Source organism: Globicephala melas, chromosome 1 (genome assembly GCF_963455315.2).
Source record: "Globicephala melas chromosome 1, mGloMel1.2, whole genome shotgun sequence".
NCBI classification, from domain to species: domain Eukaryota; kingdom Metazoa; phylum Chordata; class Mammalia; order Artiodactyla; family Delphinidae; genus Globicephala; species Globicephala melas.
Window position 1 is genome coordinate 9542516 of NC_083314.1, and position 72089 is coordinate 9614604.

At 35.9% G+C, this 72089-nt stretch overlaps 1 protein-coding gene and 1 pseudogene across 1 annotated transcript; both read right to left on the minus strand.

Annotated features, from left to right (window-relative positions):
- Positions 1-5640: 5640 nt before the first annotated feature.
- On the minus strand, positions 5641-32889 carry RGS18 (regulator of G protein signaling 18). Its single transcript, XM_030884136.3, has 5 exons — positions 32565-32889; positions 31972-32073; positions 30888-30949; positions 9004-9170; positions 5641-7033 (listed from the first exon to the last, which is right to left on the minus strand). The coding sequence occupies exons 1-5, from the start codon at positions 32681-32683 to the stop codon at positions 6776-6778; spliced, it is 708 nt and encodes a 235-aa protein (XP_030739996.1). The 5' UTR covers positions 32684-32889; the 3' UTR covers positions 5641-6775.
- Positions 32890-46719: 13830 nt separating this feature from the next.
- LOC115867718 (BCL2/adenovirus E1B 19 kDa protein-interacting protein 3 pseudogene) lies at positions 46720-48363 on the minus strand (annotated as a pseudogene).
- Between the last annotated feature and the right edge of the window lie 23726 nt (positions 48364-72089).

Below are 72089 nucleotides of genomic sequence, written 5' to 3' on the forward strand. Positions count from 1 at the left end.
AGTTCTGATTAAGGTTTAATCTCCAGTAAAACAAACAAGATGACTTTTTGACAGTTTGTGTTTTATCAGAAGAGAATCCTGATACTTAGGAGGCATTAAGGAATTATTATTGATGAGATGAATAAATAAACAATAGTGGTTGATATCTGAGTCATTTTTCACTCAAATTCTTTATTATTGCTCTAAATTATTCTAGAGATGACTTCATTATTCTGACTTTTAAAATGTGAAAGGTTGATGGAACATGATCTCTAAATCTCCTTTCAGCACTAGTGTTCAGTGATGAACTAAAATTTAAGAAATTTGCTGTCTAAAGCAGGTTCCCAGTAATGAACTGGATTCCCCTTTTCAGAACAATGTCATGCTTTGAATAGAAAATTTCAAATCTTGCTAATTTTTTCTTATTCAAGAGAATCCCACAGTGTTGTACTTGTAATAAAATACTGTCTTTTAGGAGCCATTATTACATTCATCGTGTCTTTGTCTTAAGGCAGGTTAAATGATATCTTTTCTTTTTTTAGGCAGATACTCACAGTTGCTGGAATAAACAATCAGTATTTGCAATATTCAGGGATTAAAAATTCTTCTTTTCACACACTTTTTTAAAGCCCTCAAATTACTATTTTATTGATTTTTCTCTAATACTTTTAATTTGATGTTTATAACCTTAATTTTTTAATCAAAATCCTTTGCGAAGTGTAAATATTGTCATACTATATTACCCCAAACATTTGCCTAAGAACTTTCTTCAGTGAGGGAAAAATAGTGAAATTGAGTGACAGAGAAAATACACTTAACCCAGTAGACTGAAGAATAATTATAATTATTATTTATCTTTTAAAATATCTTTAAAAATTTATCTTTTAAAAATCAAACTATGTGTGTATATATCTATATATCTATACACATATCTATCTATATATTTATCTATCTATATCACCCTGAAATCTTATTTTACAAATTCTTGGCAAAATAGCCACCCAGAGGAAAAAAACAAAGAAAAAACAGAATAGAAGAAAATATACCTGAAATTGGCTAGCAAAAATAAATCAATGGATCAAGTTGCAAAGTTACTGTTTCCTTCATGATCCTATGATTTTTTAGAGAATGTGTATATTACATTTCATAATAGATATGCTTATGAATAATATAGATAAATAAAATTTTATGGATTGAACCATGATTTTTCAATGAATTTACTTCATAGTTTGAGGTATCATATATCTGGTTTTGGGGTGATATTCATTTTTCTGTGTCTTTTAACACTCTGCTTTTCAGTTTTCTACCAAAAATTTACTTCCAAAGACTCTATGTGAAATAATTTTCTGTGAATAATGCCTAAATACATTTCTGGGAGCTCCTACTTAAAGGGAGCCTGTAATGAATCACATTATGATGTGAATAATGCCCATTTATCTATTCTATGAGATCAGTTCAGGTTTCCAGAGATTGGCATTTTAAAGTAAAGTAAAGCATTTTAAAGTATTTCATTGGAAAGAGCAATTCAGTACATAACCTTATACCATAAAATATACTCAGACATATTGTGAAGACACAAAGGTATAACTCTGGTATTTTACTACATCATTGTGAAACTGTCTTGCCATTTTTTAGAGATAGGTGAAGCAAGATATATGTGAATGTTTTGCATGTTATATTGAAATGACTGATTTATGTGCTTGCCTACATGGGAACACCATGGGGTGTAATATCTTCAGTGATAAACTTTATACTGTGTTATTCATCTTTGCCTTCCTACCATACAGTTCAGTGACTTGAACCGAGGTGAAGCTGTAGCAAATGTTTATTGAACCGCAGCGGCTCTGTATGATTAAATAAGGATAAATTAGGCATGAGGTATTCCAAACTATGGGTTATTAAATACATGTATCACTGGTATCATTAATACAGATATGCCCTCATTCGAGTTCATGTTTAAATATTCCATTTTCTCTGCGGGTCACAATAGTTTAATGTTCAGAAAATAATTTGGAGATTTCACATACTGATGGCAATCTTTTCAAATGTTTTTACTCAGTTCTTTGCTCTAGTAAATAGAGTCTACTACGCACAATTTTGATATTTTTAGTAGCTCCAGATTTAACAGTTTTAATCATCATCTTTCCCACAATTATTACTTATTTCCTCCCAGTAGGTAAAGATATCAGAGATGAGACTGTAAACAGACTATCTAAAGATAATGCTGTTGTTTTTATGAAATCTATGATAAAGAATTTCCCTTGGTTATTAATTCTAAAAGTTGCATTTCTACTATAGAAAACTTAATTAGAAGGCTAAGTTCCACATAAATGTGATTTTCTGTAGAATGATTATATTCTTTAAAATCACAGTTAATACTGTCTTTTAATTTTTTTTTTTTTTTTTTTTGTTTTTGTGGTACGCGGGCCTCTCACTGTTGTGGCCTCTCCCGTTGCGGAGCACAGGCTCCGGACGCGCAGGCTCAGCGGCCATGGCTCACGGGCCCAGCTGCTCCACGGCATGTGGGATCTTCCCGGACCGGGGCACGAACCCGTGTCCCCTGCATTGGCAGGCGGACTCTCAACCACTGCGCTACCAGGGAAGCCCTGTCTTTTAATTTTATTAAATGCAATATTTTACCACTTCTGCTGTTAATTTCTCTCTACTGTTTCTCAAGTGATACTACTTTTTTAAACGTAGCTTACAGTTATGTGGGTTTTCTTTTTTCTTTAACCATTTGAAGGACCTTTTTTTACTCTTTGGAGGCCCTTTCTACAATTTGTTGACTTATAAGGCAAAAACAATGAAATGAAGTTAACAACAAAAAAACCTTAAATATAATGTGTTTATATATGTGTGTATGCTTTTGGTTAGTTTTGCCTTCGTTTTATAAGATAAGCAAAGTTTGTGCAAGTTAGTGGGTCTACTGTTTTTCTCTTAAATGAAATTAGCTACTCAACTCCTAACTTCAAAAGATAAATGATACCTGCATCATCAGTCACAGATGGATTTGCGATTTGGGATAAATTTGAAGGATTGTCTTGTTTAAGTGTGGCTTTCAGCTGCATATTGTAGCATGCAAAATTTATCAGAGAACATCCAGGAAGAAAATTTCTTTCTCCCTGCCTTTCACTCCTGTTTGATTCATATTTGAATGTCCAACAGCTAACAGTACCAATCCAATACACAGTGTTCAATAAATATTTGTTCATTCAACCAACATGTTACAGAAAATGGATTTGGATGTGTTATCTTACCTTTTATTTTCATTGTTGAAAATACTTTAGGTGATGTAGATGAACACATTTGTCAAATTATCAAGGGTTTTCAGTTTTGTTTTCATTTTAAGACAGATGATAATTAAAGAGCGAGACAGTCAAATATAAGGCCAGTTAATATGACACAGTGAAAGTAAATTTAATGTGTTTAAATTTAGTTAATGCTATATAGTTAAGTCTGTGAGCATTTCAGCGTTTGTGTATCTTCAATATTCTTTGTCCCCTTTTTTTCTCTTAAAGAAGGACTACACTGCACATAACCAAAAAGTTAAGCTTTTTCAGCTTTGTCTTTAAAAAAAATTTAAGCTTTTAATGTTCCAGTATTTTTCATTTAGCTAAAAGTCATTATTTACTTTTGTTTGCAGTGCAAAATTATGAAAGATTTTATGAGAGCAATAGCTGCCTGCATATGTTATTCTGGAAATCTCATTTTTCTCAAAGAATATTTGTTTGATTTGTAACCTAGACATTACTAGAAATTTTATATTATAATTAAAATATGGTACTTAAGGGACTTCCCTGGTGGTGCAGTGGTTAAGAATCTGCCTGCCAATGCAGGGGACACGGGTTCAAGCCCTAGTCCAGGAAGATCCCACATGCCGTGGAGCAACTAAGCCCGTTTGCCACAACTACTGAGCCTGCGCTCTAGAGCCTGCGAGCCACAATTACTGAGCCCATGTGCCACAACTACTGAAGCCCACGCGCCTAGAGCCCGTGCTCCGCAGCAAGAGAAGCCACCTCAATGAGAAGGCCGCACGCCACAATGAAGAGTAGCCCCCGCTTGCCGTAATTAGAGAAAGCCCACGTGCAGCAACAAAGACCCAACGCAGCCAAAAATAACTTTATAACAACACCAAAAAAAAAATCAGAAAAGTATTTTAAAAATAAATAAATAAAATGTGGTACTTAAATACAGGGAATACTTTTCATAATCCTGTCCATGCACTAAAGTAAATTAATCTATACTTGGCACTTCACAAATATTTTAAAATTTAATCGTCTTAAGAACACTGTAAATGTTTTATTCCAATATTACAAATGAAAAAGTGAAGTTCAGAATATTTAAGTAGCTTTCCCAACATATTGCTTTTGATAAGTGGCAGAGCCAGGATTTAAATAAACATATGCCACATTGGAAAGCCTTTGCCTTTTGCTGAAATATGTACTACTTTCCTCATAGGGCCTCCTGTTGCTTCCATTTAATTCCAAGGTCATTTATTGAGCTTCTGTTATGTACAAAATATGACAGTCTGGGTATTGACTTTTGTCTGTGGGCTTTATGACACCTCAGATGATTTAATTCAACCCAAGTCTCTCTTTAAAGACATTCTGTATTTATACACGTGACTGGTCAAAAAAATGTAAGCTATATTTCCTGTGATTTTTTTTTTCCTTTCATGTACTTCTAATTTTTTTTTATAGAATTGCTCCCTATTCTTAGACCAATATCCCATATTAACGTTTAGTCTGAAAATTTCCTTCATTAACCATAATTATTTGCCTCTTTTTCTTGTTTGGGCATCAACCAAGAGGTGCTTTGGAGAATATCAGGTCAATAAATCAATAGAATCCATAAATGTGAGGGCCATAAAGAAAATTAGAAATTAGAAATCATGAGTCCTCATCTTGAAAAGAATGTGTGGAGGAAGGATGCTTAGAAATTAAATGAATTTCTGAGAATCGGGCATCTGATAAGGAGCCCAGACGTTAAGACTCTCAGGCTTTCATTGTATATTTCTACAATTCCTTCAGCCAGCGTTCAGTACTGTCTGCCCATTTTTACTTGACTTCTTTCACTTCTACAATTGTTTATTTTGTTTTCTGTATTTGACTACTTATCCCCCCTACAGACACAGACTCCTTGAAGTCAAGGTTTAACTTCATCAAGAAGTCCTGTTATGTTTTTGAAGGGTCTCATGGAATATTTCATAATTTAAACAAGATATTGGGTGCTTCTAAAGAGTATTAACAAGCGAAAAAGCTATATACTAGCTTTCTGCGGTCCTAGAAAAATGCTGTTAAAATCAGTCCATGATTTTTTTCTGATGAGATCAGACAGCTTGTATAAAGTCTTAACTCTGTGTATAAAGCTATCAAACTCTTTGAAAAGAGACTACCACAAAAAAAGAAAATACAAATCAGCCAAAGAAAAAAGAAAAATAATTTTCTTAGTTGATCTTTGAAATGCATAATGCCTTGTTTTCATTTTCACAACAGTATTGGGAGTTGATTTAGCATTAAGATCAGTGACAAAATAACTCGATTAATACTTTCTACTCCAATATCATTCTAAAATAAGAAAATATGTCTGTCTCATTTGATGACAGGAAGGATAATCAATAATCGGTGAGAGCATTTAGTGGTCAGATAAACATTAACTGTATGAATGAAGAAATTAAAAATGTTTATTACTATAGGTGATCTACAGTTTTATACTTTACAGTTCAACTAAAATAACATTTGCCAAAGCCAAACGTATGACATTTTAAATACAGACATTTACATATAATGCAACACACATCTAAAAGTAAATATTTCCCTATAGTTAGAGACATACATACTTATTAGCATCATCATATTTGAATAATATAGTATTAAATGATTCAGTGAGATTTGGAATAAGAACATGATCCATGGAGGAACACTATCTGAATATGAGCCAGTGTGGCATGTGCCTGAGTTTCCAGGGCCTTGGATTCCTTGCCTCTTTACTTCCTCTCATTCCAAAAATAAAGGTTCATGACTCTGGGGATAAACCTCCTCTGGTCATCATTCAGATGACTGACTGCCCACTCTTTTAGCGGAAAGTTTTTCTCACAGATGAGAAGATGCTCCACTCAGTCCCAACCTGGAGCTATTGCAGCATCTGGTCATGTTTCTTTGACCACCAGAAGTGGTTCCGTATAACTGAGTACGTCCATGCTCACTTAGGAATGAGCACAAATGTGGATCCCATTCTTGGTTATCAACCTAGGTTCTGTATGACCTGGAAGTTCTGTAGAGATGAATGTGTCCTCCCAAAAGTTCCTGTTGCTGGCTTATAACTAGAAGTGATATATTGCTATTCTTGAGCCAGGGTTCTATACTCTCTATAACTGAACCAGAGAAAAGCTGCATCATTATAGAAAATGTTGTCCAAATACATGGCTATCTGAGCATCATATAGTTTACATCTAGAAAAAAAAGTCCAAACTAGATATTTGGCCAAACTGTTGAAATTTTGCAAAAGTTTAACCTTTACAATCTTATACAACATAATTATTACTTCTTTTCTGCCTTTTAATTAAGCAATAAGTTTTTCTGACTATGAATGAAATGAAGTCAGATGGAAGCTTTTACAGAATATCTTGGCAGATAGAGTATATATTGTCAGAATAAAAATTTTGGTTTGCATTTTTTAAATCATTTCGAATGATGCACTTTATTTTAAAAGACTTACCAATTTGTTAACGTAAACATGCTATATCTTAGAAGCAGATATACAAGCTTGCCAGCAAAATGAGCAAAATTAATTTTCTTTATAACCAAATGGCAACATCTGACTTTACATCCTGGAATTCATTGTAGGTAAATGAACGTGATCGTCTTCTAAGATTTGTTGGTCTCTGAGGTCTTCCTTCTATCAAGTCTAAATAGATGTCAGATTTCAGAAAACGTGTGTAACTGTCTTGCTCCATGAGCTGATACACTCTGCTTTGTGCAGCATCAAAACTGTGGAGGGTGGGTTGGGTGATGCTCCTGGTGATGATTTCTTTGGTGTGAAAATCAAGGTTAACCTGGATAATAAAAACAATAATAAAAGTGTAATTATCGTCAATCTACTTAAGTAAACACCTTTGAGAAACAGAAGTAAAGGACTGACTCCACGTTGGAGGGGGCATACGGCACTTGGATGCTTGGTGCTTTTCCTGTTGTGGGTCCAGGGATCCAGTGATTCACTCTGGGCTGGCATGTTACCTGGCTCTTCTCTCCCTTTGCACCCGGTCCTTATCAGTCTCTGCCAGTGTAGGATCATGGAACAATGTAATGTTAGGTGTCCTAGAGGTCATTAGATTCAACTCATTTTCAAAGTGAAAACTAAACTTTGTAGAAATTCAATTATTTTGAGTGAGGGCAAGCAGTGTGTTTGGGGCATATTTGGGATTTCAATGTGAGGCTTTTGCTATATCCCAGTGCTCTTTTCATTATATTATGATGTTTTCCTACAAGCAAACGTGTGCTGAAAATGCCTATATGCATATATACGTGTGTGTGTGTATATATATAAAGATATAAAATCCTTTAACGCTTTTTATCAAAACATTGATGATATATTCGGCTTTGATGGTGCTCAGTTTTCAGTTTTCACGTAGGTTTCTTTTCCTTCGTGGGTAACACCACATAACCAGCTGCCTTTGTTTACTTGTGTGTAAGGGGAAGACAGGATAATACTTTGAAACACAAAACAGATTGAGACATACTGAAACAAGGAAAATAACTGTCATTTCATGTGCAACAGTATCTACATAAGCAGTGCTACCTCGTGGACAGCAACAATTTATAGTCAAACAGAACTCTTAACAGTGACAGATGATCAGTTCTACACTTCTGTGAAAAGACACTATTTATTGAGCACGTACTAAAAATACAGAAACTGTAATTCATATTCAAGGATAGTGAAGTAATATTTGCTGGTTTAATAGCCATTTTAGCAGTTGTTTCATACAGTTACCTCATACTGAGCTTGCAGTAAAAAAAAAAATCACAATTGTTTTTTCACTTGAACCGTTGCCAAATTAGGTTTTCCTCATCTTTCTATTATGAAATTTTCTTTTAGTCCATCTTAATGTGTAGGGATAATAATTACAGGGCAAATGAAACTTTGTACAGGTAGATGAGCTAACATTAAAATAGTACATAATACAAACTTCTTGATTTCTCTTACCTTCATCACGTACAAAAATCTTTAGTTTCTACAAGCAGTTACTTGTGCTAAGGTGATAAACATGATAAATGAATGAATCTAAATGTTGCAATTAATTGTGTTCACTCTTAGTCTAGAATAAAATACCCTGAGGAGTAACTTCAGTTATACCTTTCCTTCCATAAGCAATATCTTATAATGCATTCTGTTTGTAAATAGAAATCTATATACAGGCAGACCTTGGAGATATTGCGGGTTGCCTTCCAGACCACCTCAGTAAAGGGGATATCGCAATAAAGTGAGTCACACAAATTTTTTGGTTTCCCAGTGCATAAAAATGTTATGTTTACATGATAATCCATTAAGTGTGTGATAGCATTATGACTAAAAAAACAACATACATCCCTTAATTAAAAAATACTTCATTGTGCAAAAAGGCTAACCATCAGCTGAGCCTTCAATGAGTCACAGTAGAAACATCAAAGATCACTGATCACAGATCACCATAGCAAGTATAATAATAATGGAAAAAGTAAGAATTATTGTGAGAACTACCTAAATGTTACATAGAGATATGAAGTGAACCAATGCTGTTGGAAAAATGGCACCGATAGACTTGTTCAAGGCAGGGCTGTCACAAACCTTCAATTTGTAAAAAACAAAATATATGTGAAGTGCAATAAAGTGAAGAGAATAACATGAGGCATGCTTGTAAATAACCACCATTTTTGTTTCAACAAAATTCTGACCTTTCTGTTAGAATGTATGGCAGTACCGATTTGATGAAGACATATTCTCTCAAAAAATTTTCAAACAGATGTAAATTTTTACAATCATCTTTACCTCTTGTGGAGCATCATTCTGTATAAATTTCTCATATATTGCTTTTGCTTTATGAATTATTTGTTGAGGGTCTTTGCTTTTCTTGAAATCTTCACAGGCTATCCAAAATTCAATGTTTTCCTCACTGAATTCAGTTTTAAGAAATCTGGTAAAAGTCTCCAGTCCATCTACCAAGGAAAGAGGTGATATATTTTAACTAAAAAATATTGATACTGAGAATATATGCTACTTGATATTGAAGTACAACTGTGAGTGTTAGCAGAAGAAGCGTCTTCCCTCTAATTCAGGGCAGTAGCACACATCTTGCTCATGAGGAACCATGTTAACAATTAGCTGAAATCTTCACAACTATGAAAGGTAAGTACCATTTCTGTTGAAATGAGGCTGGTAACATACTTAGACCTGAGTAACAGGGACCTTAAATCTGGACCTCACTTTGGGTTTCTCTCAGCTGTGCCTTTCCTTGGGGTGAGTGTCATAGGGTTATTCTACAGAGCCAAAGAGCCATTCCAGCTGGAGATCATCTCTCAACTTCTAGACCATGCTTCTTGGACTCAGGACCCTGAAATTCCCTTTAAAAGGCTTTGTGGGGCTTCCCTGGTGGCACAGTGGTTGAGAATCTGCCTGCTAATGCAGGGGACACGGGTTCGAGCCCTGGTCTGGGAGGATCCCACATACCATGGAGCAACTAGGCCTGTGAACCACAACTACTGAGCCTGCGCGTCTGGAGCCTGTGCTCCGCAACAAGAGAGGCCGCGATAGTGAGAGGCCCGTGCACCCTGCTTGCCACAACTAGAGAAAGCCCTCGCACAGAAACAAAGACCCAACACAGCAAAAATAAATAAATAAATTAATAAACTCCTACCCCCAACATCTTCAAAGAAAAAAAAAAAAAGGCTTTGTGTTTCCAGGATTGGCACAGTCCTCTTCCCCAGATACATCCACCAAAGGCACCTGTCTCAGTGGAATGCACACCCCAAGGCTTGAGTGTGGACAGGACTTGAATTTGCATGCTGGAGTGTCCACCCAAATGTGCAAAGAGGCCTCTCACAGTGTGGAACCAAACCATGGGTGGAAAGTGAAGGGAGGTGGGCTATGCTTATAGGGTAGAACTGGGAAGAGTCTGAGAATTTTATATTCAAACGTAATCTACCGTGTGTCACAATAGAAGGATAAAATGGTTTTTTTTGTTTTGTTTTTTGTGTTTTTTTTTGCGGTATGCGGGCCTCTCACTGTTGTGGCCTCTCCCATTGCGGAGCACAGGCTCCGGACGCGCAGGCTCAGCGGCCATGGCTCACGGGTCCAGCCGCTCCGCAGCATGTGGGATCTTCCCGGACCGGGGCATGAACCCATGTCCCCTGCATCGGCAGGCGGACTCTCAACCACTGCGCCACCAGGGAAGCCCAAAATGTCTATTTTTAACAGTTTATTAGCCTGATCTGTAACTCTTAAGCATTTAGAAATATAGTATGGGGCCTCTATTTTTACTTTTTTCCTGAGGCCCATGAATGTTAGGGGCAGGTATCAAGTCTTATGGAAGACTGCCAGGGTTCAAGTTCTTGTTCAGCTAGTTACTATGTGGTCCTGAGTGAATTACTTTTCCTTTCTGTGTCTCAGTTTCTCAATATTTAAAATTAAGATAATGATAAAACGGACCTGATAGAGCTGTTTAGAGAATTAAATGTGCCAAAATGTGCAGGATGCTTAAAACAGAAACTGGCGTATAGCAAGTACTCTATCTGGGTTTTGATGGGGGGTGTGATGGTTATGATGATGTTGATGATTTTGATGACTATCGTTTTTTTTAGGCTCAGTTAGGTAAAGTTTCATAGCTAAAACTGTGGCAGACTCAGGATTCAACACTAAGACAATCTGACTTTAATACTAGGGTTCTTTCAACTATTTATGATATTCTACTTTTTTGGGCTAATAGGTTTTTGGTTTTTTTTCATTTATTTTTGGTCGTGTCGGGTCTTTGTTGACGCGCTTGGGTTTTCTCTAGTTGCGCGAGCGGGGTCTACTGTTCGTTGCGGTGCGCAGGCTTCTCATTGTGGTGGCTTCTATTGTTGTGCAGCACCGGCTCTAGGCACGCGGGCTTCAGTAGTTGTGGCTCGAGGGCTCTAGAGCGCAGGCTCAGTAGTTGTAGCACATGAGCTTAGTTGCTCCGTGGCATGCGGGATTTTCCCAGACCAGGGCTCGAACCCGTGTCCTCTGCATTGGCAGGCAGCTTCTTAACCACTGTGCCACCAGGGAAGCCCCGGTATTTTTTAAAAAAATTAAACTTCTTTGAGAAAATTATAGATTCACGTGTAGTTGTAGGAAATAACAGAGACAGAGCCCATGTACCCTTTATCCAGTTTCCACCAATATAACATCTTGTAAAACTGTAGTAAAAATATCACAAATAGGATAATGATATTGATATAGTTAAGATACAGAATATTTTCATGATTACAAGGTTATCTCATGTTGCCTTTTTACTGTTATACTTACATTTTTCCCACACCCAACCCCTCCTTAAATGTTAGGAACCAATAGTCTGTTCTCCATTGCTGTAATTTGGTCTACTCAAGAATATGGTATAAGTGGAATCATGTAGTATATATTGTTTGGGGTGGCTTTTTTCATCTACCATGATCCGCTGGAGATTCATCAGTATATCAGTAATTTGTGCCTTTTCATTGCCGTGTTGTATTCCATGGTATGGATTTGTTTAACCATTCCTGTTGAAGGTTTTGGGGAGCAGTTATCAATAAGGATGCTATAAACATTTATGTATAGATTTTGTGTGTGTGTGTGTAGACATAAGTTTTCATTTCTGTGGGATAAGAGAAGTGAAGCTGTTCAGTTATATGGTATTTGAAATAGAGAAGAGAGCATTATAGAAGCATTGAGAAAAGGTAAAAATGTTCCTTCTAGATTTTTCAGATAAATTTTCTCAGGGACTTCCCTGGCAGTCCAGTGGTTAAGACTCTGTGCTCCTAACGTGGGGAGCACATGTTTGACCCCTGGTTGGGGAACTAAGATCTCACATGCTGCACAGCACAGCCAATAAATAAATAAATAAATAAATAAATTTTCTCAGAGAAATTCACATTTGAGTTGGATACAAATGATTTTTAGCAATCTTTCTTTAGATTTGTTCTCTACTCATAGTTATGACCTATTTCTCTTTCTGCTATCACAGGTGAGTTATTACATGAGGAAATTTCATGAGTCCTGTCTAGAGTTCTCACCTAGCAGCATTTGATTAATAATGATCCCCTCCTTTTTGAAATATTCTTCTTCCTGGGATTCTAGGACACCATACCTCCTAATTTATACCATCCGATTACTTTAAGCCTGGCTTAATGTCTTCTGTTCCCTGGTTAAATGTGATGTTCGCTGGGATTCTGTTCTTTACATTCTTCTCCTTTTCTTGCCTCTTCTACCTCCCTTTTCTTCCTCTATCCTCCTGTATCCTCGTCTTCTAACATTTTTCCTGAAACTCCTTTCCCCCTTATTTCCCTCTGTACTTTATGCATACTGCTGGCACCTACAGGCAAAATAAGGCATTACAAACAATCTTGCAAAACAATAAAGTTTCTCTGAGTTAAATTTTGATCTAATTAAAAGATTTTAATCTCATTACAAGAAATCATTAGAAGAAAATTTTTCTCTTCACCTCAGATATTCCTCCAGCTACTGATCTATATCTTTCTCCTTACAAAGTCTTTTGAGTAAGCTTTCTGCAGTTGGTCTCTTAATCCCCTTCACTCATTTACCTCCCCATACACTAAAATGTGGTTTCTACTCAACGCTTGACTTAAATAATTTTTACCAAAATGACTTACTGTAATATTCCATGGAAAAAATTTTTTTCCAATCCATATATTACTTCATCTCTCTATGACAGCAGGCAAAGATGAAATATGTCTGTAATTCTTTTCTATGGCACATACACTCTTGAGTTTCTTCTTATATCTCTGACTACTGCTTTTCTAAATACTCAGTTTATCCTTCTTCCTTCTTCCCTTTAATTCCAGTTCCAGGGCAATTACTTCAACACTTTAACACAATGAATATGCTGATGATTTTCAGAAATGATCTCCGACTCAGATCTCTTTCCTGAGCTCCAAGCTCATATCACCCAACATTTGGTAAACATCTCCACTGAATTTCCCACCAAAATAATCACATCACAGCTGAATTCAATATCTTCACCCAAAAGCTTCCCAGAATGTTTCCCACCCAATGACACCATCCACTCAACAACTTAACCCACAACCCTGGCATCCTTAGGGATCCCCAATTTTCTTCTCAACTCAATCAATAATCAAATCTTCTCAACTTTATCTTCTGTATGTATCATGCATCTGTCTTTTTATTTTTATTCAATCAATCTGGAATTACCCTTATTCAGACCAGGATCATATTTTACATAGATTATTATAAAAACCTTCTAAATGGTGACTCTGACTCCAGGCTTCACTTGCTTCCCTCCCCTGCTAACCGCCCCCCAACACTTTCCAAGTTATTATTCACATTCTAGTCAGTAATATCTTTCTAGAGTACAAACTTAATTATGTTTCTTCACTGTTGAAAATTTTCCAGCAATGCCCTTAATCTCTTTCCACTCTCTTTCTCACACTCTAAGCTCCAAGCACAGTGAAATAACTTAGAGTTTCATTCATGTGCCATGTTCCCACATCTCTTTAGCTTCTATTGGAAAGATTTTCTCTTCCTCCTCCAATTTTATCAATCTAATTTCATCAGGCTAATCTGTATCACCCATTGAAGTTTAAATTAGAGATCACTTTATCTGGAAAGATTTCACTGATCTCTCAAGAATAAGTTGGCTGTCCTTCATATATGACTTCCTACACTGGGTAACATTTAAACTATTGTGCTGCAGTTGCTTCCTTATTTTTGTTTCTCATGCTATATTGTGAGATTCATGAGATGAAGGCCCTTGTCTAATTTGCCACAAAAGTCCCCAGCATGAAGAAATCACTCAATATTTACTTACTGAAAGAAATAAGTAATAATTGAACACATGAGAAAAAGTACAAATTTTCATTAAAAATACAAAAGTTCTAGCAAAAAAATCTTGTTGAGGAGGCAGAGATGAGTCTGGGGATCATGATATGTTTGGGATTTGTGGGTCAGGGTACAGAGGACAAAAGAGAAGAAAGAAACATGCAGAGGGTGCCTGGAAGTCTACATGCAGGTTACCTGTAGATCCTTGGCTGAGGGTCAGGCTGTACACGGGCAGGGCAAACTCTGTGAAGCCCAGAAGAGTATAGCTACAGTGGTGCTGAGAGGTAAATGGAGATCAGGGAGTTTGCATGGGTCTGGGAGACCTTGGATTTCTGGCCCAGCTATAGTGGAGATACCCAAGAAAGGCTATATTTTTGGTATAAATACTACAGGCAAGGTCTTTATCCTCAAACTAAGATAAATTGGAAAGAGATTGGTTTTAAATATCAAACTGATCAGAAAGAATCAAGAGGATCCACCCGTGATTTAACTGACTGCCAGAAAAATAATCTAATGCTGTTTAAAGGAAGACAGCATGATCTAGACTCCTATATCTTCCTCCTTGCACACATACAATAAAAATTTATTAGGCATGCAAGAAATGTCTAATGTGACCCATTATCAATAACAAAAGTGGTCAATAGAAACAGATACCTGAAACACAAGATACCTGAAATGTTGGAAATAGCACAATGTTGAAGAATGAAAAGGTTAAAAAAGACATAAGGAGTGAATAGATGCAAAAACTCAGAAAAGAAATTGAAACTATAGAAAACAATCAAATGGAACTTCTAAAACTAAAATGGAAAATACCTGAAGCAAAAAAAATTCATTGGATCATCATGACAGCAGATTAACAACTGCCTAAGAAAAGATGAGTAGACTGGAAGATGGGAAAATAGAAATTATTTAATTTAGGATAGTAGAGGACTTCCCTGGTGGCACAGTAGTTAGGAATCTGCCTGCCAGTGCAGGGGACATGGGTTTGAGCCCTGGTCTGGGAAGATCCCAAATGCTGCAGAGCAACTAAACCCATGTGCCACAACTACTGAACCTGAGCTCTAGAGCCTACAAGCCACCAATACTGAGCCCACCGTGTGCCACAACTACTGAAGCCCGTGTACCTAGAGCCTATGCTTGGCAACAGGAGAAGCCACCACAATGAGAAGCCCACACACTGCAACAAAGAGTAGCCCTCGCTCACCACAACTAGAGAAATCCTGTGCACAGCAATGAAGACATAACACAGCCAAAAATTTTAAAAAATTTAAAAAAAGATAGCATGAAACGAGGGGGAAAATTTCACAATTATACTTCCAGATTTTAATTCTGTTCACTCATACATTTATAGAACAGATAGACAGAATGTCAATCAGAATATGTAAAACTTGAACATTATCAACTAAATTGACCTAATTGACAATTATATGACATTCTACCAAATACATATTTTCAAGTGCACAAGCAAGATTATCTAAGATGGATCAGATGCTAGGATGTAAAATGAATATAAATAAATGTCAAAAGATTGAAGTCCTACACAGTATGTCCTTTGCCCGTAAGTGTTTTAATCAAAAACCAACTAGTCATTTTCACAGTGTTGATTCTTCCAGTCCAACAACATGGTATATCTCTCCATCTGTTTGTATGATCTTTAATTTCTTTCATCAGTATCTTACAGTTTTCTGCATAGAGGTCTTTTGTCTCCTTAGGTAGGTTTATTCCTAGGTATTTTTTCTTTTTGTTGCAATGGTAAATGGGAGTGTTTCCTTAATTTCTCTTTCAGATTTTTCGTCATTAGTGTATAAGAATGCAAGAGATTTCTGTGCATTAATTTTGTATCCTGCTACTTTACCAAATTCATTGATTAATTCTACTAATTTTCTGGTAGTGTCTTTAGGATTCTCTGTGTACAGTATCATGTCATCTGCAAACAGGGACAGCTTTACATCTTCTTTTACAATTTGGATTCCTTTTATTTCTTTTTCTTCTCTGATTGCTGTGGCTAAAACTTCCAAAACTATGTTGAATAAGAGTGGTGAGAGTGGGCAACCTTGTCTTGTTCCTGATCTTAGAGGAAGTGGTTTCAGTTTTTCACCACTGAGAACGATGTTGGCTGTGGGTTTGTCATATATAGCCTTTATTATGTTGAGGTAAATTCCCTCTATGCCTATTTTCTGGAGGGTTTTTATCATAAATTGGTGTTGAATTTTGTCAAAAGCTTTCTCTGCATCTATTGAGCTGATCATATGGTTTTTATCCTTCAATTCGTTAATATGGTGCATCACACTGATTGATTTGCATATATTGAAGAATCCTTGCATTCCTGGTATAAACCCCACTTGATCATGGTATATGATCCTTTTAATGTGCTGTTGGATTCTGTTTGCTAGTATTTTGTTGAGGATTTTTACATCTGTGTCCATCGGTGATATTGGCCTGTAGTTTTCTTTCTTTGTGACATATATGTCTGGTTTTGGTATCAAGGTGATGGTGGCCTCATAGAATGATTTTGGGAGTGTTCCTCCCTCTGCTATATTTTGGAAGAGTTTGAGAAGGATAGGTGTTAGCTCTTCTCTAAGTGTTTGATACAATTTGTCTGTGAAGCCATCTGGTCCTGGGCTTTTGTTTGTTGGAAGATTTTTAATCACAGTCTCAGTTTCAGTGTTTGTGATTGGCCAGTTTATATTTTCTATTTCTTCCTGGTTACTCTTGGAAGGTTGTGCTTTTCTAAGAATTTGTCCATGTTTTCCAGGTTGTCCATTTTATTATCATATAGTTGCTTGTAGTAATCTCTCATGATCCTTTGTATTTCTGCAGTGTCAGTTGTTACTTCTCCTTTTTCATTTCCAATTCTATTGATTTGAGTCTTCTCCATTTTTTTCTTGATGAGTCTGGCTAATGGATTATCAATTTTGTTTATCTTCTCAAAGAACAAGCTTTTAGTTTTATTGATCTTTGCTATTGTTTCCTTTATTTCTTTTTCATGTATTTCTGTCTGATCTTTATGATTTCTTTCCTTCTGCTAACATTGGGGTTTTTTGTTCTTCTTTCTCTAATTGCTTTAGGTGTAAGGTTAGATTGGTTATTTGAGATGTTTCTTGTTTCTTGAGGCAGGATTGTATTGCTATAAAATTCCCTCTTAGAACTGCTTTTGCTGCATCCCACAGGTTTTGGGTCATTGTGTTTTCATTGTCATTTGTTTCTAGGTATTTTTTGATTTCCTCTTTGATTTCTTTAGTGATCTCTTGGTTATTAAGTAGTGTATTGTTTAGCCTCCATGTATTTGTATTTTTTACAGATTTTTTCCTGTAATTTATATCTAGTCTCATAGCATTGTGGTCAGAAAAGATACTTGATATGATTTCATTTTTTAAAAATTTACCAAGGCTTCATTTGTGCCCCAAGATATGAACTATACTACCCAAAGCAATCTACAGATTCAATGCAATCCCTATCAAACTACCAATGGCATTTTTCACAGAACTAGAACAAAAAATTGCACAGTTTGTATGGAAACACAAAAGACCCTGAATAACCAAAGTAATCTTGAGAAAGAAAAATGGAGCTGGAGAAATCAGGCTCCCGGACTTCAGACAATACTACAAAGCTACAGTCATCAAGACAGAATGGTACTGGCACAAAAATAGAAATATAGATCAGTGTAACAGGATAGAAAGCCCAGAGAAAAACCCATGCACATATGGTCACCTTATCTTTGATAAAGGAGGCAAGAGTATACAATGGAGAAAAGACAGCCTCTTCAATAAGTGGTGCTGGGAAAACTGGACACCTACACGTAAAAGAATGAAATTAGAACACTTCCTAACACCATACACAAAAATAAACTCAAAATGGATTAAAGACCTAAATGTAAGGTCAGACACTATAAAATTCTTAGTGGAAAACATAGGCAGAACACTCTGTGACATAAATCACAGCAAGATCCTTTTTGCCCAATGGAAATAAAAACAAAAATAAACAAATGGGACCTAATGAAACTTAAAAGCTTTTCACAGCAAAGGAAGCCATAAACAAGATGAAAAGACAACCCTCAGAATGGGAGAAAATATTCACAAATGAAGCAACTGACAAAGGATTAATCTCCAAAATATACAAGCAGCTAATGCAGCTGAATATCAAAAAAACAAACAACCCAATCCAATAATGGACAGAAGACCTAAATAGACATTTCTCCAAAGAAGATATACAGGTAGCTAACAAACACATGGAAGAATGCTCAACATCACTAATCATTAGAGTAATGCAAATCAAAACTACAATGAGGTATCACCTCAAACCAGTCAGAATGGCCATCATCAAAAAATCTAGAAACAATAAATGCTGGAGAGGGTGTGGAGAAAAGGGAACCCTCTTTCATTGTTGGTGGGAATGTAAATTGATACAGCCACTATGGAGAACAGTATGGAGGTTCCTTACAAAACTAAAAATAGAGCTAACATATGACCCAGCAATCCTACTACTGGGGATATACCCTGAGAAAAACATAATTCAAAAAGAGACATGTACCAGAATGTTCATTGTAGCTCTGTTTACAAGAGCCAGGATATGGAAGTAACCTGAGTCCCTTGACAGATGAATGGATAAAGAAGATGTGGCACATATATACAATGGAATATTACTCAGCCATATAAGGAAACGAAATGGAGTTATTTGTAGTGAGGTGGATGGACATAGAGTCTGCCTTACAGAGTGAAGTAAGTCAGAAAAACAAATACCGTATGCTAACACATATATATGGAATCTAAAAAAAAAAAAAGGTTCTGAAGAACCTAGGGGAAGGACATGAATAAAGATAGAGGCGTAGAGAATGGACTTGAGGACACGGGGAGGGGGAAGGGTAAGCTGGGACAAAGTGAGAGAATGGCATGGACTTATATATACTACCAAATGTAAAATAGCTAGTCGGAAGCAGCCGCATAGCACAGGGAGATCAGTTCCATGCTTTGTGACCATCTAGAGTGGTGGGATAGGGTGGGTGGGAGGGAGATGCAAGAGGGAGGAGATATGGGGATATATGTATATGCATAGCTGATTCACTTTGTTATAAAGCAGAAACTAACACACCATTGTAAAGCAATTATACTCCAATAAAGGTGTTAAAAAAAATCAACTAGTAACATAGCTTTAAAAGCCCCCAAATATTTGGAAATAAAACAACACATATAAATAATTTATTGATCAAAGAAGGAATCAAAAGAGAAATTAGAAAGTATTTACAATTGAATTATAATAAAAATACAGCGCATCAAATTTTGTAGGATGCAGTTTAAACCGCATTTAGAGGGAAATTTACCACATGAAATGCTATACTAGTAAAAAATAAAATCTGAGTTTGTACTTTAAGAAGCTTTAAAAACAAGAGAAAATTAAAGCCACAGTAAGTTGAAGGAAAAAAAAATTATAAAAGAAGTCTATGTAAAAGAAAACAAACCATAGAGAAAATTTACAAAGCCAAAAGTTGGTTCTTCAAAAACATTAATAAAGTAGAACTCCCAGTGAGGCTGTTTCATAGTAGTAGGAAGCAAATCAGTGATATTTCCACAGATCTTAGGCATATTACAAAGATAGTAAATATTATGAATGATTTTATGCCAATAAATATAATTTAAATAAAATGGGAAAATTGTGTAAAGAAAGCCTACCCAAACTGACACTGAAGTGAAAAATCTGAAACTATTAAATTAATAGATTTTTATAATAAAAAATACCACCCCCCCAAAATAAAATCTTGGGCCCAGATTTAGTGAATTTCATCAAACATTTAAGAAAAAAGTATTCTAATGTTATACAACTTACAGAAAACAGTGGAGGGATGAATAATTTCCTTCTCATTTTAAGGGGCTAGGATAACTCTAACACCAAAACCTGACAAATGTAACACCAACAGCACCCCCAGAAATAACGATTAAGAAAGGAAAAGAAAATTATAGACCAATGATCACAGATGTAAAGATTCTGAACAAAATATTAGAGACTTAAATTCAGGAATTTAAAGAGGGAGAAGCATACATTCTAGCATTAAGGCAAAAAAATTGTGAAGTAAATGATAGCTTTCTTTGTCTACTCAACTTATTTTCACTTATATTCATTTCTTCTATTCACTGTTCTCTAGAACTATTCCTCATGGTCCATGATTATTTGTGATATAATAAGTTCCATATAGAATGAAGCAAGAAGAATGAATAGGGTAGAACTATGGTGATAACTAAGAGGGTTTGCATTTTTAACATGTTTAAAGGTTTTGAGGGCTAAGTGCTGTTCATACACATTACTACATTTAATACTACAACATATGTCTGGAATATGTCCTATATTAATTTTCGTAGCTGAGAAAACTGAGATTCATATAAATTCAATTGTCTCAGATCTCAGTTTTCAAACAAACAAGTTGTAGAAGTATATCTTTCTCAAGAAGGCAGCACTTTCTGTCATAGGTAGAGTAACAGTCCTTCAAAGATGTCCATGTCCTAACCCTCAGAACCTGTGACTACATTACCTGACATGGAGCAAAAGCTTTGCTGATGTGATTAAGGTTAAGAACCTTGAGAGGGGCAAATTATCCTGGATTATCCAGGTGGACCCAATCTCATCACATGAGTGCTTAAAAGTGAAGGAGGAAAGCAGAGAAGTGGGTCGGGGGAATGCGCTGTGAGAAGCACTCTTGCTGCCCTTCAAGATGGCAGAAGATGGTCAAGAGCCAGAGTGTGGTGGCTTCCAGAGGGTGAGAGTGGCCTTAGTTTAGAGCCAGCAAGAGAATGGAGACCTTGGTCCAAAAGTGCAAAGAGCTGACTTCTGCCAAGAACCCAAATGGATAGGAAAGGGATTCTCCCCAAGACCTTCCACAGAGGACAACAGCCGGCTGACACCTTGATTTTTTTTCCAGTGAGATCCGTGCTACACCTCTGACCTACAGAACTGTAAGATAATATATTTGTGTTGTAAGTCCCTAAAGTTATCATAGCTTGTTACACAGCCACAGGAAACTACTGTAGTCCTCAAATCATGTGTTACATGTCACCATTTACTTCTCCTATATCTAGAACTTGTCCTGTTTGTCGTGAAGCATTGTGTTTTCATTTTTGTTTTTAATGCTGAAAGCAACTGTTTGATTATATTAGAGATCCAGGAACTTAATGTAAGAGAACAACAGCCAGAAATGGCATAACCTACAGACATTCCCTAAGTGGTAGGTATGGGATCTCTCCAAACACTACCATGATAGAGGAGCCCTGTGGGCGTCTTCTACTCCACTGCTCCTTCCATTGGTGTTTTCATTGGGGTGAGGGGAGAGTCTGCCATTTCTTTTCCTTGGTAAATTGATCCTGAGCACCAGATGTTAGTGGTTAAACCTTAGTGAAGAAACTAGGAAGATAAGCAAAGGTCAGTCTCAACAAGAATTTGAGAAGGCATCATAGGACTGACATGCCACCCAGAAATTGTCCACAGTGATTAGATGCTGGTAAGATAATTCCTAGTCAAACACAGCTGTCTTAAGGAGGCCTTAGTTCTAAGCGCTTCCTGCTTAAGTCAACAAATTCTAGTCTCTGAGGAGAAGGAAGAATGATCAATGTGAGTGATATTGAACCACTCTTGTTCTTATTTCTCTAGCACAGTTAGTGTTTGATTTTCAAGATTTATTTCTCATGCTGTGTAGTGTGCTTTGCTCAGAATGTAGCAGAAAAATATAAATGGATAATGATTCCTTGAAGCTTTTTGATAGAAGATTTTCCCCAAATACCTACAAATATATATATTCTCAGAGTAAAGTTAGTGATCTATCTCTGTTTTTATTATTTTTAAGCCAAAATAGCTATGAAAGTGAAAAACAGGGAGTCAGACAAGTGGGTTTTACCCTGACTTGTTAACCCACCAGCACTCTTAGGGATTACTGTTCCTCAGTGCGGTCTGTTTGACTTTCCTTTCCACAAGTCTTTTACCCTCTGTAGCTCAGTACCTGAACTTGTAAAAAAGCAGTCTGAGTCATTACTATTGTCGAAGGTTACATTCCTCTAATTTTGGAAAACTACATCACAGCAGCAACCTTTCAGACTTCAGGTAAAGCTGGAGCCCCAGGCTGATGACTTTAGAAAATAGGCTGAATAAGCATCATTTGACTATTGATTGGCAACAGCTTGAAAACTTCTTCCTTTTCCATTTATGCGACTAGAAAGATCATTTTGTTGCCTAATCTCTGCTTTTACTTTTTGTCTTTTTTTTTTCCTTCTTCTTCTTGTGTAATGATCCCAGAAGGAAACAAGGAGCCTAAGGCAACACATGCCTTTCAACCCCTCAATCAAAATTGAAGTAGAATTTGAAATGTGGGCAACGTTTAGGTGTGTGAAAGAAAAGCCACAACAAAAACAACCATCTGTAGACCAATTGGCTTAAACCAAACTTTAGGTAGTTACATAGTCATGCCCCAGCCTCTGGCCAGAACTTTAAAAAAAATATATTGAGAATTCCCCCTTGATGAATTTTTAGTGTAATCAAAAACCGCTGCTTAGCACCCATACTTCCTTCCTCTTCAAAATTTCTAAAATGTTTGCCCTTTTTTCCTCCAATTAACATCCACTTTTTGCTGGATTGAATCCTAACTATATGTATAGTCTCTTAATTTATCTCTCATAATTATCTTCACAACTGATAGATTCTTTGTATTTTTTAATAGAATTCTGAAATTTCTTATTTGCTTGGTAGCTGCTATAAAGTAGTCTGAGGAGGATTCCTTGACTAGATATTAGGAAACAATTGGAAGCAAGACAGCAAAATGATGGTGAGAACATCTTCAGGTAATCCTAATTAAGAAAAGCAAAAGTGGTCGTATGGAAATGTGCACTTTGATATTGAAAAGCCTGTCATTGGGTGGTATTGCCCTGTGTGTTCATGATGTGGGTCCTGCCTCTTCCTCTCCCACAGTGAGAGACATCTGTCTTGTTCTAACTTGCTCCTCTGTTACTATTTAAATGGAAATTAAAGCAAAGTTAGCAAATAAAATGCCTGCTATCTTACAACAGAATGGTCTGTTCCAGGTCAGACCTAGACGGGAAAGAGGAAATTAAGAATATGCTTTAGTGGGCTTATGAATAAAGTTACTTTGACCCCAGTGAAGGGAAATGCTTTTTGGATTTCATTTTATTCTATCTATATGTCATATATAAGCGTGATTGATCAGTTTTTAAATACCAGATTGTTCCTAAAGCAAGTTGATAAATTGCTGTGACAATTTTAGGAGGATATGGTCATCACTTTTCCTATTAATAAATCTCAATTATAAGAAACTTTTTGTATTGACACCTAGAAGGGATCATCCATATGCCAGACAACTGAAATTGTTACTTATTAAAAATAACTTCCTTTGTCTATCTTTTAATTATTTGTGAAACACTTAGTATGAACCTGAGGACTGTATTATAAACTGAAAATGCAATGATATTAATTACAATAGTTGAAGTTTTGAGTCTTTGCTAAGGCCTTGGCACACTGCTATATGCCTTTTATTGGGGCAGTTCCATTTAATTTTCACACCAGCCCTAAGGAGTTAAGTCCTGTTCTACCCATTTATACAGATGAAGAAGCTGAGGTTCAGAGAGTTGAGTTGCCCTGAATCTTACAGCTGGGAAAAGACAGCACAGGGGTTTGAATCCAGGTTTATTTTGTTTATAATTATAGAACGTTTGTCTTTCAACTGCCATGAAACAACAAAGTCTTTACTGTTCAGGAATATGGAGATTAATAGGCAAGACAGGCATGTATAGACCAAGGACTAAGAAATGAGAATTGCAGGGGTGACTAATTCTGTTTGGAGCAGCAGAGAAAAATCAGCTTACTTAAGATGACTATAGAAGCCTTCCAGAAAATAACATGAATGCTACTTAAATAGTCCTTCACTAATTCACAAAGCATGAGTGAGTGTCAGCTCTGTACCAGCCGTTGGGCTTTGGAGTACCACCGTGCTTAGTCTTGAGTTTGATACAGACATTCAAAATGAAGTCACAGCATTAACGTAAGGAAAAGCGCTGTGTGTTAAAAGTGCTCATGGTGAGTTAAAGTGAATGAATCTTGTTGCCATAATATGAATATAATAGGGGAGAATAAATACTGATTCAAGAAACAAATTAATGATGAATGAGAAGGTAGTTCATCTATTTAAAAGTTTAAGTAAATGACTTTTAAAACAAATAATACGTAATATCGTGCAGGATTATCCCAGCACACTAGTTACTTCCTGTTTCTCTTACTCACTTGGGGCAGCTGCATGAAGTCAGGTCACAATGGAACCGTTTCTCACACAGAGGCAGTAACTTACTAAACAGTCCTTTAGAAGAAAGCAGTGGTGAAGACATCTGCCAAAAGCGCTTGATAGAACCCGGGATTAGAATTCACACTGGAAGAATCTGGCTCAATGTGTCATACAAATATGAAATGCTTGTAATTGCATGTTTCTAAATTGAAACTCTGACATCTGTTGGAGTATTTTTCTGATGCCAAGAAACCAAATGAAACAAAAAGTCAAGGAACTCAGAAGTTGGAAACCCAAATACAGTGTGGTATCTTAAGTACTAGGTTGCCTTGCTTCTCCTTTGATATTTGACTTTGGACCTGCCACAGAATGTGGTGGTTACTTGTGCAATAATGATTTGTTTGTGTGGCCCATTTATAATCTAGACTGGATTTTACTTACTTTTATTTTTTAGATAGATAAAGTAATTGCGTGTTTGTTACGGGTCAGCTTGATTCAGAAAGTTAAATTTGCAGAACCTGGAATCCCTTATCTTGCAGAAAACTGGTAACTGAAAATTGGAAAGGGCAACTTAAAAAGCCACAAGGTGAAAAGTGTAAGGAGAAGTGCTAATTTCCTTCCCCAAAAGAGAAGTATGCACTTCCTTGCAGCCTTTCCTCAAAGTCAGTAATATGTACTTCCCACAGTATCATCAGTTCATGTTTTTAAATCAAGGGGGTGAAATGACTCACATATTCCTTTTATCCTACCTTATCATGAATTAATCTCAAAATTAAGCTTAGTATATATAATCACAATTTAAAGTGCAAAAAGTCCAAGCAAATAGCTGTTAATAAAAAGACTAAAAATACTGGAATTATTTGCAGTGACTGGAAAAAAGGATGTACAGGAAAATAAACAGGTAGTAGTTGGAAGTTTTTTTTTTATTGACAGACTCCCTTCATAGGAAATAACCTTCTCTTTCAAATCTTTACTTATCAAGTATGTGAGATGGTTAGAAAATGTTTCTATAATCAATCATGCTTCTATATTCTAAGCGTGTGCCTATAAAACCCTTCAAAACTGCTGATAAAGTTTACCAGCAACTAAAAAAGTTCAAAGTCTCACCTGTTATCTTCTCCAAATCTATTTTTTCCACCTCTATTTCTGAGCTATAAAAGGCACTCTTACCTTCCTATTAATATGGAACAAAATCTAGAGATCTTTGGCTCCTTTTTCTTCATCTCCTATTTCTTCACCACCTCACTTTACAACATAAGTACACATTCATTCAGTCACCAAGTTCTTCCATTTTCTTTCCAAAATAGCCCTTACGTTGAGGTTAACTTTGATATTTGTAACAACCTTGTAGGCAGTCCTATTATATGCATAGAATTCTACCTTTCTATCCATCAGAGTTAGCTTTCTAACAAACAAACTCTTCTTGAGTTTGTCCCCAACTTGATATTCCAATGTGATTTTTCACTACTCTTTACCTCAGTGAATGCGACCTGCTTGCTTTCCTAGGTTATAAGCCCAGTAAGCGCAAATCGCTTATTTCTCTAGCCCTTTTCCTGCCTTTTTCTCTACTCAGGAATAACCTTTTCCTCTGCCTGTTGAAATCTTGCACGCATCGACATAATTTCATGTAATGATTTTCTAAAGCCTACATGAAACATTGCAAGTTCTACAGGCATATTTTAAACTATTTATCCAATTGTTTTCAAAATTATGTATTATCAGCAGCATTGTTTTACTTTCAAAGCTGTCTTACACAGAACCATATAAATATATGCATACAAACACGAATATGTGAGTGTAATATACATATATATGTAATTTTATTGGAATTAATTGATTTGCTAAGTTCATATTGGTAACATTTATTTTCATAAAGTCAATTGGTAAGAAGACTGATAACTAAATTTGAAATTGATGATTATGAATGACAGTCTGATACTGGTTTTTGGTTTATTCCTTTTGTTTTTCTTAAACAACATTTAGAAATTATTGTTATATAGGGTTTTAAATCATAGATTTTTATGATTCATTTTTCAGTTTCAGGCAAATTTGTCAATAAACAGGGAAGGCAGGAAAAAAATTACCTTAATATCTGCAGAGAAACAAATGAGGAATGGAGGTTAAATTATTGATGGACTGCAGTGTATTAAATTTACTGTATAACATATTTGAGTTCATTTTTTAAAATAACATTTACTTTTAGAATAGATTAGATTTACAGAAGAGTTATGAAGATAGGACAGAGCTTCCACACACCCCACACCTCCAGATCCCTGCTATTATTAACATCTTACATTGGTAAGGTACATATGTTATAATTTTTTTTATATATAAATTTATTTATTTATTTGTTTTTGGCTGCATTGAGTCTTCGTTTCTTCACACGGGCTTTCTTGCAGCGAGCGGGGGCTACTCTTCGTTGTGGTGCGTGGGCTTCTCATTGCAGTGGCTTCTCTTGTTGCGGAGCACAGGCTCTAGGAGTGTGGGCTTCAGTAGTTGTGGCATGTGGGCTCAGTATTTGTGGCTCGCGGACTCTAGAGCGCAGGCTCGGTAGCTGTGGCGCACGGGCTTAGTTGCTCCGCGGCATGTGGGATCTTTCCGGGCCAGGGCTCAAACCCGTGTCCCCTGCATTGGTAGGCAGATTCTTAACCACTGCGCCACCAGGGAAGCCTCTACGTATGTTATAATTAATAAACAAATACTAATACATTATTATTAACTAAAGTCCCTACTTTGGTTATATTTCCTTGGATTTTACCTTCTGTGCTTTTTTTAATTTTAAAAGAGTTAAGCTACATTTTAGGAACGAAATTTGAATACAATAGTGGAATTATCAAAACACTCCATGGATTCCTTGGTTTCTGTGGAACACAGCAAAAACACTGTTCTTTCTGCTTGAGTTTCATCTATTACCTGTTACCCTAAGCCACGCTTTTTCAAATTATGTTTCTCAATAAAGAATTACTTTCTCTCTAGTTCGCTAAATAAATTGCACTGTTTAATGCCCCATGCCTATGTTGGCTTTCTGCTTGGATGATCTCTTTCTCTTTGTCCAGCTAGTGAATTTTTTATTAATCCCCTAAAATCTAGCATAAGAACCATCTACTCTGCTCCTTTCCTAAAGATGCTAATAATTATTCTGCAGTGGTTTTAGTATCAGGAATTTTTTTGTCAAATAAATACTCAAATTTTCTGATGTATTTTGTTTGACTTATCACTTCACTTCCCATTTGAATAAATTTAATACATTTTCCATTTCCTTTATATAGATATGGCATACAGAATTTGAGAAACTTACACATTTAACGAAACGGAAATTCTATAAAATCTGATAGAGCAAGGTCTTGAAGTGTGTGTGTGTTTGTGTGTGCATGAGTATAAAACTTTCCTTTTTTTTTTCTTTTTGGCCTACAGTCAAGTCAATAGAAATGAGCTGAATTTGACCATTGCAACCATGTGACTTTCTTAGGTGATTATTTTAAGCTTTATAATTTAATAGTACAATAAGATTTGCAATTTAGAATAACTGAATTTTTGGGATTGATTAAAAGAATACCATTAACATAATTTTTTGTGAATCCAGTATAATTTAATTAGCACTTTGATCATGAGCAATGATAATAATGTCTAAGTGGGTCAGTGCTGATTTTTGTTATTCATGCTACCCCCTCTAGGTTCCAACTGCTGCTGTTTTACAGAACTTTAATATTTCCACCAGTAGAGAACAGAGAGGAGCAGATTTTTTTCCATTTGGTTTTGACTACTTGTAAAGCAACATGATTAGAGAATGCCAGGGGAGGATTTTCTGTAGGACTAATTGCCTAGAGAGAACCTTTATTCTCTCTAATGGGTCGTGAGAGTATGATGAAATTATTATATACCAATGTATTAAGTTAAAGAAAAGTCCAGCTTATATATTTCTTTCCATTGAAATTTAACCCTGTAAGTGATGTTTATACAGCTGGGAGCAGGTTGCAAAACAGAAAAAGATTATTAAATTTATTGTTGATAATTATTTTTCATGATAGCAGAAGCCATTTACATTTGTGTAGTGTCAAACAGTTATTGGCTTGTTGCAACCTAAGTGTCCATCGACAGATGAATGGATAAAGAAGATGTGGCACATATATACAATGGGATATTACTCAGCCATAAAAGGAAACGAAATTGAGTTATTTGTAGTGAGGTGGATGGACCTAGAGACTGCCATACAGAGTGAAGTAAGTCAGGAAGAGAAAAATAAGTACCGTATGCTAACACATATGTATGGAATCTAAAAATAATAATAATAATGGTTCTAAAGAACCTAGGGGCAGGACAGGAATAAAGACTCAGATGTAGAGCATGAACTTGAGGACATGGGGAGGGGGAAGGGTAAGCTGAGATGAAATGAGAGAGTGGCATGGACATATATACACTACCAAACGTAAAATAGATAGCTAGTGGGAAGCAGCCACATAGCACAAGGAGATCAGCTCGGTGCTTTGTGAACACCTAGAGGGGTGGGATAGGGAGGGTGGGAGGGAGATGCAAGAGGAAGGGGATATGAGGATATATGTATATGTATAGCTGATTCACTTTGTTACAGAGCAGAAACTAACACACCATTGTAAAGCAATTACACTCCAGTAAAGATGTTAAAAAAAAAAAAAAGAAACAGAAAACAGTTATTGGCTTCTTACTCATCTCATGTAATCCTGACAGAAATTTATTTCTATTGGAGCTAAAGACATTGTGATCTCCATTTACAGTTGAGGAAGCTGAATATGAAAGTGATTAGGAAAGTGATTGTGAGGCAGAAGAGAACCAGAGCTCAAATCTCAAAAGGGACCCAGGACTAAGTTTTTCCTAGCAACAAATTTGGTTATATTATTCGAACACTTAATATTTACCAGGTGCTGGGTTTGGAGATCCACAGATGAAAAGACATGTTTCCTTATAATAAACATTCAAACTGGAAAAAAAAATGAATTCCACTTCTTTTTTCCTTGCTCTGACTAGTGAAGAGGCTCAAGGGCTGAGTTGTGCCCAAATGGTGGAAATAATAGGAGATTAAAAGAAGAAATAAGTTTGGGGGGCATGAATTAGGGAGGAAAGTTTTACACAGGTTGTAATTAGATAAATACCTGAACCAAGAGAGTGACAGAGGAGATAATGAGAATGGGAGATAGGTTTTACATATATTTGGCAAGAATTTTAACAAAAGTCAGGAAATGGGTGGATACTGGGAATGAAGAAAAGTTGAAGAAAGCTGTTCACATTATTTTTCTCCAAAATAGGGAGTTATAGAGCATTAAGGTGAAATGAGGATGGAGTAACCCATTAAACTTTTTTCAGCATGAACTTCCTTTCTTACCACTACCCTCCATTTTCACTACATCCTTGCCTAAATTTAAGCCTTGATTTCTCTACCTATACTTTTCTTTCTCTGAGTCAATATTACAATTCAGAGGCAGAATCTGTTTTCATTGGAAGAGGGAAGGTCTTCAGGGAGAGTCTGCAGAAATAGGATTCTCTGTCAGTAAATCTAGGGGAACATGAACTGGTCACCAAAACCTTATAGATGGATGGACAATTAGGAGAAAATTAAAGGACATGAAGACAGATTAGAAAAGTTGGTTTCATCAAAGAGTGCATAGTACTTGAGGCTGAATTGCAAGTACTGCACTCCCAGCAACAGGAGCTCCTGCTTCCAGTAGACACCTTAGGATGAGAAAACCACTGGCAATGCTGTAAACAGTAGTTAGCCTCAGGCTAACCCAAAGAAATGTGGTAAGGAATAGAAGAACTTGGAGATACAAATAAAAGCTGTGGGCTAGAGGAAGTGTGTGGCTATTTGGTAGTGATAAAGTGTTGCTTCTTAAGCAGACTCTGCCTGGTTTAACGTGGAAAGCAATGAACCCTGTGGTTGCTTAGCCTCATCGCCTACTCGGTTCAGTCTGTCAGTTTTACTCCCTGAAAGAAACTGTGGATTGAATAAAGGCCAGGAAAAAATGCTTACTCAGCTGTTTCCTTATGCAGCTGACTCTAAGGATTAGCAATCCAGGCAGCCTGTCCTCTGACCTGTGCTTGGACAAACTCAGTATTTGTCCTCACTTTCCATCTCATCTACAAAGCTCCACCTTAAATGCCCACCTGATTCTCAGTTACTCTGCAAAATTCTGATGACTGATGCAAAGAGTGAAGCATTTATAAAATTAAAACAATATATATTTTCACGAAGGTTTCCTAAATATCCATGAACAGAGCTACTTTAGATTTTTGATCACTTAACAGTAAAAATAACACAGATAATCTGGGATTTAATAAAACCAAGGATCTCATTCACAAACTAAAAACACTGAAAATATGGAACTATTCATCTAGCACCAAGAAATATTTCATCCACCATAAGTAATTCTTAATAAAATAAGAGTATTTTTAAAATACTCTTATTAGTTGACTGTTCTATTATTTAGTTATTTCTGTGGATCAAAAACTCATATTGCTGTAAATTATCAATCAGACTAAATTTTTATGACAGCCTGCTTTGTATAGTTACATACATATTTTGTATACTTTTCCATTAAAGAATAAAGTATTTGGGAAAAGTAGCACTAACCTTTATGGGAAAGCAGTTTGTCAAATGATTCACCCCATATCACTGCTTCTTCAGGAGAGATTCTGTTCAAGAAACAAGGTTTTATAATGGAGTATGCAGAAACTCTACTTATGAATCTGCTCTAACATGTGCTATCATACTGCTCTTTTCAGTCATATTTCACAGGATTTCTCCTTTGATTATTATACAATGGAAATTGTATTTATATTGGAAAGTTCAAATACATTGGGTTTTGCCTATAAAACAATGTGTTAAAATAACATTATTTTCTCATGAATTATTTTATTTTCTAGGGAAAAATAATCATGTGTTAGGTTAAAAACAAAGAAATCAGGTCAATTATCTTTCTTAATTTGGCAAATAGGAGAACCTAATCTAACAGTGTCTTTCAGTCAAACTTTTTTAAAACTGCAATTTCCTTGAAACTCTTACCAAAATATGCAACAATTTTTTTTAACAGATACAGGAAGTTTGACTAATGAAGTTTTAAAAGGGTAAGAAATAGGAAACATTCTTAATACAACAAATATTTTAGAAATGTTGAGAATTGAATATATTTGTCTTGGATCTTTTATTGGTCATATTTCATATTTGGAAAAATTTATATTATCCTAGTGTATAAGGTTATTCCATTTTCTGTTTGAACTAAAGAAATGGCTAAAAGTTACAAAACATCCCTTTTTGTGCTTTACTTGATACTGTACCTAGGGCATTTTTTCCAAACTACTGAAGAAAGAGATGAATAGCACTTCTCAATGACATTGTGCAAACTCTTAAATTAATGAGTATTTCATCAGTTTAAAATACAAAGTGATGAAGGAGTAAAATATATCATTTAAAATTGGCAGGCATATAATTTTAAAAGAGCATCTTTAAATTTTTATGAGATTACTTAATTCAAGCTATTAAAATGGTTTAATTTTATGGAATAGATCTAGTTTTTTTGAAATGAGATCGCTAACCCTTCCTTATATTACTGTGTAATATTCAATAAAATGGTAATCCCTAATTTCCTCTTTCTTAAATCTTTAATGATAGAATCAGCAAAATGTTCCCCCCCCCCAGATAATTACAAGTTATTCACCTTGTTTCTTTGGCCAATTGCCCAGATCTGCTGGAAAGAGTATCTTCGTGAAACTCAGGTTTCTGCACAAGAAGACTTAGCCTATTTCTTTTTTCCTTAGCTCTGTAATGAAAAGGCATTAGCTTCAGGACAACTTGGATGACAATTGAAATCTCTCCTTCTGACTGACAAACAGATTTGGGATTGGTAATCACCTGGACACCCCTTCTCACCCACCTCCCTCACTCTGGACACGCTCAGTGGTTTTCTTAAGAATTTCATTTAAATACTGTTTATGGAGGAATTAGGATAGCATATGTGAAATATACTTGTTTTTTTTCCCCTCAGTGACTTTAAAGTATTTGAGATTATATTTCAATAAATATTATTACAAGTTCTCCTGTGTGGTTAAAATTGTTGCACTTTAAAAAATAAAATAAAAATACTTTTAGATTTAACAGTTATTTACTCCTAATAAATAGATTTTTTTTCAGTTGTAATATTAAAATCAATATATTTTCAACCAGATATTTTAAAAACAAGTGCTAACAAATATTCAATGTTGATCATGTTTTTAAAAGTATAAGGCTAACTTAAAAAATTATGATTTTTACCTGATTTTGGCTTCTTTGCTTGTTTCTTCTTTTCCTGAACCATATATTAACTTGAAAAAAGTTTTTTCTTTTGGTTCACACATATTTAATTGAGAAAAGAAAAACAATGATGTTTCCATCTTCTCTGTCTAAAATGTAGAGATGTCTAATTTATTACATCTTTCACTTGTTAATGCTATTCCATGGTTATACATAATGGAGTAAAAAGTTATCTCAACCCGTCAGCAACACTTTAAAAAAAAAATCAAGAGCTTGGGTTTCTGCCTCTGCAAAAATATAGAACTGAGGAACTAAAGTACAATTCAGTCTGGAGTTGTTTAGGGAAATGAGACTACAATTTTGCAAAATGACTCTTGGTCTCTGAGATAAAGACTAGTATTACCACAGCACAACTTCTCTTTCTAGTTTGTGCAACCAGAATGATGCTAGACCCAAATGACACTGTCATTTCCCACAGGAACTTTTTAAAAAGGTCTTTAACGTGTGTAGTACACGTTAAAATGTGTGTGGCAAAGTGCTACACCAATCATATTTTCCCTTGTTCTTAAAATTAAGTATTTTTACTTATTTAAATACATTGAATTAGGTAAATTACATTTAACTGACATAATGCTATGTAATGTTAATCACATTTGCTTTACATATTGTATCAAAATAAGAAGATAGATCATAGAGTTTCACAGTTGAAGGGGATAGTAAGAAGCATTTAATTCAATGATTTTTAAGCACAGGTCCATGGAATGACTTCAGACATTTGTAAAATTTTTACCGGTCCAAGATGAAAATGGGAATAAAAGATCATATGTAATTTTTTCCTTAAACTATTTTTAATAGTATCTATTTTTAATATGAAGCACTTATTCTGAATTTGTCCTTTTGCCTTTTTTAATGTTAAAATGTTTTTAATGAAATATTGTAACTAGAGCCGGCAGTTTGTAGGATTGTTTATTTTATGTTCTTATTAAAAAAGAAACGGCAACTCAAAGTTGGTTCAGCTTCCACCTTCTTTTTTTTCATGAAACCCAAATATCTAAGAAATGCTGATCTAGACCATAACTCACATTAAAAAAAAAAAAAAAAGGCAGGGATGATAGATATTAAGTGATTTATTCTTACAAATTCCCAGAGGTCAGTAGAAAAGAAGATCCGGAATTATCAGAGCCTTTGATCACCAGTAGCATGTGCTTTAGTCTTTCCAAGTCTTTGATCTCCAGTAGTTAATGCTTTAATTCCTCTAAAATTGTATATATTAAAAAAAAAAAAGTTAACAAATCTAAAAGAAAATTTATTTTCAATCTTTCTGAATTATTGATTTTAAGAAAATAGTTATTCTTAAAGATTCACAGGGATCCCTTTTAGGGATACCAGCTAGGAGCTCAAAACATTTGCAGAAATGAAATTAAAGAATATTTAGTATATATTTATACTATATGCCCCTGATTCTATAAGTTTTACTTTGAACATATTTTTAAGTTCACCTTGGCTGAAAATTGACTGTTAAAAATATTGTACAGGAGGGCACTTTATGGCAAGTCTAGCTGGAAACAGATGTTGATAATGCAGATTACACTTCCACCACAAACTCCTTTAGTCTCTAGTATTTATTAGCACTCTCTCTCTCTCTCTCTCTCTATATATATATATATGAGGTTTAGTTTTGTAAAGGTGAATGAGGGCAAGGGCTGGTGAGCAAGGACATATTCTAGTCCCTAAGACTATATTTGAATTACTATATTCAGAGGAGTATGAGACAGGAATTTACTATTTTTCATAAGATTTGCTGAAATTGCATGTAAGATGTGCTCTTCACAGGCTGATAGAACTGTGGAGAGAGAGACTGTGAAAACATGGACACAAGTAAATTACATTAAAGACCTGTCCAGAGGTCTGAAAGAGAATTGGAAGATGTGTGGGCTAACTCTGTGTGTGTGTGCAGACAGGTGGAAGTAGGAGAAGAAAAACAGGGTGGATGCTACATGATGGCTTGAGCTGATAATCATTCTTTGGGGGCACAATTATCCTTTAGCTTGAAGAGTATTCTCATAGGATAGAATTCTAGGTTTACAGTCACCTTTTTTTTGTTCTTTTTTTCCAATGCTTTTAAGATGTTGCATTTTTGTCTTCTGGCCTCCATTATTCCTGATGAGAACGTCAGTAATAATTTGTATCATAGTTCTTATGCTCTAATGTGTCTTTTTTTCTGTCGCTACTTTTCAGATTTTTTTTTGTCTCTGATTTTTTAAAATTTGATTATGATATGAAAGATATTCATTCTACTTGGGATTTGTTTAGTTTCTTGGATGTGTGGTTTTATAGTTTTCATCAAATTGGAAACTTTTAGGCGTTGATTCTCCTATTTGTTTTTCTCTTTTTTCCATTTTCAGAAAACTCCAATTACAGGTATGTTTGACCCCTTGACATTGTCCCCCTGGTCACTTAGGAACTATCCAGTTTTTTCAGCCTCTTTTCTCTCTGTTCCTCAGATATTTTTCATTGCTATGTCTTGATAGAAATTTTCACTGATCTTTTCTTCCTCAGTGCCTAATCTGTTTTAGGTTTATTCTGTAATTTTTTAAATTTCAGTTCCAGAAATTCCATTTTTTTATAGTTTGCATTTTTCTTTATTATGTTCTTTTTCTTTGAAGTACTTGAACATACTTAAAATACCTGTATTGAAGTCCTTTTTTGAAAATTCCTCACTGTGGTTCTGGGTCTGCTTTTATACCAATTTTTCTCCGGCTAATAGCACGTTTTCCTACTCTTTCAGATGTCTAATAATTATATATTGATGCTAAACATTTTGAATTTTGTGATGTTAAATATCAGGACTTTATTAGTCTTCATTTAATGATGATAGAGTTGGTCTTGGTCAGGCAGTTATCTGAGTATCAGGTTTGTCCATAAAGACTTTTATTTGAACTTTGTTATGGTGAGCCTAGAATAGCCTTAATTACTAAGAGAGAAAGATTCTTAAATTTCTAATGAATTCTCAGAGTGTTTATTAAAGCTTTGCTATTCTGGATGTTAAGTACTTGAATGTCCCTTAGCCCTGTGTAAGCTCTGAAGGTTAACGTATATCTCACAGTAGGTGTCCTCTGTCAATGCTCGTGGAGTTTTATCCTGCGTGAGAGCTGCTTGGTGTTCAGCCAGACTCCAAGGTACCCTCGTACAAACTTCTTGAGCTCTTTCTAGTACTTGGTCTTGCAAATTTCAGCCCTCTTGCTCTCCCTGAATGCAGATCACTATTTCCTCATCTTAAAATAGTACTTTTTGCTCTATTTAAGGAGTACCCCTGTAAACTTCTCAGTCTCTAAATGAGCCTTACATTTCTTCCCTGCACTGAAGTCTTCAAAGAAGGCAGTTGAAGTTGTATGGCTCACTTCATCTGTCTCTCTTCTGTTAAGTATCGCATGTCTATGTTGCCTGTTTTCAGTGTCTGAAAACAGTTGTGTTATATATTTGTTATATGTGTTATATCGGTCATGGTCATGGTCATGGCCGTCTTTTACCACACACACACGCACACACACAAACACACACATATCCTGTTACCTTAATGAATTCCATTACTGCTGTTATTGCTCATGGAATTACTCATAGCTTTTCAATTAGTTTTCTTAAGTTTCTCAAGAAACAGATACTTTATAAATATTATTAGTTTCAACAACCCATTTCCAACCATTACACTCTCATTTATATTCTAACCTAATATTATTGTTTTATAACTTCAGTACAGAAAGTTGATAGTTGGAATCGTTGTTGTCTTTGCCTTGGCATTAGGAGAAATTAAGACCTACTAAAATGAGGCTCAGTTTCATACTTACCTTTTGTGAATGTGTGCATTTATATGATTATGTTCCTTGTTCTTTTCTTTTCTTATGATAACTTTGCATGGAATTTGAATTTGATACATTTCTGTTGTTTATTTTCACATGAAATTAGTTTTCTTATACTTTTAGAATGAGCCAGGATTCAAGAAAACTTTCCTAGCTTTAATTTCAATAATTACATTGGTGGTAGTATTAGTATTCTGAGAATAATTTTCAAAATGAATAATTAGTGGATATTCTTATTTATCATCTCCTGTGTCCTTGAGAAGCAGAATTTTTAGGGTGGAATAAGGGACATATAGATGCAATAAGGAAGCATTTAATTTAAATCTCCTTAGTCTTGAAGTTTGACTGTATCAGGATAAATTTGGGAAGTTGTTACTGGGTTGGTTATTGTTTCCAGTCTTTTATGTTGGATGGAGCTAGGCTGTATATTTTTCCTACTTATAAATATTCCCTTCCTCTTTTCACTATTAAGACCTAGATACAATGACTAATGCTTTCGTGATGAGACTCATATTGTGGCCTTGAACTGTCACTTCTCACTAAAAGCGACCTAGGTTTAGTGGAGACATTGCTGAGGTCTGAGACAGGAAATGCACGAGCTGAGCCTGGCAAATCTTGCCATATCGGTTAGAAGGGAAGCTATCAAAGACTAATGGAGTCAATTCAAATTATTCAAGGGCCAACTTACTAGTCTTCCACTAACCACAAAGGGACGATCAGACTTTCAGTACTTTTAATAACGAGAGTGGATTGAATACATCAAACTTATTTTCATCTGTGGGTGCATAGCAATATTTAAAAAGAATTGCCTACCTGCAGAGGATTATAGAAATTAACATATTAAAATGAAAACTGGTTAATAAAGGGAACAATTAAGCAGTTATCCTATATTTCTTATTAACTCTACCATGGGAAACCAAAGAGTGACTGAGAGAAAGTATTGCTTTAGTAAGATATATTCTGACAAACAAATAAAAGTGAAATAATATTAAAATCTCAGCTTTTTAAACCAACAAATGTTTAGATACAGGTGTTAAACTTCAACGGTGGCTAAGATCACAAAAAGAGACAAGCAGACATTATGTGCTTCCTATAGCCATACTACATTCTACTTACAGTTTTCCAAAGAGATCAAATCTGATATCCAGTCTCTGGACCCAGCTGCCAATCTGCAGAAATGACAGAGGACAGAGGAACATGTTTAACTGCACCATGAAGGTGCAAGCAGTGAGATCCCGGCTGTGGGGGGAACTACAGCCCAGTTCTGCAGCTGCTAAATTGTAGGGGAACAAAGGAGATTGAAGTAAGGGGGGATAGAACTGTCTCTTTCATTCAGATGTGCATTGAATGAAAAATATAACTCTATAACGCCAAATAAGTCTTTTCAAATAAAGGGCTAATTGCCTAATTAGTTCTACCTGAAAGTCTGAGCGTTTGATGTTATCTAAGAAATACCCATGTTCTATGACCAATCAAGTAGTCAAAATCAGTACTATTTTACCAGCCATTTGGAGAGTAAACTGTATAACCAGCATGAGGTAAGGGAACTCTTAAAGAACTTACATTCCAGAAAACTCATCAAGTCTCCCTTTCCATAATTCTTCCCAATCTGCTTTCAATCAATTTGGTTATTTTTCTTTTTTTTTTTCATCTTTATTGGCGTATAATTGCTTTACAATGGTGTGTTAGTTTCTAATTTGGTTATTTTTCAACACAGCAACACAGTGTGAATACTGGCTCACACTAGTTCTTCCAAAATTCTGATTATGTTAATTTGAAAATCAAAATATTACTACTGCTACTTGTAACAGTAAAACAAAATTAAACGGAAAACAGATTCATTGACTACCTCTAATGCAAAAGGAGGAAAAGATACTAACATTCCTAAAAAATATTACATTTGGTTCATTGAGGAAACTGACAGGCAGAGAAGCAAAAGCACACAAAATCTTCCACACTTGCCTTATTCCGCGTAAAAGCATGCCTGCCATGGGCATAGCTGCACTGGACATTTCACAGAAGGGTGCCAAGAGTAAAGCTTCCCCTCAGTCACTCAAAATACAAGGAAAGGAGGACAGATAGCATCTGTGTATCAACGGGAGAGTCTTAGTTAAGGAAATGCCAGAGTTTACTACTTTTCCACTGATCTAACTCACAACTCCTATACTAAATTATTCCTAAGCTACAGAAGAAGAAGAGAAAACGACCCCCAGGGCCACTCAGAATTGTCTCTGCTTATTCCCTAGTGCCATACAAAATAAAAGGCTTCACTCAGCTTCATGATATGGCCCCTGTCCACCTTTTCAGCCTCTTTTCTCACCCCATCCCTTCTGTCTAGTTCACCCTTTGGAGTTATCTTCCCTTCTCATTGTCTTTGAGGTATTTGACAGTTCTATAAATTGTTGAACACTGATAGTAATGCCCATGCTTCTGGTTCATATAAACACAGATTAGCCCAGTGGAGATGCATTTGATTACTGCCCTATGGATATTGATGAATTTTGTACCTATTTGTAAAGTCATTTTAGCATTCCTGTTGACCAATACGTGTGTGCGTCTTGAATTCTTCTGTGAACCACCTATAACATCTTACTAATTCCTTCATTAACTAGTGAGTTAAATAAAATCTTAGATACATATTTATTTTACATTTGTATGAGTCATGATTTTACCTGTTAAAAAATATGTTTTGGTAAAATAATCATCCCCTTCTTTCTGGATGGCTCCATCCTCTTGTCCATTTGAAAACAGTGATTAACCTTTAAATATTAAGCTTAAGCGTTGCATTATGTCTCCTTCAAAAACACTTATAACGTAACTAGGCAAAACTACACCCCATCCACTGGACTTCACTCTATCTAATTTCATAATAAGAATTGCAAGCTTCTGTTGCTCATTTTGTCACCTTTTTTTTTTCTACTTGATTCTAGCCTTTGATTATAGGAAAAGTTTCTTATTCATTTTTGTAAATGGAGTACACAGCATTCTGCCAGCAACACATGAAGATTTTATTACATATTATAATAAAATAAAGGGTGAAAACTACACAAAACAAATGTATACTGTAAAGAATTATTAAAATGCTAACACCCTTGGAACTACTACTCAGGTCAAAAAATAGTACTTTGCCTGTCACCTAGAAGCCCCATCCATGTGTCCCACCACAATTACAAATTCTCTGTCTCCCCATGAGTAACTGTTATCCTGGAGTTCATAATGATCACTTCATTTTTAGTTTTATAACCCAGATATGCATGCTTTTATATTTATCCGTTCCCTTTTTAAACTTAATATGACTTTTAAGTCTCTTTTAATAAGTCCCTAATCAGTCCTCTTCTTTCCTTACAATTAGTCTACTGAAAAACTGGGCTGTAGTTTTTCTCATCATCTGGACCTTGCTGACTGCACATTCATGGTGCAGTCCAACAGGTTCCTGTGCTTCTGAATGATACTTGCAGGTAATATTATAGCAAGTATGATGAATACTTCAGGAATTAAAGGCATGACTCTCTATGGTCAAACCTACATACATTGTAATTGTATGCTAAATTACCTCCTGCCATAACCAAGGACTTGTCAGAATGAGAATTTAGAGCTTTATATGCTGACCAAAACTATTTTTATATCCCTCTCATATTGCAATATATTTAAATTTTTATGTCATTGTCAAATATAAAGCTTTATTCAAATATCCAAAGGGATTAAAAAACTTGCCTTTATAAATTCATAGACTCAAAGGTGTGGATGAATTTCAACCCATAGTTGAGAGAATCAAGAATGAGAAAAATCACATGACTTGTTCACTGTCAGCATATTACTGGCAGAGCTGAAACTGGAATCTGGTTTTTATAATTCCCAGGCCTTCCCCAAGCTCATCTGTGAGTGGCTAAAAGCTTTGAGCTGGGAAAATGCTCTGCTTATGTTCTATGTATAGCACCCCTCTCTTTAGTTATGACTTGACTCCTACAAGGTTCCTTTTCCTCTCCCACAGAGGCTTTAATCTGCAAGTGGATAAAAGCTCCCATTAGCCTGCCTCTCTTCCAGGCTTTAGTCCCAGGACAATTCACCCACTTTCTCTAGTATTATGCAGTTCAATGGTGTCCTTCCCCGCCTGCAGTCCTGTAAAGGCCTCTTTTCTAATGCCTAATTGCTATTTTTGCTAGGACTCAAATAATACATTGTTAAGTTTTTAAATTTGATCAGAAATTTATTTTTAATAAGTTTTAATTTTGGAAGGTTTATAGATTTATAGAAATGTTACAAAGATAATACAGGAGTTGTCACATAGTCTTTCCCTAGCTGTTGCCATTGCTAACATCTTACATAATCCTGGTGCATTTGTCAAAACTAAGAAATCAGCATTAGTCCATTACTATGAACTAAACTAGACTTTATTTGGATTTCTGTTCTTTCTACTAATGCCATTTTTCTGTCCCAGGACCCAGTTGTGAATTCTATATGGCATTTCCTAATCGTATCTCATTTGTTGCCTCTGTCCATGACAGTGTCTCGGTCTTTCCCTGTTTTTCATGACCTTGGCAGTTTTGAGGAGAACTGATCAGGTATTTTGTAAAATATCTCTCAGTTTGGGTTTGTCTGATGTTTTTATCATGACTTGACTGAGGTTATGGATTTGGGAGAAGGTACCAAAGAAGTGAATCACATCACATCAGTGGGAACACACTATCAACATGACTTACCATTGGTGGTGCTGACCTGATCTCCTGGCTAAGGTAGAGTTTGCCAGCTTTCTCCACTGAAAAGTTCTTTTTCTAACCTTTTCGTGTGCTATTCTTGGGAAGCAACTCACTAAGTTCAGCCCACAATTAAGGAGGAGGAGGAAGTATCTATATAAATTATTTTTAATTCTTTTGTAAGGAAGATTTATCTCTTTCCTTCTATTTATCCAGTAATTTATCAGTATGGACTTGGGTATATTTATATTTTGAGTTACAGTCTAGTACCATAGTATTTATTTTGCTGTTCAGTTGTTCCTTCTTTTGTCATTCAAATTAGTTCCTCATTGCAGGCTTTTTAAGAGATAAAATGCACTTAATTTCTCAAATATCACTATGAGAAGCAAAAAAATTGTTAGGTATCAACAAAAAGAAATTTTTGAATTACTGTGATGGATTTTGTCCCTCCCCAAAAAAATTTTTTAAAAACTTTGGAAAATATCATACAATTTTCACTGTAGTTTGAAAGTAGATAGAATATCATAAGTCCCCATACCTGTAACACTCATTTTTAAAATTAACACTGTTTTGCCACACTTTCTTTATCCTTTTTGTCCTTATTTTTGAAATTTGATTAAACATTTTAAATCAAATCCCAGACATTAATATTTCCCTTTTAAATATTTCAGCATGTCTTTATAAAGAATAGTTTCTAGATAACCACAATGCCATTATCATACCTAAAAAATACCTTGATATCTTTACTAAACCCAGTCCATATTCAAATTTCTTTTGTTGTTCAAAAATGTCTTTGTATAGTTTGTTCTAATCAGCATCCAAAAATATGTCCACACGTTGCAATTGTTAGTTATGCCTCTTAAACCACTTACAGTATAAAACAGTATTATGTTCTGATGCCCCCAATTTTTCATGTTATTTACTAGTTGAAATAAATGGGTCACATATGGATTTGTGTCTACTGGCTGTATCCTAAGATAGTTCAGTGGGTTCAGGTGGTAACAAAATGACTCCTGCATTGTGTCATTGTGCTTTTTCCCCAGTGATGAGCTTGGGATACATTGATACCATGTAAATATTCAGTTCTTTATCCATTATTCACCAAATGTCTGTAGTATATATTCATTATCATTGCCCAAACCTGTCATTTAAGCAGCAGTACAAAATGATGTTTTCTAATTCTATAATTCCTTCCACTCAATTTCCATGGAATTTTTCTGTAAAGAATAACATTTCCTTATTGATCAGGACTTTTTGGTTATTCCAAAATACAAGTCATTTGAAGTCACCTGACCAATACTTAATTTTTCCTCTATTATTACTCTAAGTTGTTTTATAGTAATGAGTTGTTCCCCTAGCACCTATGATATTTTGTGTATACTTATTTGTTCTCTCTTTTTTTGTTTTGTTTTGTTTGTTTGCTTTTTTGGCGGTACGCGGGCCTCTCACTGTTGTGGCCTCTCCCGTTGCGGAGCACAGGCTCCGGACGCGCAGGCTCAGCGGCCATGGCTTACAGGCCCAGCCGCTCCGCGGCATGTGGGATCTTCCCGGACCGGGGCACGAACCTGTGTCCCCTGCATCGGCAGGTGGACTCTCAACCACTGCACCACCAGGGAAGCCCCAAAGACACCTTTATATCTCTCCTCAGTTAGGAAATTCCAAGGGTTTGGGGAGCTGTGAGTCTGGAACCCTGGACAAAGACCCACTAATATATGAGAAATGGTCATTGGGATAACCAAATACATATTTCTTATAAATCACTATACTGCACATGGCTTTGCTGAATTTAATGGTAAACACTGTGTTGAAAGTGTCCCTCTCTTAAGGCTATACTATTTTGTATTCTCACCAAGAAGGAAGGTGAGTGCCTGTTACCTCACAACCTTACCAACAAGTTGCATTTTCAAGCTTTTGGATTTTTACTGAGAGATAAATATAAAGTGGTCATTCATTATTTTTAAAAATATTTTGTTTTGTTTTCGTGTGTGTAGCTTAATTTTTTAATTAACTCTTTATTTTGAAATAATTATAGACACACAGAAAAGTTGCAACATAAATATATACCCTTCACCTTGCTATACCTAAGGTTAATATCATACGTAACACATAACGATGGTAAAATTACCAATACAAGGAAATTAACATTGGTATAGTATTATATTTTAAAAAACTTCACTGAGATATCTTTTTTTTTTTTTGCGGTATGCGGGCCTCTCACTGTTGTGGCCTCTCCCGCTGCAGAGCACAGGCTCCGGCCGCGCAGGCTCAGCGGCCGTGGCTCACGGGCCTAGCCGCTCCGTGGCATGTGGGATCTTCCTGGACCGGGGCACGAACCTGTGTCCCCTGCATCAGCAGGCGGACTCTCAACCACTGCGCCACCAGGGAAGCCCCTCTCTGAGATATCTTTGACATACAAAAAAGTGTATATATTTAAGGGGTACAATTTGATGTTTTGATATATGTATACGTTGTGAGATAATAATAATCATCACCACAATCATAAAAGACTTATCCACCCCTCTACATAGTTACTGTGGTGTGTGTGTGTGTGTGTGTGTGTGTGTAAAAGATTTTAGATCTATCTTCTTAGCAAATTTAAAGTGGATAATATAGTATTGTTAACTGTGGTCACCATGCTGTACATTAGGTCTCCAGAACTCATTCATTTTGCATAACTGAAACTTTGTATCCTTTGGAGGTACAATATAATTAACTAAATTATAGACTTAATTCAAATTTTATCATTATTTCCATAAATGCCCCTAAATGCTTGTTTAATTTTCCCTTGTCTTATGTCTGAATCTGAACATAGTTTTGTATATTTAAATCCTAATTGCATTTGTTTCTCTTTTTCATAACTTCTTCTCATTTTCACTTCGGGTTTGGTCTTTCTATTTTGATTTTTAGGAGCTCTTTAAATGTTAAGGATGTTAGCTCTTTCTATATGTTCTGTATTTTATTTTTACCACAGTTTGTCTTCTGCCTATTGTTTTCTAGGTTATGTTTTAATGAAATTGTTTTATTTTAATATAGTCAAATTATCAAATGTTTTAGTTTTCACTTTTAGTTTTTGAGTTATATTTAGGAAGAATTCTATCCTCTCTCAGTTTGTTTGTTTGTTTGTTTTTTTCTGTATGCGGGCCTCTCACTGTTGTGGCCTCTCCCGTTGCGGAGCACAGGCTCCGGACGTGCAGGCTCAGCGGCCATGGCTCATGGGTCTAGCCGCTCTGCGGCATGTGGGATCTTCCCGGACCGGGGCATGAACCCGTGTCCCCTGCATTGGCAGGCGGACTCTCAACCACTGCGCCACCACGGAAGCCCCTCTCTCAGGTTTTAATGAAATTTACTCATGGTTCCTGTTAACACTGGCATAGTTTCATTTTTAATATTTAAATCTTTGGGGCATTTGGAATTTATCATCTTGTAAGTAGCAAGGTGAGAATGTACATTTATCTTTTTTTGTAATGGTTATACATCTGTCCCAACATAACTGCTTTAAAAATGCCATCTTTTCCCCACTGATTTGAGATGCTAATTTTCTAGTATATTAAATTTCTCTAAGATTTAAGTCTATTTCTAAACTTTGGATTTTGTCCTAGTTGGCCTATCGAAAAGTGCAGCAATCATATTTTTTTAAACTGTGCATTTTATTATATTTTTACAGTATGTTAAATATTTTATAGACTTAGTCTTCTTCCCTTTTATACATGGTTTTCTTGGTTCCTCTTGTTTATTCTTTTTTTCTATGTTATTGTTTAAATTAATTTGTCTGGTACTGTGTTGGGGGGCATGGGGCATTGTATATTTAGGGGATTTTATTAATATTGTGTCTCATTTTTAAATTAAAAGTTAAAGTCTCTCTATATATTTAAGTTTTGCCCTAGATGTGTTTTACATATTTTTGTCACTTTATGTTACATTTTCAAAGGGTGGAAATAAGGATCTAGGATATTTTTCTTGCAGATCATCCCTAAATAGGAATGTTAGAAATTGTATCACAGTGGTAATTCATGTATTCAATATTATACATCAAAAATGAATTGTGGCTTCTAGTTTCAGACCAAACATGTAAAGAGCTTGGAAGTCAGAACTCCCATATTTACGATAAGAAAAAACTGGACAATGATATCTTGAATGCATCAGAGAACTAGGTTACAGGGTAAACCAGCAACCCAACACCTAGAGAGATAAGTGCACCCAGAGAGATACAGCAATAGAAGCTGTTGGAACCATAAACTGGTAGTAACACTTAAGTGGTAATTTTGGTGAATTCTGGGAGGTTGAGTGGAGACTAGTGTGAGGGTGAAAAACTGCTGGGAACCACAACCTTAGAGAGAACCCACATTTTTATGGGCTTTCCTTCCAGGAACCCCATCACGTGTCTATGGTGAAAGTCCAAGAAAGATACCCTCTTGGCTCTGGGAGGGGGAAGGGAAGAGTAACCATTTAGAAACATGTTCAGAGCCTTCTCCATATCAGAGGTCTACTTTCCAGTAGAAAGGACTTCGCCCAATTCTTAAACTTTATCCAGATGAAGGAAGAGAACTCACTTCAGCCTTCCTGTCTTACTTAAGGGGTGGAAAAACAGGCATCTAGAATCAGGGCTTCAAATAAATCGATTTGGGAATGTTGCAGCCAGAGAAAGGCATAGGAGGCTGAAGGTAAAAAGGCTGGATTAACACTTGTGAAGGTCATACCTCCGAGACACAGACACATCAAATGATTGAGATTTAATCAGAAGATCATAGAATGTTCTTCTTCCCCCCCACCTTACCACCACATCGACAGAGCTCAGGTATAATAAAAGTGGATTATAGCTGAAAGAACTAAAATACAGACTCTATGAGCAAGGATACTTAGTGAAGCCCAAAGCCAAGTGAGGACATCAAAACAAGGACACTGGAAAAATTTCAATTAGAATATCCCATTGTCCCCTTGTGTGAGAAGTTGCATGTGCTTTTCTCCTCTAAAGAATAAAAGCTCTTGGTGGGTAGAAACCACATTGTATCATCTTGGCATGGTCTGCTTTGGTAATGAACAGGTTGTCAGCAAGGTTTTTCAAGTGAAGACATGGGTAAACAAGCATGTTTTCATATTATGAGAATTTATAAGGGAATGACAAGAAATCCAGAGGCTTAAAATCTTTATTTTAATATATTTATTATTTCATTGAAAATACCCACTTACAAAAGTTGATATTTCTCCCACTTCACATTGTTTCCATTTACTAAACATGAGTGGCTAAATCGGGGAGGCCAGTAATGATTAAATATATATTATAGTTGTAGGCACCTCTGTTGGAAATTTCCACATAATTTTGTTTTTAATTTCATGAACATTTCACCCAGAGTCCTGGAGTGTTTTAGTGTTTTTATAATGAAATTCCCTCTCAACTCCACATGCTCCATATTCACTCACACCACTCTTTTTTTTTAAGTGTCTTATTTTTATTTTACTGAATTCGGAATGTGGCATTTACCTAAGAAATGACACAAGTGGTGCAGCCACCCAAGGACCAAGATGATAGTAAGCTGCGTTGCAAACCCCAATGTAAATTCCCACTAAATGAAAAAGCTGGATTCCAATTCTTCATTAAAAGGTTATGGTGGATATTTTCAGTAACCTTCAGATATAGATACCCAACCCCATGGCTAGCAGATGAGAGAGAAGAGACGGAAGAAAAACTTTAGAAACTCTGCAGAGAAGATGCCCCCTTTCTCCCTAACACTCGTGTTCCTCAAGCTGAGCGCGATCGTGCGCTGCGGGGGTTTGAAGAGGAACTGGGGGTGGGGGTGAGAAGTGATGTTTTCTGGCCGACTTGACCAGTCCCGTAACCAGTCTGAATGTTTCTTCAAGAGGCTTTCTCCGTCTTTCTTTGTCTCCATGTAATCTTCCTCCGACTGAGAGCTGTTTTTCTCATCAATATTAGTGTGTCTGCTTTGGAAGCTCCATTGGTATCTTGCGAGGTCTGTGAGCAAGGTGGGCGGTCACAGAGAAGTCTTGGGGCTACTCCGTCCAGACTCATGCTGCACACCCAGCAGTATTTCTTCCACGTCGCCATTATAAACAGAAACAGAGTCTGAACAACGCTGGCGTTCCCATTATTGCCAAAGTGTAATTCCACCCAAGAGCCATGCAACCACTCCTCCTGCAGTGCAGGTGGCTTACTCTGACACGGCACCTGGGCGAGGGTGCTGCGGGAGGCGAGACGGCCTCGGGGTCGACGTGGGGTCAACGTTGGCGGCGGCGGCGGCGGGGTTGACGTGGGGTCAGCAGGCGCTCTGAGGCGGGAGTGCGAGCGGCGGTGGCTTCAGCGGCGGGCCAAGGAGCTGGAGGCCAGGCTCACCACACACACCGTTCTCTTTTGAAAGGTAATGGCAGCCACTATTTAGGTAATGTGTTTACATTTCTTTTGTGGTCTTGACTGACCAAGCTGACGTTTAGCAGTGATTACCTCTGACCCGCGTTTACTTCTGCGATGAGGATCTCTTCATTGCTCGCAACTGTGTAAAAGAAATGACCTCTGAGAAACAGACTCTGTGAAAACCTTCTTTGGTCATAGTTGTCCTCTGCTCTTTGAATCTAGCAGCATTCATACCCATATTCCCTGAGCATCGGTCAGAAAAGGTGGTTGGTTTGGTTTATTTTGTTAAATACTGGAACACAGATGCTAAAATGAGGTATGTCTAGGATCTAGTGTTGATGGAAAAATTGGGAAGGAAACTAATAATAAACAAAATACCTCTGTATCTAGGGGGCGACAGAGAAAGTGAGAGAGACTGTCTTCAGAAATCCAACTTAAGATACTGCTTATTGGATTCCTAATGAAGGAATTAAATTCTAGGTGACCAGGTTTTAACCTTAGGATAGAACTAAAACTAGAAATAACACGTATAATACATAAATTATGTATCTTGTATTTTCAGTCACTTTTTCATAACGTGTTTAAATATGGTTCACGTGAAGTTCATAAACATGATTTAAATACCAGCATTTGACATTTTTCCTCCAGCTTTGTCCAAGTCCAAGAAACTGAGAGAAATAGTATTTCAAGTGACGTTAGTGTTCAGCTCACTGGAAAGTTAGGTTTTTGAACAAGGATGGTTCATCAGGCTTTTTCATTGACCGGATAAAATATTCTTTCAGGCCTTCTAAAGCCTTCGCTCTTTTTCTTTGCCCATCTCGCAAACTCGGGCTGTTAAGCACCTCGGTTGCCTTGACACTGACAATGAGGTGCTCTTGACGGCAGACACAGGGAGGAAGTGCCATGGTTTTGAGCACAAAAGCTATATTCCTGTTTTATTATCAGTCTCTTTTAAGTTTGATTGTAGAAGTCCATCCTCTAGGGTCCAACCTACTGGGACTGTACTGTCAGACTTGGGCTTCTGGCAAAATGGGTATCAGACCTGAGACTAAAGTTTCCCTGTCACCTTGAGAGGCTCTCTTTCAGAGTGACCAGCTGACCTCCCTCTGAGCTGGCTCTTTATTTCACAACAGGGGTTTCTTTTGTGTTTTTGTCCTCCTTGATTAATCCATTAAGAGAGACAAATTCAAATGTGGATGAAATGACTAGCCCTTGAGTGTGTGTATTCTTTTTTCTAACCTTGAGTGTGTGGATTTTTTTAAAAATTATTTTTAAAACTTTTATTGTAGTATAGTAGATGTACAATGTTGTGTTACTTTCTGGTGTACAGCAAAGTGAATCAGTTATACATATACATATATCCACTCTTTTTTTATATTCTTTTCCCATATAGGCCATTACAGAGTATTGAATAGAGTTCCCTGTGCTATACAACAGGTTCTTATAAGTTAACTATTTTATATATAGTAGTGTGTACATGTCAATCCCAATCTCCCAAGTTATCCCTCCTCCCCTTATCCCCCGGTAACCATAAGTTTGTTTTCTGTATCTGTGACTGGGTCTTTTTAATAGCAAAATTATATTTGCTTAGAGCTTCTACTGCCTTTCCCAGAATAAATTCTTCATTTCCTTTCTAACGTTACACCATCCCCCAGGGATTTCTTCTCCCACAGAGCCCCAAAATCTCCTATGGGTTACTCACACTTGCTCATGAGTCATATGGTCTCATTAGTTGCTCTGCCCACCTCTGCAGAATCAGCGCTGCGATGAGCAAGTCAGAGACCAGGTGGTCCTGAAATGGCCTGGACTGAACCCTCTTGGCCCAGTGCTTTACTCACCACCATCGGTCTGATGCACCTGTCCAGATTTCTGCCTCATTCCTACTGGTGCAAATGTTCTCTCCTGAGGAAAAGCAGGAATCTCTTCCCATTATATCATGTTTAGCTCCACAGCAAAAGTCCTTTTACTTCAGCAGTTATGTTGGGAAAGGGCTAACCTAATTCATCATTACTTCACTTGAATTCTTTCGGTATTCATGAAAATATACATAGTCATCAAGTGCATACACCTTAGCAAACTGTTTCCTATTGCTGCTGTACCAAATTACCACAGACTTAGTGGCTTAAATCAACACAAATTTATTCTCTTACAGTTCTGGAGGTCAGAAGTCCAGGATGTGTCTCACTGGTTAAAATTAGTGTCAACAGCTTCCCTTCTGGAAGCTCTAGGGATAAATACATTTTCTTGCTTTTTTCAGCTTCTAGAAGCTGCTCATGGTCCCCCTCCAAAGCCTGCAATGTCTGGTTGAGTTTTTCTCCCATGGTATCACTTTAACACTGACTTTTCTGCCTCCCTCTTTCATGTTTAAGGACCCTTGTGATTACATTGGTCCCACCTGAATAATCCATATTACTCTCCCTATTTTGAGGTCAGTTGCCTAGTAATTTTAATTCCTTCCGTTATCTTAATTCCTCTTTGCTATGTGACATAGTATACCCACAAGTTCTGGAGAACAGGGCCTGGATCTTTGAAAGGCCATTCTTCTGTCTACCACATATACATTCATAATAACTAAAGTCCAGAAAACAGGATGAGGGGAAAATTAAATCACCCTGATAGTTGAGAGTTTGGTTTAATGACAATACGTAATTTTGAAGGTAAATGTGATTTGAGTTCACATATATTTATTGTTCAAATAGTTTTCCTCTAGATCTCTCTGATGCCTAAATTTTAGAGTTCAGATCTTTAATAAAAATGTAAATGTGGAAAGAAGCAGATTTTTTGGCCTCTACAATCCATTCATGTCCTTTACCTCCTCACTTCTGGTAAAAAAAAAAAAAAAAGTGGTTCTTTCAATATAATGACATATTATTTTCTAAGTCACAGTTAAAATGAATGGTAAATACTCTGAAATTGAAAATATAAATAATTTTCCCTTTAGTAGCAAGCCTTCCAAACAGTGTTTTCCAAGTATTTTGAACACAAAGATTTTTTTATTATATCAATATAATCTGACACAAGCTAGTTGTGTTAACTTTCAGCATCTATGGATTGAGAAATATAACAAAAACTACTGTGACTCTACTAATGTTTAAAATAAGTATGCACATTATTCTTTATGACACACAGATATGTTTCTGACAATGGCACATATAAGTGTATGATATTCTACATATTTATTTTATATATACGGCTTTGTACACATAGATAATCAGTTCACAGGCCCCTTGTAGTAACTCTGCACTTCAGAAATCTATGTTAAACCCAGATTGCAAACTATTTCCTAAAAGTCAAAAAACGTCTCAAATCTATCTTCTTAATCTCCATCAAGAACACAATTTTTTTTTTCAAATATTTCAGAGCACTGCAAAATGCAGTTACCTCACTTTTGAACAAACAACTTAAAAAAAGAACCTAGAGTCTACAAGGAAACGTGTTGAAAATTCTGAAACAGAAATGTGCAAATAAATAGATTTTTTATCCCTGTCTCTAGTAGTTGTCTAGTATAAAACATGTAATTTAAAGTCACTTAATTTACAGAATTGATATGCTCATTAAATACTACTTGATAATTTAACCCACAGTCTCTCAGAACAGATTCTAAGAACTCTTGAGCCAAATGCATATTCAAATTTTACTTCTGATTTAAGACTTTAAGAAATAGGATGCCTGTATATGATAAACCCAGTTTCATACAAGTGAAGAATATTTTGTAGGCATTTATAGTAATATTAAGCTCTCTACCTAAAACCTGAAGTACATTGTTTCATTGAGTAGTTGTCTGTGCTGGAGAGATCACTGTGTTTTATGGAAACATAATTGGAAAATAACTTTTAGAAAAATAAAAAGAAAACATTTGATGAGATACATAAATACTATTTACTAGAATATTTATTAGAAAAAAAAAGAAGTTTAAAATTTTAAACAATCATTACATTTAAAAAAATTCCCTGTTTGCTTATTGAGAATTATTAGAATAATGTGGAGAATAAATCATGTACCTAAAATAATGGCTTAAATGAGATTGTGAAAAATTTAGGTTAGTAAAATGAAAAGGGCAGTGTTAAATTATATGGTTTGGCTAACAAAATAAATCACTTCATCTTGTCCCATTCATTTTATTAGATAATGTTTTTAGAAGTTTTATCTCTCAGTTAAGCTTTGGCCAAGGACTCCTAAATTTTTAAATAGTTCCCCAAGTTTACTTAGATGATGTATTTAAAGTTGTTTTTAATGGAATATATATTGGATGTTTACTGCAGTCTTTTCTGTTCAGTTGACTGGGGTATGAATTTACTCTAAAATAATTCTTGATCTGGATTTAAGATTATCAGGAGCCTATCAATGCAGAAATGACGTTAAGAATTTATAATTCCATGCTAGTTAAAATTTCCTCAAATCTGATGGAGAAGAGGGATTATATAAGAGCAAATTACTGGCATATTTCCATTGCTAAAGGCTAAGGACACAGAACTTTTACAGATTCAAAAGGTTATAAATTTTAGTTTATGTGCCCGTTATAGCCACTGTTGACAGGAAACAGGATGAACACAGTGTGAAATGTGACTTGCAGAGTCACTTGAGGCTGGTTCTCTGAAATTTACCAAGTCTACTGCCATTAACAGCCTGTGTAAGTAGGACCCTAGACAGTGTATTTTGGTTTTATTTACATAGCTAAAGAATGTATTAAGAATTAATCATTTATCATTCACTTTTTATAAATAATCTTTGACTCTTTTCTCAAAAGAATATTAATTTCTAAAAACTGGTACTACCTAGGCTGAGCATATTATTTTCCATGGGGTGTTAAATAAATTTTTAAAGTAAATTTCTGGTACATAAGGAAATCTACATTGGTAAGTTAGAAATCATATGATATTTAGGAATGCTGCGATGGAAATATTTTTTTTTACTGTTGCTTTTGTAAATGATATTGTTGGAGAGAGACTTTTAAGCTCTTCCTTCGAAAACTAGATATAGATAAGAACGTGGGTTAGCATAGGTTAGATACCAAGGTCTGTAACAAAATGATAACAAATCGTGTTTTCTATTGGTTAGATGTTACTTTTTGATTTTTTTTTTTTTTTTTTTTTTTTTTTTTTTTTTGCGGTACGCGGGCCTCTCACTGTTGTGGCCTCTCCCGTTGCGGAGCACAGGCTCCGGACGCGCAGGCTCAGCGGCCATGGCTCACGGGCCTAGCTGCTCCGCGGCATGTGGGATCTTCCCAGACCGGGGCACGAACCCGTGTCTCCTGCATCGGCAGGTGGACTCTCAACCACTGCGCCACCAGGGAAGCCCTACTGTTTGATATTTAATTCAAAAGAAGCAATGATGGGTAGCTGTAAAGAACATAGATTATAGTCTAAATCTGTTCTGGGCTCATTCATTGCTAGCTGTGTCACCTGCAGGTCAGTCAGTTCGCCTCACTATGCTTCAGTTTGCTCATTTTATAAATGATGGTAATAATAGTACATACCTCAAGAGGTTGTCTTGAGGATTAAATGGGTTAATACAGGTAAAGCACTTAAAACATTTCCTGACATCTTCTAAGTGTTTTTTGAAAAATAAGGTATTTACTCATTTATTATTATAAGTGCCTGTACATACCAGGCCCTGTGTTGGAGTCTAGAAGGGAAGTAAGTTTTGGGCCCTGTTCTCAAAGAGCTTATGAGTCTTACACAGATCATCTCCATGTAATGTGTTCAGGTTTATATGTGAAATACATGTCGGTTGCTATGACAGAAGCTTGACTCTGAGTTTTTCAAACAGAATATCTGAGCTGCTTCTTGAAGATAAGAAATTGTGCAAGTGAGGAAGCTGGGGAAGGGCATTTCGTTTAGAAAATAGCATGAAAGCAGACACAGAATGGTGAAATAAAATGAATATGCAGGGAGCTTCTAGTAATTCAGTATCAGAAAGCTTAAATCACAGGGGTGTATGCGTCTGGATGTCCCTCTCCCCCTGCTTTGGTTTATTCAAAAGGAATCAAATGTTTTTACGTTGGTCATAGATTCTGCAGATCAGCACAGTGCTTACCACTCCTTTTAAGTTAAGCAGACCTGGAAACAAGGATTTGGGAACAAGTATTTTACTTGAGAAATGATCCCAGGAAGCACAAATGAAAAAGTGCTGAAAAAAAAACAGAAAGAAAGAAATGCAAATGAGATGTGTGTTAATAAGTGGGTTTCTATTTTGGGCAACTGGGCCTCAGTCCTACTGGTGATCCTCTGAGAAAACACGTAGAACATATTTCTGAATTGTTCCAGGGGAAGATGGACAGACTGGGGTGTTTATTCACCCACTTTCAGCCCTGCACACATACCATTGGTTGAAGGTTTCACCTTGAAGCAGTCACTCCCCTGATCTTCAGTTGCTCCTGCCTTTAGTCAGCAGGCTCTTGTGGGGCTAGAATTAGCTCTCATGCAGTGAAGGAGAGAGATGCAATGTTTAGAGTAGAATGCTATCAACATACCAAAAACTGTCTTCTACAGCCACAGGTGCGTTCAGAGGGAGACTTAGAAGTTAGGAAGGAGGGAGCGACTGAGGGCACAGATTCAGGTGAGCTGTCAGGCCTCCGAAGACCTGATTCTGCGGCCCCTGGTAAGAAGAATGAGGTAGGGGCTGACTGGAGACTTGAGATAAGGCTGGAGAAATAGGGAGAGGAAAAATCATTCAGCACCTCACAGACCAGGTAATGCTGGCAATTTATCTTTTATTATTAAGTCCTTTAAAATGGTTTTCATAGAATGTGAAATATTTCAACTTGCATTTTGGATCATTGTCTTAGACTGTAAACATTATCCTTAACTGGAAAATAACATAAATTTAGCTAGTTTGTTGAACATGGTTTAAAAATGGGTCTTGGCCCACACATGGAGATCTGGGACTTAGCAAGAGAAAAATCAATTAGATTCTGTAGTATAATTTAATTCAAACTAAACTTACTTTTGAACATGTTTTAAATTGGTGAAAGTCTAAGTAAATCACAGTATTTTTTATAGTACAAGTATAGAGTAAAATGTACGTATTTTTACATATTTACAGAATTTTATCAGTCTATAATGATGTCACATACTGGATAAGAATGTAAAGGTGCATCACCATATTAAGGAATGTTATGCATAATAACTGCTGAATGCAAGCAATTTACCTTTTAAATTTTATTATGACCATATGCTATTTTATTTATGTTTTTCCAGCTTTATTGAAATAAAATTGACATATAACATGGTGTAAGTGTAAGATGTACAACATATTGATGTAACACACTTATATACTGTGAAATGAATACCACTGTTGCATTAACTAACATTTCCATCACCTCATAAAATTACCATTTCTTTTCTGTGGTAAGAACATTTAAGATCTACTGTCTTGGCAACTTTCAAGTGTATAATACAGTATTGTTAACTATAATCACCCTGTTGTACGTTAGATACCCACAACTTATTCATCTTATAACTGAATGTTTGTACCATTTGACCAACACCTCTCCATTTCTCCAACCCCCTAGCCCTTGCTAACCACCATTCTACTCTGTTTCTATGAGTTTAGCTTTTTTTAGATTCCACATATAAGTGATATCATACAGTATTTGTCTTTCTCTGTGTAACTTGTCTCACTTAGCATAATGCCTTCAGGGTCCATCCATGTTGTTGCAAACAGCACGATTTCCTTCTTTCTCGTGGTTGAATAATATTCCATTGTTCCATATTATCTTTGGAATAATATTCCAAAGATACGCTGCGTCTTCTTTCTCCATTCATCCATTGACAGACACTGCTGTTGTTTCCATATCTTTGCTGTTGTGAGTAACGCTGCAGTGAACATAGGAGTGCAGCTATTTCTTCAAGATACTGATTTTGTTTTCTTTGGCTATATACCCAGAAGTGGGATTACTGGATCATAACCATATGCTATTTTAGGTTTAAGTATTAGGATCAGACAGTTCCATAATATTCATTCTAGGTGTATTACTGTTTGTCTCCACTTAGTGGGCACACTCCAGAGGAATGAGTGAGAGAATATAAATTCCTTATTTCTAGATAGTATAGCATCAGTTACAGAGTTTAATATTGATTTATGCTAACAATTTTGTAGAATTAATGAATAATTGCTTTGAAAATGATTTTTAAACAAAGGAATAATTTGTAGAGTATGACCAAGTTACTTTAATTCAGTATTCTGAACTTCTGTTGACATCCCTTTAACAACATTATATTGTGACTATTTTATGAAAGTTCTGATAATGCTTTGAGATCTTAAATGCAAATCCTTTGACAGAGATCACTTTCTCTGTATTCCCCATCAGCATTTTTTAACATGCACATTAACCACATTGAATAATTTTGTAGAGTGGAGATAATTTCCATGGGGAATTCATACATAAATCAATTAGACCGAGGCTGAACATGTTTGCTAAAATATGTTTAGCTATATCAGAATGGTTATCTATTTGATTATATTATGTTTAATATCTAAAATAGCTGTTGTTGACTTCCTAGAAAACGTGTTAGTACACTTAAATGTGCATGTGCGGTGTGTGTACACGTATGCTTTTGGAGTACTTGGTAAGGTGTATATCTACATAGAGATACACACTATTATTACTTTGGAAGATACTTCACTTTTTGGCTACTTCTCATAGTTTTAAAAATTCCAAGTAGATATTATTTTCACTGATTAATTCTTGAGAGCCAGCTAAATATTAGACTTTGTGCATGAAAGACATTTTCTAAATTCCTATAATGTGGAGGAAGAAGCTGCTCAGTTTGCCAATGTAGAGACACTCCATGTTGTTAAGGTGTAGAATGGAGAACTGCCAAAATGTCAGGACCCAGGTAGCTTAGCATGGTCTCGGATGTAGTTTTTACGGGAAGGAAAAGGAGCTTCCTTATAAAGATTCCTTTTTCAGGAATCTCAGGGCAGTTAACCACATAGGCAAAGTTCAAGTATAGTTTCTTTACACATATAAAATAATGTAAAGGCCTTTGTTACACAAACAGCACACAGATACAAGTACAGATTGCAATGGCAGTGTGTTATGTGACATTTAAAAAAAAAGGAATCTCACTAAGCCGTAGTGTTTCCGAGGCATATAATTTATCATCTGAACAGTGCTACCCTGATGACAAACAAAAGCATCTTACCTACCTTAAATTGTTCGAGTAATTGTTCAAGTATTGTTTTTTTAAACAATACAACTGCTTGTCTATACTTTGTCATTGTTGAACAAGTTAAAACTTGTTATGGAGCAGAATTTTTCTATAATATATTCCTTAGTGTTTACATTTAGATTCAAAGAGGAAAGCTACTGCACAACCAATGATTCTATTCCACTCGGTTTCCTCTGACTCGTTCAGGCTTTCTTAATTATTTTTGCAAGAGGCCTTATTGGTTTTAGTCTGATATTCTAGTAGAAGTAATTTGTACTTTGAGTGGGATGTTGGGAGCCTATGAAGATTTCACTTGTGTGTATTCTGTGTCTATTTTCACTCCAATCAATATTTATAGAGCTTGCTTTGTTCTGTTCATCTTCCTGCAGTAAAACCATCCAAACCGTTCAGAAAAGTCCTTTTATCCATTAAATGTTCAAGATGTATCCCACCTATCTTCTAATTGATTATATGAAATATACTCTATATATACACCTTTATCCATATACTTTTTTTCTATAATTCCTGACACCCAGGATTATCTTTTTCTCAGAGCAGGGTGCCACCATGTTACCTTCTAGCCACGGCCCAATCCATCTGGGAGAGCAGAAGGGAGCATCTGGGATGGTTGGAAAAGGAAAACCGGGACTCTTGTTAGCATATTCACATACCAAAGTTAACACTAAATGATAGACCATCTTGGATGTGTTGAGATGTGTTTACCTTGTAGTTGTTACATTTCAAGGTTGCACAGGGAAGAGATCATCTTTGTTCTTTCCTCTCCCACCTGGAATTTTTAAAGCTCTTTGTACCCTTCCAGTACCTGATGGAACCTAACTGACCTAGGCCTGAGGCTGAGAAACAGAACAAGTCAGATCCTGGGGGAAGATGAGAGGAATTAAGAGACTTAGGGTATCCTGAAAATGGAAAGTTGAGAGAGGGGGAGACACCCTGGGTTCTCTTTTACATCAGTTGAAAAGACAGATTAAAAAAAACTGATAGGCAAAGATTTATACCTGTGGCATATGTGTATATTATTTAAAAAAAATAGAGATCAAAGAGATGTTGCATCTGTTGTGCATCAACGATATGCCAGTCATTTTGCATATATTTTCACATTTAATCTTCAAATAAATTTGAAAGAAAAGCACTACAGTCAGCTCCAGTTTGCAGATTGAGCAGTGGGCTGAGAGAGGTTATGTAATGCACCCTATGTGGGCTCCTCACTAAAGGAGTGAGAATTCCCACACCAGTCTCTCCAGCTTAACTAATTGCTTGAATTCAAACTCTTAGAAAGAAATTTTTTGGTAGATAAACTTAAAGTTATTAAAATTTTCTTATGTTATAAAAGTGTTATTTTCCTAAAGGCAATAATTTTAATTTTCTTCCTTTTCCCCAAATCCCAGTCCATTCAGATCTGTTTTATTTGTACCAATGAAATTACCAGTATGATTTTGCTAGACTAGCATGTTTAAATGCAAGTTAAATGACTTGGAATTAAAAGATATTCATGAACACTTCCTGAGGTATTTTAAAATTGCATAAACTTTCAGTTCTTTATGGATTTGTGAGAAGGTATCATATTCACCAAGCTGTGCTGTTCTAGGAAAACAAAAATCTCTTCCCTTTCACCTTCTGCTCACATTAAAAAAAAAAAAAAAAAAAGAGAGAGCACTCCTTAAAGACTACCATTGTCAGCTTGTGTCCTGCCTTTACAAAGATTTTGTGAAAAATGCTGAAGAAAGCAAGAATGATACTTGGGCAAATCCTATATGTAATGAATAAGTGTAAAATTGTTCAGTTGCGTCTTACCCACAAGATGCAAGGGCTGCTTCTAATTGCCATCTTCTGATGGTCACAAATCCTGACATAGAAAAAGTCATGCTCAAATAACCCATCCAATACAAGAAATTCTACTTTATTTCCTGATTTGTTATTTAAATCTTATGTAAAAGAGTTTTTTTAGCAGGAATTAATTAAAGCAAAGTTAATCAAAACAAAGCTAATTCAAAACAAAGTTAACCATAAATGTGCACACAGCTTTGATACTTGGCTGTATACAAATCTTAAGCAATAACATTTACGTTCCCAGACAACTGAACTTTCCTTTTTCAAACTAAACTTCCCAGTCTCTTTCAAACTAATACTCACTTTAGTCAGTACCCAAATGGGCATTTTGCTCTATTTGTAACATGTGTATATTTGACATCAAATGAATTAGTCTTTTGGGATTGGTGGTGTGACTTTTGCCAACTCATCCCAGAACAGTAAAGATTCCAAGTTATAACATACTATAAGCAGGATCAGCTATGAAATTAGTGGAGCCCAGTGCAAAATAAAATTAAGTGTTTTGTGTTAAAAAATTATTAAGAATTTCAAGACAGCAACATCAGACCATTAAACCAAGTGTGAGGACCTTCTCAGCACTGGACCCTGTGTGACTACAGAAGTCACACACCCAGGGAACCAGTTCTGGCTGTGAAATTTCATCTAATTGTCACCATGCTCTTTCCTGGTAATAGTCTAGATTCCGGGTACCCTATAGGTAGTCATATTGAAAAAAAAATGGTGGATATACTATTTCTGCCTACAGGTAAAGATTAAGTAGATAAAAACAGGATTTTAAAACCTTTTTTTTTTTTGGATTTTGAGGACATCTATGAAACATACCTCACAGTAAGTAAACTCTCTCAGAATTGGTAGTATGAAGAACTAAAACAAATATTATGATCTGTCAAACTTACTTTGAGCTTTAATACTTGAAAGAAATGACTAGGTGCTGAATGCCTTTAGGAAAATGTCTTCTTTTTTGTCATTATACTAACGAATCTTTCTAGGATTCTCTACAAAATGAGTATCTCACTTTCTTATAGCTCAGGCTGGCCACATGGATATTCTTTTCTATCAGAGTATACCTGACGCCTGCAGTGAGGGTTATTACTCTTTATCTTGAATTGCCCCTCTTATCTGGTGTGTCTCAGTGTATATTTTTCATATGCAAAAATCATATGACTAGATCATTTGAATAATTTATTCCAAACTAGTGTGGTTCTTGGTATGTGATTACTTCTATTACATAATTAATAAATTTAATCTAAAGCAAAATAGAAAATTCAGACATGAAAAGTGAATAAATTGCCCATATATTTTCTACTTCTAGTTACCAAGTTTTAATATTGGAATATGCTCCATATTTTTTCTCTAGCATTTAAAAAAGGAGAGTATACGATATATGTTTCTATAAATGTTTTCTATTAACAATGTACCAGAGACATCTTTTTAGGCCAATAAATATAGTTTCATATAATTTTTAATATTTATATTGCAGTCTATTATGTAATTGTAGTAGAATTCATACACCTCACCTCTTTTGCTGGAGAGTAGGGACTGTGATCCTTTTCCAAGTCTTTTTTTTCTCAGGCTTTCTGATCAGGGTGCCATTATATCTTATCATCCAGCTCTAGCATGGCCTTTTCAACCATCATTTAATTTGTTAGAAAGCGGTCGCATTGTTTTTTAACTTCATTTTCTTTTTGGATATAATGCCATTTCTCCCTCTTGGCTCTTGGCTCAACTGTGACTCAGTCCTGCCCGGACTCCTGTTCCTTGTCACTGGCCCTGTGGGCAGGTTCCAAGCTGGTGTATGCTGACTTTGTGAAGGGGGTCTTGTTACCTAAGGGGTCATATTGCTGCTGCACATAATATTAGTATTTTTATGAAAATCTAAATACACAATCATTTTTTTATTTAGTGTTACCTATTCTTTCATGCTCTAGCCCATCAGTAGCTGTCATTACATACATCCCTGCTGCTTCTCATTTGTGAACTTCTATGTAGATTGTCAGTGTAGATGAGTTCAATTAACATTGCTGCCTGCTATGAGGAGAATTTGCCCCATGCCTTCAGATTTGGAGTTTCTGCTCGAAACCACTGTTTCCTATTTTGTCCACAGCTTCTGAACTTGTCCAGTTCATCTATCTAACCATCAGTCACAAAAGTCTCTCTTTGTGTCTCCAAGTCAGCTGCTCTGGATGATCTCTTTGCAAAGCCCTCAGTAAGCCCTATCGTGATTTGTATGTATGCTATGTGGTCTATATTTCATGGTATTCCACCCCAACATACCCTCATTATTTGATGAAAAAGCCAAACTCACTGTTATTTTTATATGGCAGATGATTGCCTATCAATTTTCTGTCACTTTGTGGTATTTCTCAGGTCTGTGCAAAATGAATTTGTATATGCAACAAAGTATACCATGCAAAATACACTCTCAGATTTGATAAAACTACAAACAGAAATTGTTATGTAATAAGTAAAAAACTCATGTTGATAAAGACATTCTTCTTTAATAAATACCTTACATGTAATGCTTAAAATTTTTTTTTAACATTAGTAAAAGTTTCGTCCTTAAATTTTTACAAAATTTTGCTATAATATATCAAAAAGGAGTGCCTCCCACTTCCTCACCTCATTGATCCAAATCATTTCACTACTAATTCATTCATTAATTCATTTAACAATTTTCCAGCACGGCTCTTTTCTATAGATACATTATAAAACCATACAATAATGTATTTGTTTGATAAGTATTTATTCAGTTTCTACTTATAAGGCACCATTCTCTGTCCTTGGTATATATCAGTGGAAAAAATGGCAGACCAAAAACCCTTCCTTATGTTAAAGAAGAAGAGAAATGGGAAGTAAACACGTAAATAATTTTAGATAATGAAAACTGTTAAGGAATTTAATCAGGGAGATGGGGCACTTGATCTCAGATAGGCAGGGAATACATTTTGTAAAAAGTGATATTTAAGCCCAGAAGAAGCCAGCCATGCACAGGTCTAGAGAAAAGCACCTAGGCAGAGGGGACAGCAAGTGTAAAGGCCCAGTGAGCATGGCAGGTCATTAGCTGAGAGTAAGGTACAGGGAGGAAGTAATGTGACATTTTAACACTAAGTGAAAAAAAGCTTAATAAATACACTCATGCTATGAATCAAGATAGAGATGTGGATGACAGGGTGGGGTTAAGTAGAAAACACAGATCTTTGGGGTTGATAAGACTAAGAAATTGAGAAACCAGGATATTGGACACATCATCTTCATGGATACTGTATTCTGTAAGAATGGTGACAAGGGCATTGGTAGAGAGATGTATCAGAATTATATCTGACTGTTAAACTAGAGATTCCAAGGCTTCCACTTACATCTCACAGGCAGAACATAGTCGTGTTGCTGAAGTACAGAACAACGGAGTTCTTGTACTAAGAAGGAAGGGGAGCACAGTGTTTGGGAGGTTATGAAAAGTCCTTGTCTCATTGTCTTTACTATTAAGTATGAAACTTCAGAAGAGTCTTCTACACATTTATCTTTAGGCCTAAGGAAAAAAAGTACTGGTTTGTGTCTTAATATAGTTTTCTTTCTACTTAAGAGGTAGTGACTGAAATGTAGTAAATGGCACAATACCTGTTTGATAAATAAATGAATCAATGAAAAAATAACTAGATGATTATTACTTATCAAGCATAAAAAATCTTTTTTGTTGTTTGTTTGTTTTTTCAAGATAATGGTTTATTTCCTTTGGAAACCCAAATATCTAGAAGTGGGAGTGCTGGATTATATGATAGTTCTATTTAAAAATTTTTGAGGAACCTGCATACTGTTTTCTATAGTGGTTGTAACAGTTTACATTCCATACTAAAAGTGTACAAGGTTTCCCTTTCTTTTTCTTTCTTTCTGTCTTTTTTAAAATACAATTTTATTGGAGTATAGTTGCTTTACACTGCTGTGTCAAGCACCACCCCCTTTCCCCCTTGGTATCCATATGTTTGTTTCTCTATGTCTGTGTTTCTATCTCTGCTTTGCAAATAAGACCATCTATACCATTTTTCTAGATTCCACATATATGTGTTAATGTACGATATTTGTTTTTCTCTTTCTGACTTACCTTACTTTGTATGACAGTCTCTAGGTCCATCCATGTCTCTGCAAATAACACAGTTTCATTCCTTTTTATGGCTGAGTAATATTCCACTGTGTATATGTACCATATCTTCATGCGTTCCTCTGTTGATGGACATTTAGGCTGTGAAGCATAAAAAAATCTTTACTTCAAACTTCCAGTACTCTGGCAATTCATATTACAGTGTTTCTACACAGTCCACATACACAGAAGATAGCTTGGTGCAGTGGACAGAGCATAGACAAACTAGGTTAAATGCTAGCTCTGTTACTAACCCCCTGTATGACCAAAGGGATGTTCTTCAATCTCAGAGAGGTTGAGTTTCCTTTCCTTCCATATTCCAGATCTGTGCTTTACACCCAAACTAATATGTAAGATCAATAAAAAACCTAAAATGTTGCCTTCTCCCATCACTGGTTTTGAAGCTGTGTTATAGATACCTCAAATATTTATTTCCTTCAAGTAGTGGATAGTGATTTCTATACATTTTTCTAGCTGTAGGCTATGTGGGGGCCAACAATTGGATGACTTAATATTCTCAGAAATATGGCAGGATTGCAGTTCATTGCCTTCTGTGGTTCAGCAGAGCCATGAGGCTGGTTCTAGTCAGTTGGTTATCAGAAGTCAGCTATGGGCTGGGTATTGAGTGGCAGGGTAAGATCCTCAAAAATTCTCTACTGAGAATTTTTTGTTTCTTCTTATAATATGTGACAGAAATCTCAGATGGCCCTCAAAATTCCTCCTTAGTGTACCTTCCATATATAACCCTCTCTCGCTTGAAGTGGACAAAATTTGTGAACGAGATATCATTCCTGTCATTAGGTTACATTATATGTCAAAGTTGAAAGGATTTTGTAGCTGTAATTAAGGTCCCTAATCAGTTGGTTTTGAATTACTCAAATTATTCTGCATGGGTTTGATAATCATTTGATTCCTTAAAAGAGGAATTCTCCTGCTCACCTACTGAAGTGAGCTACCAAGTTGTCTGTAAGAGGGGCATGTGGCAAAGGACTATGAGTGGTGCTTAGGACCTGAGGTCAGACCCTGGCTAGCAGTCACCAGGCAAAAGGAGACCTCTGTCATACATCCACAAAGAGCTGAATTCTGCAGACAACCATGTGATTTTGGAAGAGTATTGTGAGTTCTGTAAGCAGTGTAGGCCAGCTAACACCAAGATTGCCATCTTGTGATACCCCAAGCAAAAGACCAAGCTAAATTGTACCCAGGCCCTGACCCACAATAACTATGCGATAATAAATGTGCATTGTTTTAAGTGATGCTTTACACCATTGAGTTTGTGGTGTTTTTTTTTTTTTTTTTTTGTGGTACGCGGGCCTCTCACTGTTGTGGCCTCTCCCGTTGCGGAGCACAGGCTCCAGACACGCAGGCTCAGCGGTCATGGCTCATGGGCCCAGCCACTCCACGGCATGTGGGATCTTCCTGGACCAGGGCACGAACCCGTGTCCCCTGCATCGGCAGGCGGACTCTCAACCACTGCGCCACCAGGGAAGCCCTGTGGTGGTTTTTTTACAAAGGAATAGAAAACCAATACATAAGGAATGATACATAAGCATCAATATTCAAGAGGTTTCCCTGGCAAATTAGTTCCCTGCATGAAGATTATGTGTAAAGATCTGTTGCCAAATTACTATGTACGTACAAGGAGAGCAAAAACTAAAACTCTTTTTTTTTTAGAAGTATTGAGATTTATAAGTTCCCTTCCCTTCCCCTCCCTTCCCTTCCCTTTTCTTCCATAACCTAAACTAGCCTATCTTCACTGATACAAATTTGGCACCAGAAGTCAAATGCAATAATAACCAAACAATGCATTTTATGTTGCTTTAAGAAGTTTTCTTAGGAGTAAACTATTATTAGAGACTAGAAGGAGAGTCATCCTTGTTAGGTAGTGGAGAAACACATGATAAAACTGTCAAATGTCATCATTTGCAATGTAGATAATTTATCTTCTGACCTTGTAACTTTAAGGAAAGTGTTTGGGAAATAGAATGTTAGTAATGTGTGTTGGTTACTGTTGGCTGAGTTTGGAAAATGAAAAGATGAATAGATGAAGAGATGGATCCAGAAATAATTGGCCAGCTTAGAAGCAGAAATGAAAGAGCCTGGAGAGACTCCAAAAATGTGAGAAATTGTACAACTGGAAAAAGCAATTTCTTCTCAATCCTGACCAGTAGGAGATAATTTTGGGAAATTTCTTGAATAAGGGTTGATTAAAATTCAGCCATGCAGCAAGAATGCAGTCAGAGGTTTGACCATTGTTAAAACCTCTTGATGAGTTAAGGTTATAGGATAACAGGATAACAGAAGAGAGGAGATATCTTTGGAGGCAGAGCTAAGGATCAAAGAGATCAAAGACCAACACTTCCTGAGCATGGAACCAGGGCCTAATTGAGATACGTTTACCACAGCCAGTATGGGGTCTTCTTGTAGCTGAAATGCCCATGGGATTTCAGAATTGCTGCGGACCAATGACATCTGTGTACTTTCCTTTCTCCCCATTTGTGAATGGGAGTGCTTATTTTGATTGTCCTGTTTTTGTTCAACCACTGCAGATTTTTTGGAGGTCGAGCACACAATTTTCTGATAGATCTATACATCAAGAAAGGGTCCTATCTAGACCTGCTGTAGTGCCTACTGCTCATCACTTAGAGATCATGGACTTTGAAGTTTGGGTCTTGACTTTATGGGACTTTGGAGTTATTTCCTTTTGGGAGTGGGGAAGATGTCTATGGACTTGGAAGTGAAAGTAGCTGATCAGAGAGTGGACTGTCTAATGTTAATTACATTCACTAAATATTTCTGACTCTCTGCATTCCAGGCCTATAGTAGTATTATATTTACTAAGTCACTGTTGTTGGATGTAGTCAAATGACTAGTTACGGCCAGTGAGCTATGGGCCAGTGAGCTAGGACTGAGTGTTTAATTGATGGTGCAACAACTTCAGAACTCTCTGTATCCTCCCAGATTTAGACATAATTATGGTGTACTTCTGTTCTCAATAGCAATTGGAAACTTCTAAAAGGAGAGATCACAAATAAACCAAGAAATTCTAATTGGAGATGATGGACTATGAATTTAGAGATAGGGAGAGAGATTGGGAATGAGAAAGAACAAAGAAAATAAAACAGAAAATCGTGAAAAAAATATTGAATTCACATGGTGGTTGGGGAGGACAGGTGGGCAGTGGTCAGGCAGTATTTCCAGATACTGGGACCAGTTGTGATGAGGGTGGCTCTATTGGTATGGGACCTAGAGTGACTGTGATGAGCTGAGTCCCATATTGTGCCCCTCGATAAACATGTAATGGAAGCTAAAAAATGTATCATTTTAGGTTTCAATCACTGAGATTTGGGAGTTAACTTATTACCACAACTTAACCTTACCTATCCTGCATGACACAAAAAGGAAGCCCCAATTACTTATTCAAATACATCTTATAGGGAAGTTAGAATCCTTCAAAATTCAGAATGGAATTTTGATATTTAATTTTAAATTTGTTTTCACAAGAAATTATTATCATCCTGTTAAAAGTTCTGCAGTGAAATACCTCTTAAATATTATTACATTTAAATGAAAGGGAAGTTGGCAGTGCTGGAATTAACATAGAAACTGCTTGTTGATGTAAGTGATTCTATTTATAATGTTAAGAAAGATTAGCTTAAATATTCCACTTTACCTGCAATGTAAGTTGAAGTGCTGAAAGTTAAAATTACATGTTTTGAATGAATTTACCTGTGAATTAAGTCTACTACTCATAGGAAATGTTTCAGTAATTTATCAAAATCACATGAATATCCATTGTAAGTTTACTTCTACTAAAAATCTTAATTGTGCCAACACTTTTATGATGATATAATTGTGATGAAGAACCAACATAGCATCATTTTATTTGTCACCAGAGAAAACCTATGTTTGTCTCATCAAGAAATTCCAAGGCAAAACTAATTTTTAGAATCTTTATATAAAGGAAAGATCATGATAATTGAGTTGAAATAAATCATCTTGCAAAAAATAGCATTTTTCTCAGTTAAATCCTTATAAAAATCATATTTTGGTGATTTGATTTTTAAATAAGTGTTGTATATTTTATAACTACATATAACATTTATTATGATATATTAATATAGTGTGTTAGTATATACTATATTAATATAATGTACTATATATTAATATATATCGGCTTTGTTATAATTAATATTATAATAAGTTTTATATTAATATTGATATAATATTAAGTTAATATAATATAACATTTATTATATTACAACTTACAAATAATGAGGTTCCCTAAATAAGGGACTTAATTTGCAGGAACTGTCTGTCATTTTCTGGCTTAGTGACCTTGAGAAGTTAACCACTTTTTCTTCTTTAAACCTTTGTAAATGGGATAATAACTTACTGAGTTAAAAATTAAAATTTTTATCTAGGTATGTAAGTAGAATTTCCTTAAAGAAAAAAGGAAGAAGAACCAGTTAAACTAGATGTTACATTAGTTCAAAGAAGTGGATTTACAGTAAAGAATAATAATGGCTGCTTTTATAAGTGATGAAGAACCAGGTTGAAGAAATAAATGTAAAGTGACAGACAGCAACAGAAGCAAATCTGCCAAAATGGGGAGACTCACATTCTGAACTCTAACCATACCTACAGCTGCAGATAAAAACACCAAGAACGTGTCTTCTCAGATACATTTGGAAACCTATAAGTGGAGAGATAACAGAGAGAGTTAAAAGAATGTGGGTGGGCATAACAGAATGGAAATGATAAAGGAAAAAATAAAACAGGGAAAGGGCAAGGAAGAGAATGCAGTTGAACAGGAGGTAGGGAAGGTGCCTAGACATAATTTTGGAGCCCTTTTGAGGGGAGATTTATTGTGAGTACTCATGCTGCCAGACAGTTCTTTCCACTTTTTATTTCCTTTAGTGTAGAGCCAGTGACAATGTATTATGTTTGAAATCACTGGAAATAAGGAGATCTGTTAGTACTTAAGATCTACTGAAAGGATGGATTTGTTTTGGAGATTATGTAAATAAAAAGGAGAAGGAGAACGTGACTATTAAAAGTATTTCATGGTGTTTTGTCTCTGAAAGTTGATTATCATTGAAAATAACTGTGGGGGGGGAAAGGTAATAGAATTGCTTCAAAGACTCCTGTGATTATTTTTATGCTTTCAGTGAAAGTCTTCAAGTGAAAGATATATTTGGATAAGGAAATACGGTGATATAAACTGCGACAAGGGAAAATGGGGAAAACCACCTAAAAGATGCTTTACACATAGAAAGAGAAACTGTTGGTGATGTAGGAAATAGCCAAAGGTATATTACGGAGGATATATTATATAGTATTGAGTATAGTGTGCAGTGGGTAGAGTATACTAAGCAAGGAGGATAAAAATTAAGAGTACCTTAGGTTTTGTACTTAAAGGAGGAGTAATGGTCTATAACTCTGTATTTTTGTGAGAAGGAAGCTCTCATAGCCATGCAAATTGTAGAAGACTTTGCCATAAAATATGGAAGGCACTGCTAAGAAAGTCCAGTGCCCAGAATTAGATAAAATAAAAATCTTTAAAAAGTAAATTTTATCTAGATGAATGAATTTCATTCCCAATAAATTCAGGTATATAGGAGAAGGGACTGAAAATGATTATAATGTAATACTTGTAAGACAGATACATACTTCCCTTTTATTGAGTGTACAGCTTAGCAGTCAGGGGAAGACTGTCCAGAGTCACACTTGGATTTGTGCCTTGGCTGTGCCACATACTCTCTCTGTATGACTTGTCAAATTGTTTAACGTCTTTGAGCCTCAGTTTCCACACCTATAAAATTAGGACGTGAATACTAATAAGATCATGAAACTTAAAATTGCAGTACCTAGCACATAGAAAATTCTCAAAATATGTTAGTCAAGTACTATAGCAAAATCTTTACATAGATCTAAAAAAATTTTTTGAAATAACCACCCACTGTGTTTTCCTTTCTCATTAAGTTTTTTTTGTTTGTTTTGTTTTTTTTTTTTGGTGTGGGGTGTTAGGTTAGAGAGGTGAGGAGTATTTTAGTTATTTGGCCATTTAAGCATTAAGGCTAAGCCAAACGGAAAGATGAAAGAGATAGAAGAAACTACCTAGAGCAAAATCCTTGGTCAGTACAGTAAAGAATTTACCCTTGCTCAGTGAGAGGTCTGGCCTTTGCCCTTGGATTGGGGAATATTATGTCAAAGCTCTGGTGATGTCTTATCTGATAAAAGTGTTTACTGGGGGATCTTGAGTCTTGCCACGTAGTACAAAGATGTGATTTATGGTGGGAACTTTGCATTATCTGTTGTCAGCTCAAACTCCAGAGTTGCCTAGGAAGTGAGGTCAGCTATGTGAGCAGTTGACAATTCTATATGACCAAACCCTAGTAAAGACTCTGAACACCATGGCTTGGGTGAACTTCCCTGGTTGGCAATGTGTATCATCACACGTCACTGCTGGAAAAGTTAGCACTGTCTGTGACTCCACTGGGAGAGGACAACTGGAAACTCCATGCTTGGACTTTCCTGGACTCTGTCCCATGTGTTTCTTCCCTTGGTTGATTTTAATCTGTATGTCTGCACTGTAGTAAACTGTAACTATGAGTATACACATAACAGCTTTCAGTGAGTTCTGTGAGTCTAATGGGTTATCAGAGGGGGTAAGGGGTCTTAAGGACCCCCAAACTTGTAATTGGTGTCAAAAGTAAACATGGTCTTGGGACCTACTGAATTTGCAACTGGTCTCGGAAGTGAGGGTGGTCTTGGGAAACCCCAAACTTGCAATTGATACCAGAAGTGAGGGTGATATGAGGACTGTTCTCTAATGTTACCCTTCTTCATTAAGGTTTTTTGGTGGGGGATCATGAAGTTAGGAGGTGTTTTATTTATCTGGTTATTTCCCCATGACAAACGAAGTAAACAGGAAAGATGAAGGAGGTAGGAGAAAATGCCTAGAACAAAAATTTTGTTCCGTTTCTGGTTTTAAATTAGACACTAGACTTTATAGATCTAGAGAAGAAAAGCTGAGTTTTCAAGGATATGGAAAGGGGGTCCGTGGAACTCCCATAGTTAAGCTTTTCATCTTCTCTCTCCAAATCTGTCCCTGCCCATCTTCTTCATCTTAATAATGGAGATTCTCTGTTTGCTGAGGGCAAAATCTTGGAGTTATCATTGATTCTTCTCTTTCTTCATTCTCATAACACATCCAACAGTAAGTTCTGTTGATTCTGTCACCAAAACATATCCTGAATTTGTTTACTTCTTTATAGTTTCATTACTTGCATGTTGAATGTAAACTCCATGTTTTTTTTCTTCCAAAACTACAAAAAACTTCCCAGCTGCTTCTGTTTTCACCCTCCTCCCCAGTTGTTCTCTAGACCAGTGGTTCTTAAAGTCAGGTCCACAGACTTCAGGGGATCCCTGGGACTGTTAGACTCAGAGAATCCTTAGGTCAAAAGTATTTTTATAGTAATACTAATATGTTAGTTGCCTTTTTGACTGTGTGAACATTTGCATAGATGATGCAAAAGTTACGGTGGGTAAACAGCTGGTGCCTTAGTACAAATGAAGCAGTGACACAAAACCACTACTAGTCATTATATTTGTCACCACACACTCACAGTTGAAAAGAAGTAAGTTTAATTTATGAATGTCCGTGATAAACTGAAAAAAATGTTAAATTTATTGATCTCCAACTAATAAGCATATGTCTTTAAAGTATTTTGTGTGACCAAATGGGAAGTACACACGAAGCACTTCTGCTGCATACAAAGGTATGATGTTTGTGTAAGGCAAAACACTGTTCAGTTGTTTGTGTTGTGGGGTGAATTAGCAGCTTCTTATTCGTGGAACACCATTTTTTACTTGAAAGATTTGCAGACAGAAAAACTGAAGTTATTCAGACATAGGAAGATATTCAGACATTGTCTAAAATGAGTGAAGCAACATTGTCGCGTCAAGGAGAAAAACTGACAGTGTTTATTGCCAATGATAAAATTTGAGCTACCGAGAGAAAAATCAGAAGTTTGGAAAACTGGATTCGCTACTGTGAGATTGACATGTTTCCAAAACTTAAACACTTGTCTGGTGAGGTCACTGGTGATAATAAGAAATGTGATTTTTAAAAAATTGTTTAATGAAATTTGTTAACATGAGGAAGAGATGCATAACTCATGCAACTAATATTTTTCTAATGAATAATGTTTGTTTTACCAAATCATGTAGGGGTAAAGTACTTCCTCCTAAATGTGAGATTCAACAAGAGATTTTACAATAACAAGGTGTAAGAAACTCAGCAATAGTTTCAAATTACACATTACAACTAAGTTTTAAGAAACCATCACTTGTAAAGTTTTGGTGTAGTATCATAGAAGAATATCCAGAGTTATCTAAAAGATTATTAACAATTCCCCTCCTTTTTCCAACTATATATCTGTGGGAGGCCAAATTTTTTCAGATACTTCAACCCAAGAGCATATTGCAATAGATTTAATGCAGAACCAGATATAAGGATATAGCTCTCTTTTATTCAGACAGACATTGAAGTGATTTGCAAGAATATAAAGCAATGCCAATATTCTCATTCTTTTTATGTTTTGAAAAATAGTTACTTTCAACAAAAATCTGTTATTTTTGTTGACATGTAATGAGTTTATTGTTTTTAAGTGAATTAATTAAAAACATTATCATATTTCTTAGCTTTAATTTCTAATACCATAAATATCAATGGATACACACTACATAAACAAAAGCTCTTTGAGGTCTTTAAAGCTTTCAGCAATTTAAAAGAATACTGAGACTAAAATGTTAAAGAATCACTCCTCTAGGCACTAGCCAGATGGGTATTTTAAGATGTCAGTCCCACCAGTGATTTCCCATTGCACTTAGAATGAGGTCAGGCACTTTTCCTTAGCAGTCTTTTATGTTCTGACTGCTGCAAAATTTCAATAAACTTTCCTCTTTACTGATTGCACTTCAGCCATCTTGGTCTTGTTTACTGCCTGGATTGTTCCTCTTCATTATCTTTACCTGGTTAGCTCCTTATGATTAAAATCTCAGGTTAATGTCATCATTATAAGAAATCTTCCCTGATTCCTCAGTATAATTACTGTATATGTATTTAACACTCTGTTACTCTATATGTTTTTACCCTGGTTTAAATATGTGCAGAGCACTTAGCAATCTGTGATATTTTTAAATTTATATTACATTAAAATTGTATATTATCTGTCTTCACCCTCTAGCAAGTAAGCTATATCAGAGCACGGATTTTGTCTATCTCATTTATCCCACAGTCCTTCAGTCCTTAGGGTCTAAAATAGTTCTGGCTGATGGTAGATGCTTAATATATTTTTGATAAATGAGTGGAATGATGACTTGTAAGGTTGGCTACATCCAATCAGAGAGCAAGGAACGTTTCACAGAAGCTCATGACAGAAAGAAACTCAGGGTTGGGCTGAGGGATGTTTAAGAGAGAGCATGAAGA

Bases quoted from the DNA above. Each gene is read 5' to 3' on its own strand.
- RGS18 (XM_030884136.3), bottom strand. From the start codon at position 32,683: ATGGAAACATCATTGTTTTTCTTTTCTCAATTAAATATGTGTGAACCA. The intron at 9,171-30,887 runs GTTAGTGCTACT...TTTCCTTGGTAG, and splicing joins CAAACTGCTTTCCCATAAAG to ATGGACTGGAGACTTTTACC. The intron at 7,034-9,003 runs GTAAAGATGATT...TTTATTATCCAG, and splicing joins AGAATGATGCTCCACAAGAG to GTTAACCTTGATTTTCACAC.